General features: G+C 35.3%; 3 protein-coding genes and 2 non-coding genes across 12 annotated transcripts; 2 read left to right on the forward strand and 3 right to left on the reverse strand.

Annotated features, from left to right (window-relative positions):
• Positions 1–2,151: 2,151 nt before the first annotated feature.
• On the reverse strand, positions 2,152–2,223 carry TRNAQ-UUG (transfer RNA glutamine (anticodon UUG)). Its single transcript has one exon. It is a non-coding gene; the product is annotated as a tRNA-Gln (tRNA).
• Positions 2,224–10,951: 8,728 nt separating this feature from the next.
• LOC148844083 (uncharacterized) lies at positions 10,952–11,869 on the reverse strand. The gene has a single exon (XM_088959499.1). It carries the CDS (start codon positions 11,867–11,869, stop codon positions 10,952–10,954), a length of 918 nt encoding a protein of 305 aa, XP_088815625.1.
• A 6,488-nt stretch (positions 11,870–18,357) lies between these two features.
• TRNAQ-UUG (transfer RNA glutamine (anticodon UUG)) lies at positions 18,358–18,429 on the forward strand. The gene has a single exon. It is a non-coding gene; the product is annotated as a tRNA-Gln (tRNA).
• Positions 18,430–29,244: 10,815 nt separating this feature from the next.
• LOC148844085 (methyltransferase) lies at positions 29,245–49,231 on the reverse strand. 8 transcript variants are annotated; one of them, XR_016103747.1, is made up of 9 exons: positions 49,074–49,212; positions 48,871–48,902; positions 48,326–48,468; positions 47,257–47,323; positions 46,414–46,491; positions 36,450–36,595; positions 34,739–34,815; positions 30,086–30,144; positions 29,245–29,937 (listed from the first exon to the last, which is right to left on the reverse strand). XR_016103747.1 is itself a non-coding variant. In XM_088959656.1 (8 exons), the coding sequence occupies exons 1-7, from the start codon at positions 49,129–49,131 to the stop codon at positions 34,776–34,778; spliced, it is 564 nt and encodes a 187-aa protein (XP_088815782.1). In that variant the 5' UTR covers positions 49,132–49,231; the 3' UTR covers positions 29,245–29,937; positions 34,739–34,775. The 8 variants fall into 8 exon arrangements, 2 of the variants coding, with proteins under 2 accessions (XP_088815782.1, XP_088815783.1); XR_016103743.1 differs by having other exon boundaries at positions 30,086–30,195; XR_016103745.1 differs by having other exon boundaries at positions 30,086–30,341.
• Positions 29,514–30,545, forward strand: LOC148844086 (uncharacterized). Its single transcript, XM_088959655.1, has one exon. It carries the CDS (start codon positions 29,514–29,516, stop codon positions 30,411–30,413), a length of 900 nt encoding a protein of 299 aa, XP_088815781.1. The 3' UTR covers positions 30,414–30,545.
• Positions 49,232–72,089: the final 22,858 nt, after the last annotated feature.

The following is a 72,089-nucleotide window of genomic DNA, read 5'->3' on the forward strand; positions in this document are numbered from 1 at the left end:
CATGCCACGCTGATGACTGAGCAACATGAGCTTTTGTCGTGCCTCGGCCATGTCCGCTAGAGGGTCCACCCCTTTTCCTCATCCTGCTCCATGCCCGGTCAACGTACCGCGGGGTCTATCTCCCCACCATTCATGGTATCCAATTAATTGGAAGCAATTCTTTGCTTCATGGCCAGATCGACCACAATTGTTTTGCCTTTTAAAGCAGCTCTACTGTCTCGCAATGTCTGCGAGGCTTGTGTTGCAAAACCAACCAAATATGCTCGTTCCTCCTTACCTTGTGCCAACGATCGATGTCGATCTTCTTGTATGATCATTGAGTAAACTTTGTTCATATTTGGAATTGGCTCCATACTCAATATGTTGGAATGCACAGTTCCAAATATATCATTGTCCAAACCCATCAGAAATTGGTGGATTTTCTCTTCTTCTCTTTCTTTAACCAACTCGGCTACTGCTCCACACCTACACCCGCATGTACACACGAGTACCTTAGAGTAGCTTCCTAATTCATCCCACATTGCCTTCAATTTTCCGTAATATGCAACCACTGTCTGTCCATGTTGTTTGCAGTTAGCAAGCTCGGATTTAATCTGATAAATCTGGGGTCTGCTTTCGATCAAGAATCGTTCCTTCAAATCACTCCAAAGCTCCTTGACCGTCTCCATATACGTGATAGTTGAACGCAGTGATGGATCGACAGTATTGAAAACCCAAGCCACCAACATCAAGTTCACAATCCACTAGAGATCGATCTCTGGAGCATCATTCTCCGACTTTGTGACTTTACCTTCGATGAAACCGATTTTGTTTTTGGAATGAAAAGTAGTTCTCATCGCCTTTGCCCATTTGTCATAGTTATCTCCTCTCAAGACCACCAAACTGATAATAATACTAGGATTATCTGATGGATGCAAATAGAAAGGAGATGACGGTCCAACAGACTTACTCGAACTCTCACCGTTCCTGTCGTTGTTGGCAGCCATGGTGACCGATCAGCAAGACTCATCTGAGATGTTCAAGCAAATGGTCGAAGATGGCTTTGGTGTCGGTGTGATTCCGTTGCTCAACGTCAACAGTAATATCTTACCCAAGGTGATTGATTATTGCAAGAAACACGTCGAGTTTGATTCCAAGAAGAAGATGGACGATCCTAATGAGTCTCATGAAGAAATCAGGAATTGGGACTCAAAGTACATCAACGTCGGTGTTGATGAGCTTTAACATCTTATAATGGCTGCCAACTACCTTCATATCAAAGGGTTGCTGGATTTGACTTGCCAGAAGGTAGCTCTGATACCAAGAAAAATTTCGGAAGCCAAAGGTTGTGCATTTCCATTGTTATCTTATGATATATATATACAAACTCGATGGAGTTTCTTGCTCCCAAAACTTTCTAAAAACCCTACGTCCTAAATGCAATGCAACTTCTATCTCCAAAAGACTTCCTAATCCAAAAAGAATATCTTCCTAAAAACAAGGCTGCTAAAAACAAAACTTCTAAAACACAAAGCTTCCTAACTGTACAGGAAATATACAGATCTGGGATCTCCTGCTCCAAGTTTGGCTCGATCCTCAATTACTCTCCAAGTTTGGTTTCAATTTTTTTATGGTGAGTACTTTGATAATAGGATTCTTCAAAAGGCTCAGCTTATGTTAGGAAATTTGTGAGAGATAGTTGAATCTGGCTATCATGAACCTCCAATTGTAGCAAATGTTGAAGAATGGACAATATAACATTAAAATGAGTATAAGGAGAACAAAAGAAAAGATGCAAAAGCTCTTCTCAATCAATAACATAAAGTCAGTGTTATGGTTGTGTCTTGAATTCTTTGTCGTGATCCACTTCATAAATCTGCTCCAAAATATGTTGAAAAAATTTTGAAGACAAAATTTCAGTGGTTTGTGGTGGAAATGTAGGCAGTGATATGGACCTGATCCATATCAGCTTATGGCTCTGAACCAAGTACGCATAGGCTATAAGTTGAATCATGTAAATTTCTATTTTTTTCTTTCATTTTTGGGTGTTATTCGATTCTGCATTTCTAGGTTTTGCGCAACAAACTGGTATCAAATCCCTGATCAAAGGTTAAGGGTTCATTATTTGTCCTATTTCTTCTTTTACATTTCAAAATAAATTAATAAGAAACAAGGACCTAACGGGATTCGAACCCAGGTCACTGGATTCAAAGTCCAGAGTGCTAACCACTACACCATAGAACCACTTGTGAATGGAGAGTTCAAAAGGCATTTCAATCCTCAGAAAAATTGTAGAAAACACTGTGTATTAAGGGTAGAACCTAGGTTTATTGGAGGAAATTAGAGAACCCACATATGGGAATAGGGCCTAGACCTGTTCACATGTGTCTTGTTTGATACCAGAGTCACGCACCATCAGATGGGTGCTAGACTCCTAACTGTAAGATCAGCTAGACAAAGATCTGCATTCAAAAAGGTTATAACTTAAAACCATTACCATATTCGATTTGGCAAATGAATAAAATTTTTTTCAAAGACTAAATATAAATCCAATTGTTAAAATATCATTTTATTATTGTAATTTCTTATGGTGATATAGTTTAAGCTCATCCCATGGTGGGGTCTGATTCTTAAAACATATTGTTTATCTCTTTGCGGGTCTCATCATATGTTGCTAATGGGAAGAAGCGAAAGAAATCTTAGATGGTTCAAAATTATAGATTGTTTGTTGTGTGTAACTGGGAGCAAGAGTTAAGACCAGATCAACCTTGGTTAGCTGAGAAAGCATGGATTGGAGAGAAGTGCCAGAAATCAACCAGCTAAACAATGTCATACCGTGTGCTCTTTAACATTCATGTTTAGGAGAGAGAGAGGGAGAGAGAGAGAGAGAGAATGCATCGATTTGTCAAAATAAGTCTTGTGATGTGGAGTTGGAGAATGCATGGATTTGTCAAAGTGGGATGAATCCAACAATCCTGCAAAATTTTCTCATCAATCAAACACTGAGAAACAAATTCCACAGGATAACCGGTCTCAGCAACCAAACACAGGTGACAATATTGAGAAAAAAAAAATTCCCTTCTCATTTGTTTGCAATGTAATTTCACTTGCACTAGTGTAAATGCAGGGGGTGCAAATGGATAAAGTATAAAATAGGAGGTACAATGATGTAATCCCCACACTATAGGAAATAGATCAGTAGAGGTAGGAGTAAGTTTGTATTTGGGAGGAGTGTCGTAGGACTAAATGATGTAGTCCCCACTTTATATGAGGGGAAACAAAGATAGGATAAAGGTGGTAAAAATTTGACATTGGTTTTTTAGAAGCAGAATTTGCACTACAAATGGGTGAAAATGGAACAAAAGAAAGGTGCATGTAAACCTTGAATCAGGTAAGAGTGCAAAGCATAGTTATGAATGGATGTGAAACAGGACAAGGTGCAAATTAATTTTGTATCTGGTTTTGATTTGAGAGAAATTTTCTTACCACACTAATAGCATGAGCGAGGTCAGGTCTTATACATACCATAACATACCTCTCCTAAGATAGCTAGAACTTCTTATTTTTCTTGTGACAATGGATTCCCATACCGAGAATCTATTTTTCCAGTCGTAAATCCTCTATAGAAAGGGCTTGCTCAACTCCTTTTGATAACTTTTCAATCATCTTGGCCTCATGTTCTACCATAAATTATTCAAACTTATTGTACCGCTAGGAGAATCTTCTTCAATCTGCCTCGGTTAGGTAGATTTTCTTAATGGATGTTCAATAGGAGGTTTAGAGGATGCTTGCTCTTTAGGCATTGAGTTGTTACTTGAACTTTCTCCTTGTAATGATTCATGATCAATTTTCCCCAAGCCCTATCTTTTCTACCTTTTCAAGGTCTTCAACAGTCTAATCCTCGAAGAAGATAGCATCCTTGCTTGTAATAGTTTTGTGGTCAAATGGGTCCCATAGTCTATAGCCAAATTCTTTATGCCCGTAGCTTTGGACTTGCTATCAAGCTTGGACCTAACATCTTTGGGAATATGACAAACGTCATCTAGATTTTCCTCTCCAAACTCCTTCAAGAACATCACAATTTAAAGCAGTTGAGGGAAAGAGACTGATCAAACCCACAATAGTCTTCATGGCTTTTCCTTAAAAAGGCTTAGGTAATTTCGAGTGAGAAAGCATGCACCTGATACTATCTATAATATTCTAAGCTTGCTCAACTCTTCTTCAATTCTGCTAACATTAGGATGGGATCGGGAGGGCAAGCTAATGAAAATCCTAGCTATGTTCTTTAGAGAATAATCCTTTGCATTGGGCAAAGAATGGTGCTCTGAAAACCCTTCGATTGATCAATTTATAGTGACAAATACAAGGTCAATGAGAGGAGAGACAAAGAGAATCTTAGGGGTTGGGAATGATGATCATGTGTATGCAAATAATGAACATATATATGTGATGTTAGTATTGTATTGATTATTCTCTCTACTACATAATTCTGTCACTGTTTTGGTTGACAAGTCTCAACATTACCAAGCGATGTTGATCTCCTTGTCTCCCATTACACCATCCCTCTCTATTGAAAAACTGCATTTGTAAGCAACCAAAATGCCTAATAGAACAACAATACATGTGCAATTAAGGAAGAAAATGAGAAAAAAAGAGAAGAAATAAGCTATTTGACTTCTTGCTGTTGAACCATTATGAAGAGAATATAATCTTTTCATCTTAAGCTCTCATGTGGGAGAACAAGGCACTGACATGCTACTCGTGCATGCATATAAAATATTTAGTCTTTCCATCTTCATCTTCATTTACACATTTCTATCCTCTTGAATCTCTATAGACCTCAAATAAATTTATAATTAATGGGTCATTAGTACAGACCGTGCCCAACGGAGCGGAGTCGCAACGACGATCGTGTGCCTGGAGATGAGGGAAATTTGCAGATTGAAACAATATAACCCAATAGGAATAATGGTGAATGGCAGGGTAGTCACATGGTTATCATCACACGTTCTCTCCTTTCTTTCTCTGGAACGTTTTGCATGGTCTCAAGGATCGATGCTATCATGTACCCACCCTCCATTGATCTGCCCAATTGAAAACTATGGATGAGCCTTCTTCCCCAAATAAGGCTTCATCCTGTATCAAATCCAGAAATGGAGATTTTTTTCGTTTTTATTGATTGATTTCAATCCCCAAATAAGCTGCACCTTGATCCAAATTATGGGATTTTAGAATTGAAGCTTTACTTTAACGTGGACTTTGATGCAAATTATAACTGAAACTTCCTCTATCGCAGCTGTCTATTCACATTAGGGCTCTGAGCATTTGGTTTATTTTATTAAAAACTGGACCAAATAAATACAAAAATTTAAAACCAGAGTTTTAAATGAAAAATCAAACTGACCCAAACTTGACTACCTTCGTCAATACAAGATAAAAGTTTATGACTTCAGCCTTCAATTGGTTATGAGTTATTTTCTGATCAAATGTTATGGGTTTTAGAGGTATAAATCGGGCCGTGCCACCCACGGCCCAGCACGACTTTTGACCGGTGCCCAATGGTACGGCACAACAGCCCACGGGCCGTACCAGGCCCGGCATGATGATCCGTGTCGTGTTGGGACTGGGGTTTGAAGTCCACAGGCCAGCAGTCCAGCATGGCAAGACACAATCAAACGGGACGTGCCGCCCATGGCCCGCATGTCGGCACAGCCCATATATACTATTTATATATATATATATATATATAATTTTTATATATTTTATATATTTATATATATATATAATATATTTATATAAATTATAATTATATAACAATATATAGTATATAATATATTAATAAAATAAACAATTATTTTGAATTTTATTATACTAATTTATTTAATTATTGTATACATCAAAATTCATATAAAATTAAATATTTAAGTTATTTTCAATTTTTTTAAATAAATAGACAAAAATAATTTTAACCCGGACCATGGCCTGACTTGGGCCAAGGCTTAGCCCATGGGCCAGCTCAGCCCATGGCACGACATGGGCCCACACAGGCCTGGGCTGTGGGCCATTCTGGGCCCACCCCCAAAATTTTCACTAGGGAGGGCAACCATTTTTGAAATATTGAAAGGGGAGTTGAGAAAGGCCGCAGGTCACATTTGAACCAATAACCATTTTATCGGAAAAATCAATTCAAACAACATGGTCCAGATGCATGGATTGAGATTAGAAAGATAGACATGTAAAAAATAAAAATGGAGACCAACAAAAGTAGCATTTATAATATTTTTATGCACGAGTGACTTGTTTTCTCCATTGCGGCAAAACAATCCAAACATAAAACACAGGCAACATCTTGACTCTGATTCTAAAATCTGAAGTGTACATTTTATTGAGTAAAGTTTTAAAATCATATATAATTTTACCAGGAGGAGAGTAAAGGCTGTATTCTGATATGGTTTGCAACCCGTAAGCTGAATATGGATCAGGTCCGTACAATGCGCCAATTCTTCTACCACAAATTATTATGAAATTTTACCTTTAGTCTCAACTTATTTTGGAGCGGATTTATGAAGTGGATCGCAACAAAGAATTCAAGACACAACCATAATACTTTATCTTGATTGAGAAGAAGGGCTTTTGCATCTTTTTCTTTTGTTCTCCATATATTCTTTTTATTATTAGTAGTAATTAAGCACATGCTTTACACATGAGAAATTTTTCTTCATATTAATTACTTAAATTTTAGATATATCATAGTTAAGATAGAAATTGAAATTTAACAAAAGTAGCAATATGATTAAAAATCAACTTAAATATTTATTATTCAATTATGACATCATGGGTTTCTTGGAAAAGTTGGACCATTAACCCACCATCTAGATAAGAAAATAACATTGTTTTTTTATTAGTTTTAAATTAGGAAAAATTATAGTTAGAATCAGCTGTATATTTGAAACTAGGCTACAAGTTGGTCCATAAACCTACATAACTTTGACAACCGGCTCTACATTTCAAATCATAAAAACCCTTGCTATGTCATCGGAGGCTTATGTGGTTGTTGCCAACATGGGACTCTTAATCCATGTTGGACAACAAAATGCTTATACTAAAATTGCCCTTTAATGTTGAGTAATTGAAAAATAAAAAAAAAATAAAAAATAAAAAAAGATTTTTAGTCTCTCTCTCTCACCATCTCACTCACAATTATCTTTATCTGCTCAATGACTATGTGATTTGAAAATAAATAAAAATGGTTTGTGGTTTCTATATTTATGTTTTCTATATCAATTTCTCTCACACACACTCTCTCTCTCTACCTATCGTTCTCCCTCAATCTCTCATTTTCTTTCTTGGTTGATCTATCATTCTCCCTTAATTTCTATCATTCTCCTTTAGTTTCTCTCTCGCTCCTTCTCTTGTTTGTTTTATTTTCTAAGGCACTTATATGGTATTAATCAAATCTTATAAAAGAACATGAAACCAACTTTGTATGATTCAAAAGTTATTATACCAATTTGATAAAAATTTACAAGAAATTCTTGGCTATGAAATTTATACCAACTAGAGAACAATAGAAATTGAGGGAGAAAGAGATATTGAATGAGAGGGAGAGGGAGGGAGAAGAATGAGAACAATTGAGGGAGAACAATAGAGAGAGAGGTTTTGATTTGGTTATAGATCGAAACTGAGAGAGTGGGAGAGACAGAGGGAGTGGTAGATTGAGAGATGACTATGAGAGTGAGAGAGAAGGGAGGGAGAATGAGAGACAGAGGAAGTGGGAGAGAAACTGAAAACCTATTTTCGGTATAGGATTTTTGTTGTGTCCAATATGGACTAAAAGATCCATATTGGCAATACTCACATAAGCCTCCGATGACATGGCAAGGGTTTTTATAATTTGAAATGTAGAGTTGGTTGTTAGAGCTTTGTTAGTTTCTGGACCATCCTACAACCTAATTTAAAATGTACAACCGACTTTGATTATAATTGTCCCTTTAAATTATATGTCATTTACATTATATAAAACATTTTTTACTTTTCACACATAATTTTTGTTTGTCTATGGTATCATTTGACTCAAACCACTAACCCACCATCTAAAAATAAAAGTTGTTTGATTTATAGGTTGGTATTAAATTTTGTATTACATTTCCATCATTGATAAAATTATTTCTTATGTGTATAAAACTTGTTTTTGTTTAATATAATGAATGCACAATATTAGAAATGTATCCAATATTTTATATTTTTATAAATATATAACATTAGATATGTGCCCAAAATTATCTCTATCTTTTTTTTTATTTTTGTGATTCTTTGTATTTTCTATTTTTAAAAAATTTATTATTTGACTATGACATCATTTAATTTCTAGGTAGATTTTGAATTTGGCATTCCATTTTCATCATTAATAAAAATACTTCTTACATTTCATACTTATTTGTTTTTTAATTTGTTATTATTTAATTATGTCATTATTTATTAATCTATTTAACCCCAAATGGTCAAATTACTTGCCCACCACTGGGAGGGAAGAAAATGGTTTTGTTTTCAAATTAATTTTCAAAATATTTATTTTTATACTATTAAAATTAATATTGTGGATTTAATTACAAGAATTTAATGATGAGAAAATATATCTTAAATATAGGATTTAATGAGAGAAAATAGGAAAATATTTTTATTTCCAATTGGTTTTAAATTTTACATTCTATTTGCATCATTAATAAAAACATCTCTTATTTATCATACTTATTATTGTTTAATATGTATATTAAAAATGTTTCCATTTTTTTTAATTTCTATTTTTTCATTTTATCTATTTTTTAATTTTATTATTTAGTCGTGGCAACATGGATTAACCCATTTGACCCAAAATGATTTAATTTCTTATTACCACCTAGATGAAAATACTATTTTTGCTATGTAGATTTTAAAAGTATAAGCTTTTATTTTATTGGAATTATTAATTTATTAAGTATGGATTTAATTAATAGAACTTAATTATGAGAAAAACAAAAATGACTTAAATATATGATTCAATGAATATTGGTGCAAGTTAATAACTTAAATGTTGGATTAAATGAGAGAGAATTGAATGAATTAAATATCTTTAAATTACCTCTTTTCAACTCATTTAATATCAAGAACCAATTACCCTATTTGCCCTCCTTTTTATCAATAAATTTAAATATAAAGGGATAAATTTTGTCCTTAGAAAATTCCAGAAATATTCTTGAGGCCATTAGTGCTTTTTAAAGTAGTATAGGTCAATGTTTTTGAACCACCGTTGACCCAGACGGTCGGACCGTTCGGCCCAGAAATCGTCCAAGCAACCGGTTTCGTTTCACCCCTAACCCGTTCTTGGGTCAAAAACCGTTGACTTTGTCAGAAAACCACTGACCCAGGTAATCAAACCGTTGACTCGTTTGACCTGGACAATGGTTCACAGTATAAAGATGCAAAGAAACACACGCTCAGATTTGTGAAAGAAGAAGAAGAAGAGGAGGAGGTTGCAGAGAATCTCTCAGATTCAGATCTAAGATCTATGTGTTTCCGCTACTTCGCCATCATCATCGTCGTTGCCATTATTGTTGCCAGTGACGTCGAACCATCCTCCTCTCTTTTTTTCTTCTTCCCTCCTCTTTCTTCCCTCCTTCCTTTCCTTTCTCTTCTTTTCTTTTTGTCCTTTATCCTTCCTTACTTTCTTTCTTTTTTTCCTTCTCAGCCAACATCTCTTCTTCACTCCAGTTCTCGTTTCTCAAATTTCATATGAAATATTTGCCCTAACCCTAATATACAAACCATCCGAACTGTTTGACCTAGATGGTTGAACCACTGACCCGGAAACATCTCTTCTTCACTCCAGTTCTCGTTTCTCAAATTTCATATGAAATATTTGCCCTAACCCTAATATACAAACCATCCGAACTGTTTGACCTAGATGGTTGAACCACTGACCCGGAAACCGGTAGCTAGAACAGTTCCATTTCTGGGTCAGTTTTTAAAACCTTGGTATAGATAGATTTAAAGTAGTATAAATATTGTCCATGCTTCAATATTTGCTATAATTGGAGGTTCATGATAGCTAGATTCAACTATCTCTCATAAATTTACTAACATAAACTGAGCCTTTATTTGAAGAATCCTATTATCAAAGTACTCACCATAAAAAAAAAAAGAAAAAAAAAAATTGAAACTAAACTTGGAGAGTAATTGAGGATCGAATCAAACTTGGAGCGTAATTGAAGAAACTTTCTTGTTTAATTCTCCCACATTCGTAGTTGTTTCTCATAAATTACAAATTAATGTTCAACAAATACATTCTGTGGAATTAAACAGAAGGTTTTGTAGCCTTCCGAAGGAGAGAGAGAGCTATACAGTTAGAATTGTAGCTTTGGAAGACATGCTACCCAAAGAAAAGGCCTCAATATGCCTCATCACATAAAAGATGGCAAATTCTCATGGAATTAGATTAGTTGAATTCAAAGTTCATATTATTGTTATAGCTTCAATTCCTCAATTAATTAATTTTGGTTTACCAGAAAATATAAGCTCCATATCAAAAAATAAATAAATAGCAACTAGAAAAGAAAGGAAATACATTCCATAGAAAGTTGACAAATTCTGGGGAAATTTGATGTTTTTTTTGGTAATTCAATTTATATCCTGAAAGAATGTCAAAAAAAGAAAAAAATAGACTGAAACTCATCGAAAATTTTCAGCAGCTCGTTGAATTAAAATCGATATTAGTGCACTGAAAAAATAAATCAAAAGAATAAAAGAACCAATTATTGTCAAACAATTGTATTGCATTATCTTGTAATGATGGACTATAGACTTTCATTGATGATGTGTATCAATAAGCTACAAAGCCGTAGCTTTTAAAACATATGATATAACCCGTTGGCAAAATCCTTTAAAATGTAGATGCCAACCATGGGTCAGATTTTGGGAAAATTGCAGGAAGAAATGTTTAGTAAGCCAATATGTTAAGGAGGGTGACTCTCATCTGGATTAAGTGCCTAAACATGCACTCCAAACCACTCTCTAGATCTTCAATGGTGACTTCCAAACTATCCAACCTTGTCTTTGCTTTTTCCACCTTCTCAATATCACAATCTTTCCTTGAAATTCTCTTGCTTATAGCATGGATCGCAGCATCAATACTCTCTACCTCATTCTTATTCTGATTGCCTTCATAAGTTGTCTGCTCTTTGTGCACAAATTTTGAAACCAATATCCACGCACTAGATTTCCGCTTTGACATGGACACGGACATGAATGTCAAGAGTGAATGGAAGATGGAGATGGTGATAACACACACTTGTTTTAGTACTCTAGCAACCATTGATAGATGGTCTTCTACACCAATCAGTGGAGAAGATCCAAGTTTGTTTTCCATTTGCTTCAATGCTTCTAGGCCCTTGATAATATCCTTCTTCATCTTCTTTCTTGCAGAGATGAAAGCATTTATGCAGAATTGGAGGCTTGACTCTTCAGTACCTTTTCTTCTACGAAGACCAGATTGGAGATCTTGAACGCTTTGTTTCATCTGCAACAGCAGGTCCCTTGTAGTTCCACACACGTCCACCAATTTGACAGATGCATCTAGAACTTCAGAAACCCATTTCTGGTCTGGAAACTGGAAGAGGGCTTGTTGCGTGGAAGGCAAGTGAAGAAGATCCTTGACGCATTCATACACATCTCCAAGGCCAGAAAGACCAACACATATGGTCTCTGCCTTTGAGCTGGATGTCGACAATTCCTCCCAAGCCTTTAATTTGTTCAACTCGTCGTCGATCGTAGAAGTGACAGGGTGTGATCTGGCAGGCAAACTATTTGAACGAACATGATAACAGTTCTCAGATTTTTCAAGACAATAACCAGCCATTGTTTTTCTCTCAATGTGAAGCTAGAAATTCAAAATCTTCTGCGGTGCAAAAGTTTCTGGTTCGATCATCTATTTATAACCAAGATTAAACATAAAAAAATACAGATGAGTGGAGGCAAGAAGAATCTTTGGAAATTGGCATCCTTACTACTTCCACGTGAATAGCAAGTAAATTTAATGTGATTCTTCCTCTATATTCGGTTATGTTGTCACAATGTTGGCCAGCAATCTCTTTTTTTTTTCGAATGGTGAAATTATTAACCATGGAATTTTGACGTTGATATGATATAGGTCCACTTCTATCCTTGTCTGCACAGCCATGACGCTATACTCTGTGCAGATCTCACAATTTCTTCTTTAACAATTCCTTCACATGCAGCTGTCTGTTCAAATTATCTAACTTGACCCATCAGTAATAACTAATAATACTGAGAAATTAAATCAAATAGTTTATTCTAGATGTAAATGTTGAGATCTCGAAGAATATAGAAAGATAGAGAAGATGGAGAGCGACAAAATTAGCATTTATTATATTTGTATGCACGAGTGGCTTGTTATCAGCTGGTCTCCATTGATGCAAAACAAAACAATAAATATAAAAGAAAAAAGACTGGCCGATATTTTGGTTCCGATTAAATATTATGAGTTGTATTACTGGCCGAGGGAGACCAACAGTTAGCTGAGGGGTGGGGATTCAGATATAGTGCTCTTTCCTTTAGCGCCGTCGTATGCTCTTGTGAGTTAATTATGACGTAGGGAAATTTTTTCTTTGTTTTCAAAAAAATGGACTTGGGGGCAGATATAGGTTTTGGGATTTTACAACCCGTTCAAGTATGGACAGGATATGGTATTAGGTTAAACCCAACCTTTTCCGTCTTGCATGTTGTTGGAAGGCATATGAAAGTAATGTATTATGTGTTGAGTTTAATAATATTTTGAATTTTACGTGAAAGATAATTGATATATATATTATGTATTTCTTTTTGCATATTTTAATTAAATAATTAGAAACTTTTATGTTTGTTTATGTTATTTTACAAATCTACCTAACGTATTGGGTGAAAACAAAAATAGGCCTACACCAAGTAGAAAAAACTATATACATTTTACAAAAAGAACCAAGAGGAAAGAAAGCACCAACACCATACTAATTCAAGTTCCCCTCAAACCAAAATATTATCTCTTCCTATCTTTGTCACTTAGTGGTGGCAATTGGGCAGGTTGGGTTGGGTTTCGTTTAGGTTGAGCTTCAACTCAGTCCATCTAACCCGCCAACCCATTAATGACCCAATTATATAAAATTAAATGGGTTGGATTCAACCCAAATCCGCCTTTACTCAATCCAATCCGCCCAAACCCATTAGTCTTATATTTATGTACTTAAAACTAAAAACTAGTTCCCACTTAATAAACAAGTTGGTCATAGCTTGGTGGTAATAGTAGTTGTTATTTACTTAAGTGTTGAAGGTTCAAACCATAATACATGCATATTATTTTTACATAAGTGACAGCCATTGACTATGTTCGGATTTTAGGTTTGACCGAACCATTTACATTCAAATCGGTTAAACCAACTTGAACAATCTAACTAGAGTTGTCTTCAAGATAATCACATCAAGAGTGGTTGAACCATTTGGATTAGGATCAGTTCGGTCAGACCAGATTGGATAGGTTCAGTCAATAGCAGATTGACTCAAACCGGCCCATATCATGTTGTGCACGGGTCAAGGACCAAATCGACTAGTTTGAAGCAGTGCAAGGGGCATGTCAATCCAAATCCAGATGATGTTGCACATATTCGGATCGGATTTATTTGGATTTATGTCAATTTGCGTGAAGTGGGTTGATTCAAGGAAAACTAATTTTAGTAATTAATTAATGCATTACTTATAAATTATTTCACTCAAATGAAGAAAGTTAAAAGAAAAATGCCAAGGAATTCATACTTGTATGAATTGTATTTTTAGTAGTTAACCGAAAGGTTATCCACAACCCAACCCAATCCATTCCATTTAAATTGACCCAATGAGTAATCAACCCATTTCCAACCCGCCAAATAAATGGGCGGGTTAAATTGGATAGATACTGGGTGGATTGGATGGGTTCAACGGATTGGGTGAAAAATTTCCACACCTATTATCACCTCTATCTCTCCCTCTTATGTTTTCGAGGCCTCATTATTATTGTAAACTGAACTAGAAGCAGGGAGGTCAACAGAGTTCTCATCATCACTATTAGATTATGGCCCACTTAGGAACTAGCTCTTCAAACAATTCACACGAAATTTTACCAACCTACAAATTAGATGGATGTGTCAGGCTAGGAATGCATCTCTGGATTCAAAAACATCACCTCTTTCTTCTTTCCATTTCAAAGAATCTTGCTATAAAGGAGTTATACGCTTAACAACTGAGTCCACCGAAACTCTAGGTTGAGGAGAGACTGGTTTCTTTATTCTCCTGTGACTCTCTCTTTTCGAAAGCGCTCTAAGTCAAGAATACAACCCAGTAAGCAACTTATTAAATGTTGCAACATATCAGAGAAATTAATGTTGAGTTTTTCCTCATGAGGAGTTGGCCTCATCAAGGACAATGGACATTGCCGTATAGCCACGGTATATTAATCGTTGCTAATTAAAAATTTTATTGCAACACGTTTATTTTGTATTGTTGCCATAAATTGCTATAGCAATGATTTTATCCATGGTTATAAAATATGGGCTATTGATGAACAAGTAGAAATAGCAATGGTTTCAAGTAAAACAATCGTTAAAAGTATTAACTATTCTTTTGTATTGCCATGGGGATTTTTACATTAATGGTATTTATAAAATTCATATAGCAACGGTTATGGTTAAAAACCGATGCCGTAGAATTGTCGTTACAAAGTATAACTGTTCTTAAAACTGCTATTGTATGGCACTTTTAGCAATGGTTTTATCAAATCATTGCTACAGTTTTTTTCCCTTTTAATTTTTGAATTAATGCCATTACAAAAAAAATTAATTTCACCTATATGATAAAACCTGTACAAACTTACTCAAAATATTCATAGTAGTATTTGTTCAATACACATATTTAATAAATTTTTTATCACCAAAAAATAAAAAAGAATTAACAAAATTTTCCTCATTGCATCTGAATAATTGCTTATATGCATGTGCATCATATTCAAGACCTTCTCTTTTGATCATAAAGTTCAGTTTGTCAATTTCAACAAAAATGAATACATAAGAATTGATGTCAATAATTATCTATATAAATTAAATTATGTAAGAGTTTTATATGCATTATATATATACTTACCATTGATTTAACCCATGCAATGTGAGATCAATTGCATTTCCAAGAGTTTCCATATTACCACATTTCCTCAACAAAACTAAGTTATTAATCATTACTGATTTTAAGGATATCTCACACCATCCATGACCAAGTGCTTCATCACCCACCACATATTTAGGATCTTCATTAACAAGTATACCTCTTGTCACCTTTTTCTTACCATATCCTTGTTAAAGAGCTTCACATGTTTTAATGCATACACAATAAATCATTTTAGGATTATAATAATATTTTTCAAGAGAAATAACATTTATTTTATTATACTAAGAATACCTCATCCAAATTTTCATTTGCATGTCAAATGAATTATTGTTGCCCACATGTGAAGAAATGCTCCCAACTTGTAGTTCCTAACGGTTAATGGCATAGATATTAAATATTGTTTACTTATAATAAATTAATATTTTATAACCATACATTTACCTCATATGGGGTTACCACTACATTATAACTACTAACAGAGAAATGCATTTGGTGTGGAGAATCCAAAGGAACATTTTCAACATTTTGGGCCTTGATTAAAATAAACAAGTATCATAATCATATATTGTCAATCCAATTGGTATATGTATAAATAATTTAGTTATTGTAAGAAATAATACTTATTTGTCTACCTAGCACGAGATTCCTTAATTCAGAAAAATTTGTTGCCATATTTTTCATTTTGCCCTCTAAGTCATTGATTTTGTCTTTTAATTGTCAATTTTTAATCTCCAATTCCATATTCAAGACATGTCTCGTTAGTTCAGATCCCCATAAATCTGTTGGAGTTGGACCTGATCCCATCAAGTGCACTCGATCACGCCTTTCTAGTTCACCGATGACTTAAGAAAAAATATCATCTTGGGCGATAGTACTTCTTCTCTCTAAAAATCCATCATTATTTTGTTGAGAGGATGCAAGCTCATTAACTTTGACTACAATATATTAATTAAACTATTTATTTTATAAAATTATATGCAATGTTAAAAAACACCAGAAATAAAAAAAATCCAAGTATATACCATAATCTCTATAGATGCATCATCGATAGGTCTGCCATCCTCACAATTATGCGTTTTTTTTAAAGAGTAGCCCTATCTAATACTTCTCTAAACCTCTTCTTCCTATTTTCATATATACAACATTAATACCTTCTGGATAGCAAATTAATTTTGATGGTTAGCCGGAAAATATAAAATTGAAATTTAACTCTTTGCGAATCAGTGCTAAACTTTTTGTTCCTGTACAAGGGTCAGATCAGTAAAAGGGTCATCCAAAAATATTCAAGATTTTTTGAGCATGCTGAAGAAGCAGAGGAAGAAGAGGTAACCTATGACTTTAAACCTATTGACTATTATTTTTGCTGGCCATTTGATTTCTTGTACTATTTTCATTGAAAATGCGTATGAAGCTTCCTTTTGTGATTTCTAATCGTTTGTACATGTAGAGATATTGTTGATTGGGTTCGTAAGGTTGTTGTAATCAGAGTACACTACAGAGATAAATTGGACTAAAGCTTATGGAGTTCCTAAGGCTGTTGCTTGGGTCAATGATGAACTTAGGAAAGGAACTGTGCTATAACCGGAGTTTGTTGGATTTATTTGTTGGGTTTTATCTAAGGAAAATCAGCATTGTTGATTAGTGTAAATGAAGGCTTCGAATCTATTGCTATGCAATTGGTGATCAGACATTAGAGGTAATCATACTTATTGGAATGGAATCTGATACAAAGTTTCCCATTTCCATTAAGACAATTATTTAATCATGTGAATACATAGACAAATACTCAATCATATCTGGTTGATGCAAAGACCTGTTGAATTTCGGTTTCTTTTCTCCCCCCATTACTGATAGCAAAGACTACTGAATAGATTGGATCAATAGAATAGCATGAGTCACATTCATCGATGAATACCCTTGATCTGAACTTTAATGCATGTTTTAGCCTTAAACACTGAGACCACTTTAATGCATGTTAGTCAAGGGATTTGAAATTTTCTTAATAAATTAATATACTTCGATTTTTTTTGGGTAGAATTTAATAAATTAATAAGTTCTGCTGACTTTTACTTAGTTGTATTTTCACAAGTTGCAACTTGGGATCTGCTTCAGCTAAAGCCCCCTCTAGCCTGTTCACCATATTTCACTATCAAATCTTGTAAATTTTCTATGAAATTCATGAATAGTTTGGCCAGTTCCAAACTGTAAGAACTGGAGTACCAAGAGCCATACCATCTACCTGTAAGAACTGGAGACCAACATTCTTAATGACTTGTCAGGATGAGGCTGACCCAAATGGGTTGGTTTAACAATCCAGGCTTAGTTGGTCTATGTTTAATTGTTAGTTTGGGTTTGCTATAGAGAAACTTAGTTGGTCTATAGTAGGCAAAGATACAGCTCTGGTTGCACTCAAGCCCTCTTGCTTGTTTGCTTGTCAACTAGTAATTGGGAAAATAGTGCATAAATGCATTTCTTTTTAGTGTGGTGAAGATAGGTATACATTTTTTTGTGCGTGTAAACTTGTTCATCCAAAAGGTATCCATTCATTGAAAGATAAAGATCCACTGAGATCAGTTCTGACTTTTGCTTAGTTGATGGCGCCGGTGAGTAAACTATTGGACGGCATCTGAGAAGAAGACGATGCTCAATTGCCTTCCTCGATAAAAGTTTTTCAGTTTCCTTTTTCAGTAGAGTCGTACTTATTTAGTGAGACCCCGCGTCCCAAAAATTAAGAGCACATTTCTCATCCCATCTCACCATTTCGCCCAAAAAAATGTGGGGAAATAAAAATTTTTTAAAAATATTCATATTTTCCCATTTCATTTGCACAAACCAAAAATACTGTAAAAGTAATAAAACTATGATACTAAAGCTACTAATCAATAATGTGTACACCTCAAAATCATATTTTAGAGTCAGATTTGGCCATTGTTTCTTGTTTGGCTTCTTTTGCATCAAGGGAGACAAGTTGTCAACAAGCTACCCGTGCATACAAATATTATAAATGCTATTTTTGTTGGTCTCCATTTTTTTCTTTACATGTCGTATCTTTGTAGATTTCATTCTTTACATCTGGACTAAATTAGTTGAATTAATTTTTCAGGTAAAATGGTTATTGGTTCAAATCTTATTTTTGTCATTTCGAACACCCAATTAAGAAATGGTTCTATGGTGTAGTGGTTAGCACTCTGGACTTTGAATCCAGCGACCTGGGTTCGACTCCCGGTAGGACCTTAAAAATTCATTTTTTGATAATCAAAAGAAGAAATATGACAAATAGCCTGGTCTACATGGAACTAGAAGGCTGAAACCATAAACTTTTATCTTTTACTTGATTAAAAGTTTCAGTCGGTTTGGTTTTTCATTTAAAACTTTGGTTTTAAAATTTTCTATTTATTTTTATTTTACCTGTGTTTGGTTGCAGTATAAATAAATTTGCACTGATGCAAAACTTTGGTAATGCAAATGATTTTGGTGCAAATTTTGAATTATTTTTGCTTCAAATTTTAACTTACTTTATTTATTTGATTGCAGTATAAATGAAGGAAAATAAGACTTGAAAGAGAAAAAAGTAAAACTTAAAATAAAATTAAATCAAAATCCGCATTCTTTTCATTTGTACTCCCATGCATTTGTATTAGTACAAGTAAGATTGCACTACAACCAAACACAACCTTTGGTCTAATTTTTAACCAAATAAATCAATGGCTCACCCATAATGTAAATAGACAGGATCGAGCTGGGGTTCTTGGGAGTCCGAATTCAGTGGACCCTTGTGTTCACGAGGCAACTCCAGATCTCGTACCCACAATGCACCACTCCTGTGAATTGGGAACATCTCCCCTGCATAATACTATGTAAAGAATAAAATATTACATGGGCAGAATTCTCGTGGGCAGGAGATTCGGGCTCTCATGGGGAGGTATGCACATCCCCCCTTCGAGTCACCTGTATTCTATTAGGTAAAGTAACGTTAAATGCAATTCGTCTGTCTTGTCAGACCGGTTCAGCTGGGCGGGAAAAAAACAAAACCAATCGAATCTCCTCTATTCCCCTTCGTTTGAACTCCCTCTCTCCCCCATTTTCACCCAATAACACAAGGTCACCGGTGGCATCCTCATTGATTCACCGACCTCCAGCAGTGAAACATCCTCCGGTCGACCTGGAACCCTGTGTTTAATCTCAAATGTTATCTTCTTCCTCTCTACAGCTAATCGGTGGCATTCTCACTGTTTCACCGACCTCCGACGGCTTGCATTCAATGGGTGACAAGAAAATAACCTCCGATAAGCTTCTTCTCCTTCTCCAATTGACCTGTAACCATGTTATTTTCTTCTTCTCTACAAGTCACCAACGGCGTCCACACTGTTTCCGTGACCTGGAACCATGGTTTTTTGTTTATTTTCTTTTGCATCAATGGAAAGAATTGATTGTCAATAACAAGCCACTTGTGCATACAAATATATTATAGATGCTACATTTATCCGTCTCCATTTTCTGCTTCATATGTCGTATCTTTCTAGGTCTCATTCCTTACATCTGGATCAAGTTGTTGGAATTAATTTTTCGGATAAAATGCTTATTGGTTCAAATCTCACCTTCACCATGGGCATTTTGAACTTCCCAATTAAACAATGGTTCTATGGTGTAGTGCAGTGGTTAGCACTCTGGACTTTGAATCCAGCGACCTGGGTGGGTTTGACTCCCGGTAGGACCTTAAAATTCATTCTTTTGAATGTCAAAAGAAAAAACACGACGAATCACCTGATCTGGGTGTTACTTGAACCCATAACTTTTTATCTTGATGAAAGTATTCAAGTTTCAGTTAATTTGTGTTTTCATTCAAAACTTCGATTTTAAAATTTTGGATTTATCGGGTCCCATTTTTTATTACCAAAAAACTATATATATTGCTCACCCTAAGTTAGATAATATGAATAGACTGTTGTGGAGAAACTATTAAAGAATATAATCATTGAGCAGTGGAATGCATCAATGTCCAGGTTAAAGTTCAATTCTAAAATTGTTTCCAACAATGAATGAAATGAATCAATAAAATGAAGAAACCCATTTCTGATTTTCATACAGAATGAGAAATGGCAACTCCCAAAACAAGTCCTTCTCCCAGCAAGTCTCCATGCCCGTATGAAGTCGACCTTAACACTAACCTCCTCCATTGGATCCTAAACAACTAGCTCGATCAAGAGGTTTGACCCAATACACAAGAATTAATTGAGAACTCTTAGCATCGGATCAATGACCTTGCTGCACTGTTGTCTAGTATCCAAGGAATCTGGCCACCAAGCCGAGCAAACACATTGCACAAGCTATCAGAACAAGTAGTAGAACCGATACCCTAACTGCCCAACCACTCAATACGACTACAACAACAATCAAGCAGAATGCATGGCTGCCCAACAATAACCATGACAGCCGAGCATGGACTTTTCAAATGCACTAGTCACACTAATAGGCCAAGACTTGGTCACTGGTATAAGCACAACATACCTAGAAAGGCTAGTTCAGCTGATGAATTGAGCAACTTGAATAGAAAGGACCTCGCACAAGTCAACTCAACAGACCAATATAGTCGTACCAAAGAGTTGGGTCATCTCGTCCATCAACTTGAATTGACTCATAAAGGGCCCAAATGGGCCACTTCAACAAGTCTGCTCAATCAGGTCAACTTGGCCTTCGACCATGCATAGTTGTAACGACCTCGAATAGACCACAACAATTATCATATAATCATAACAATAAAGAAACTAAGAAAACAACTATACATGTGGGATTTGTCATCATAAGAGCTCAATTCAAGACAAAAACTTCCATTACTTTATAAATAATGACCTTAGACTCTGAGGCCTACAGAGTATAAACAGGGGAAAAAGAAAACAACAAAATTTTAGTACGTAGAATGTAGGCCCACTACAAGCACAAGAAAAAATGAGGAATCATGTTGAATTAGGGGCACGTCACCAGTCCTCAGTGTTGTTCCATCCTCAACAGCGAGAAACTCCACAAGGGTGGCCACTATGTCTGGAAAACTTGAGACCGAGGTCCAGGTAACACTCAATACCTTCAATGTACACATCAACAATCTGTCCACGAAAGTCATCACCCCATACTCGTTCAAGGCATCGTAATGGTCCTTTGACTCCTTATATGTAGTTGTAGCACGAAGACGTTCCTTAGCCAATTGGGCTTCGAGCTCGACAACTTTTTTCTTGGCCTCCCAAGCTTTCTCCTCTACCACCCAAGCCCTCTTTGCAGCCGCCTTCACCTCATACTTTCAGCTTTTCAATCTTGGTTATATAGGCCTCCTCCTCCTTTAGAATCTTGCAGAACTACATCAACATATGGGCATGGTAGTCACCAACAACGTTCACAATGAAGATACACTACAAGAGAAGATCACTTAGGACAAAAAGGAAAAACAAACCAAACAATGTGAGTGAAAAGAAAATGTTGAAATAACCTAGTTTTATTTTAAGTTTAGTGTCACGAGGGCCCCTTTGTAAATTTCTCCTTTATTTTTTATGTATGGTCGCCCTAGTATATATACCAAAATAAACTAGCACCGCCAGTCGACTTTTGCCTCTTTCAATTTTGCCTCTCTTTTCTCTTTTCTCCCTTCTCCCTTCTCCCTTCTCCTTCTTCTCTTCTCTCTATTCTAGAATCACACCATCTTAGCACCAAGAAAACATGGTGTCAGAGCGACAGATCCAATCTTAGGACCAGAGCAGAGCTTCTTTCCTTTTCTATCTATTGGTGGTCGAACCAAAGAACAATACCTCTGGTGGATGTGTGAGGAAGCTCACTACAAGACTATTCCTTTTTTCTTGGTCATGAGCCAAGAAACTATCAAAAAGGAAAAAATCAAATGTTGTGAGTTTTTTTTTTTTTAGTTTTTTCTTCCTCAATTTGTAGGTCGAACTAATCATTTTTTGTACCCAGATGTATGGGTAATGTGGGTCTAATGACCTGTGGTTGGTGTTAGAGTATTTTCTCTCATCGTATGTGTGAGAGTATTTGCCCAGAAAGGTGTTATTACTTCAAGGTTACAGATCTGTAACTGTTGTGATAGTAGATTATTTTCTTCTTCTACTCATATAGAATCTAAGTTACTGTGTGAAAGTTGTTTTGTTGTTGGAGAGAATGGTGAGATCATTTTTTTTTCTTGATACTCCTTACACATCTGAAGTGGTGTATGATCAGTAATGGTGTGTGATCAGTTTAAAAGGGTTCAATAGGGTCGAAATCTTAGAACAATAATGGTGTGGGACTAGCTATGACTTCCTTGAGTGAGAACAAGTTTTCTATTTTTTTTTTTTTGTGTGTGTGTTTGTGTCTAGAAGTGTAGCTGAACTAGAAACTTGATCAGATTGCTGCAACCTATTTTTGACTGTACAATGGGTCTAAATTGAATTAAAAAAACTTGTTCTCTAGCTGGTTTGTGACTCATCAGATTTAGCTTCTATGTCTTTAAAAGATTCTGGTATGTCTGGTGTAAACTCTAGTTAGAGTGGGATGAGCGGAGGTTTTGACATGAGTTTTCCCATGGCTGTGATTCCCTTTGATGACCTTAATTACCTAGAATGGTTAAAGGGAATCAAACTTTACATAACTACAAGGGGAAAAGCAGGATATATCAATGGAAAAATTAGGGAACCCCAGTCTAGTGGTGTGGAACATGATAGGTGGGACCAGGAAAACAACATGGTGATGTCATGGCTGCTATTGTCTATGCTACCACAAGTGAGAAAGACATTCATGTGAGTAGAAACAGTTGAGATATGGGAGCAGGCATAGTCTACATACTCCGAACAATGGCATTATGCTAAAATATATCAGTTGTAGGCTACATCTTCAACTTGTAAACAGGGGGAGAGGAGTCTCTCCGCCTACTATTTAGACCTGACTTCTATTTGGAAAGAACTCGATCACTATCAGAATATAGACTGAAAGTGTGATGTAGATGCCAAAGCATACAAGTCTCTAGTTTCACAACAAAGAGTGTTTGCCTTTCTCCTAGGGTTGAATCCTATATATGAATCTATCAGGGTTCAGATATTGGGGGGTAAAGACCTCTCATCCATACAAGAAGTATATTCTCTAGTGTAGTCAGAAGAGAGTAGACAGAATGTGATGAATAATCCTGAGGGATCCTTCAAGAAGAGTGACTTCCAAAAGAAAGGCAATGACAAAGATAAGTTATGGTGTACACATTGTTATAAGTCTAGGCATACTTGGGAGACGTGTTGGGAGCTTCACGGAAAGACAAAGTGGGCTCAGAAAATGAGTTAAAAGCCAAATCAGAATAAGAAGCAAAGGCAACAAGGTCAGAGAGAGTTTAATGCAACAAATTTAGCTTTTCAAGAGCCTCGATCATTTACCACCACTATGAGTTCTTCTTGGACTGATCCGAGGGAAGATATCATTAATTCTTTCCGTAACCATTTAGAGTTGTATGGGAGGGCAATCTGCTAGATGGATTCTGCTTCTCCACCCTCGACTTCCTTTGCATCTACATCAGGTAATGATAATTTTGCCATAGCTTTCCATGTGTCCTCACATCCCTCATACTCCCCTTGGATAATAGACTCTGGAGCCTCGAACCATATGACGGGTAAGTCTAATTGTTTTCAATCTTATCATATATTCTCTGGTCAGAACAAGGTGAGACTTTCTTATGGTTCTTTCTCCACCATAGCTAGTCAAGGAACCATCTCCCTTCCTCTTGGACTCACCCTCTCTGATGTTCTACATGTTCCTAAATTGCCCATAAATTTGTTCTCTGTTAGTAGTATAACAAATTTGTTGAACTGTTCAGTAACATTTTTTCCTTCCTCTTGTATGATACAGGATTTCGCCTCGGGGAAGACGATTGGTAGAGGTTGTATGGTAGATAGTCTTTACATGCTGGAGAATAAAGCTTGTCTTGCGGCTATTGAGTCTAAGAGTCTAACTAATAAGAGTCAAGTCCTTTTTATGGCACAGTCGTTTGGGTCATTTATCTTTTGAGTCATTGAAAGTTTTGTTACCGTATTTATTTAAATCAGTGTCAATGTAGGATTTCACATGTCGAACTTGTTAGTTAAGCGAACATTGTAGAAATCACTTTACTTCAAGAAATAATAAATTTGATTTTCCTTTCCATATTGTGTATTCTAATGTCTGGGGCCTTGTTACTTTGGCAACCGAGTCTGGCTATAGATATTTCATTACACTTATTGATGATTACTCCTTATATACATGGGTGTACCCTATGCGGTCCAGAAATGAAGTATCAAAAATCATTAAAGATTTCTAATGCCTGATATTCACTCAGTTTCAAATGGAAATCCAAACTTTCCAATCAGACAACGCCAAAGAATATTTCTATAGTGATCTCACGGAGTTCTTTGCCTCCATACACCGTAGATCTTGCACTAGAACCCCCTAGCAAAATGGTGTTGTTGAAAGGACGAATCATCATCTCCTTGAAGTTGCTCATAGGTTACTTATACACATGAATGTTCCTAAACGTTTTTGGTTGGATGTTGTGTTGTATTCTTCCTATCTCATCAACCGTATGCCATCTCACTTGTTAAGGTACAAGGCCCCCCATCAGTTTCTTTTTCCCAAGGCTCCACTCTTCTCTACTCCTATTCGTGTGTTTGGTTGTTATTGTTTTGTCCAGGACCTTTCTCCTACTCATGGAAAACATGATCCTCATACCATTTTTTTGTGTCATCTTGGGTTATCCTTCTTCCCAAAAGGGCTATCGATGCTTTGACCCCATTTCCAAGAAGTACTATGTCTCTATGGACATGTCCTTCTTTTAAAGTGATCCTTTTTTCCCAGTTTCTCCTCAAGGAGAGAGTAAGGTGGAGGAGAAATCAGTTCAGGTTCAGGTTCTTCCTCCTTTGCTTGACCCTCCTCCATTTCGTGTTTTTCATCGTCGCAAGAGTCAACTAAATTCGAGAGTTGTGGAGCAATTTGAAACCATACCGCCAACATCATTAGATTCACCAGGGATAGGTCATATCCAACCAGGTTAAGGTTCTTCCTCCTACTGATGTTCCTGACCCTCTTGCCATAGAAATTTCATATGATGATGACCTTGACATTCCTATTGCAAAAAGGAAGGGAGTTAGGTCTTGTACCACCAAGTATCCTATTACCCATTTTGTTACCTATGAGAACATCTCACCCTCCTTTCGTGCTTTTATTTCTTCCATTTACAGTGTCCCTATCCCAAAATATGTGGCTGAAGCTCTCTTAGTACCTGAATGGACAGATGCAATGAAAGAAGGGATAAATGCCCTATATAAAAATGGTACATGGGAATTAGTAAATCTTCTTGAGGCTAAGGAACCAATAGGGTGTAAGTGGGTGTTCATAGTGAAACACAAAGCTACGATAGAAAAGTACAAAGCTAGGTTGGTGGGAAAAGGTTTACCCAGGTATATGGTGTAGATTATGCAGAGACCTTTGCCCCAATAGCCAAGATGAACTCCATTAGAGTTCTTTTCTCCCTTTCGACAAATCTTGATTGGGATCTTCATTAGTTAGACATTAAAAATGCCCTTCTGAATGGAGACTTTGAGAAAGAGGTATACATGACTCAACCTCTTGGCTTTAGTGCCCTAGGCAAAGAGCGGAAAGTGTGCAGACTAAAGAAGTCACCAAAAGCCTGGTTCAGCAAGTTTCATCTAGCTATACAGCAAATTGGCTACAAACAATATCAGACTAGCCATACTCTATTTGTGAAAAAGAGGGGAAGTAAAGATTGCAGCCTTGATAATGTATGTTGATGATATAGTGATCACAAGGGATTAGAAGAATGAAATTCAGAGACTAAAATATTTCTTAGCCACTAAATTTAAGGTGAAGGATCCAAGTCCCCTTCGATATTTCCTTGGAATTGAAGTGGCTCACTCTCAAAAGGGTATCTTCATTTCTCAAAGGAAATACATCCAAGATCTGTTACAAGATACAGGAAAACTAGGGGTTAAGACAGCCGACTCTTCCATTGATCCAAATCATAGACTGGGTGACTGTTGTGGTAAAGTTGTCAAAGATGTAAAACAATTCCAGAGACTTGTGGAAAGTCTCCTGTATTTATTCATGACCAAGCCAAACATTGGTTATGCAATAGGTGCTCTTAATTAGTTCATGCATGCTCTTAAGACCACACACTCAGAGGCAATAGAAAGAATACTCAGATACCTAAAGAGGTTTCCTGGAGCTAGTTTGTTATACGAAAAGAATGGTCATTTGAAGATTGAAGTATATACAAATGTTGATTGGGTTGGATCAGATGACACAAAGTCTACTAGTGGGTATTGTTCCTTTATGGGAGGAAACCAAGTCACATGGAGAAGCAAGAAACAAAATGTGGTGGTCAAGTCTAGTGCTGAAGCTGAATATAGAGCAATGTCCCATGGGGTGGCTGAAGGCATGTGGATAAAGAATCTATTGAGCGAACTGGGATTTCCTGTTGATGGTCCTATGTCCTTGTATTGTGATAACAAGGCTGCCATCAATATTGCAACCAACCCATTTCTTCATGGTAGAACTAAGCATATAGAGGTTGACAAACACTTCATTAGAGAGAAAATTGTTAATAGAGAACTGTGCACCTTATATGTGAGTTCCAAAGACCAACTGGCAGACATATTTACAAAAGGCTTACATCACTCGCAACACAATGATTTATGTGACAAGTTGGGCATGATTGATATTTATGTCCTAACTTGATGGGGAGTGTTGAAATAACTTAATTTTATTTTAAGTTTAGTGTCGCAAGGACACTTTTGTAACTTTCTCCTTTTTTTTTTATGTATGATCGCCCTAGTATATATACCAAAATAAAATGGCGCCACCAGTCGAGTTTTGCCTCTTTCAATTTTGTCTCTCTTCTCTCTTTTCTCTCTTCTCCCTTCTCCTCCTTTTCTCTTTGTTCTGGAATCACACCATCTCAGCACCAAGAAAACAAAAAACATATTGACTTCAATTTCCTTTATGTAGGCTTAACATTGAAGAACCTCAGTAGAGTAAGATATGGCCTCCTCCAAATCCATAAGAAGGTAGATCCCTCGGGCCACTTGACTATTCCTCATAGAGTCAATGTCAATGACAAGGACAGGCCACTCTAACATAAACAACCTCCTTTCCAGCACCCGAGGAGCCACCTCAAAGGCCTCCATCCTGACTTAGTCATCATTTGGAATCTCAATGTGTTCCTAAGTGACCACCACCTACTTCGTTTCATCTCAATGTGCCTCATCTTCCTTGAACAAACCACAACGATCAACCATATATGCATCAAGTAAGAACAAACATTAGTACGAGTACAAGTTTGGTCAGTTCAAGGTACATTCCTACCTAAGGTTGCCTAACTCAACCCAGTCTGGCCTTAAATAAAAACTCCTTGATGTTAACCTCAACACTAATCAAACTATTGAATACCCTATTTCTGTTATAGGAGAAGAAGAAAAGAAAAAGGTGGAAGAACAAGAACAAGAACAAGCACAAGAAAGTGGCCTTTTAGGATCATTTAATTAGACCTTGAAATAATTTATTTAATTAACATAACATAGCCCATTTTCAAGCTTTAGTGTCGAAAGTGGCCTTTCTCAAACTTTAGTAGTGTCACATAACATTTTCTAACCGATTCATCAGTGTCATTTCAAACATCATCTAATTTTGTCTAAAAATGGCCTTACCATCAAAATTTAGGGTTGAAAATGGCCTTTTTTTATTCTTAGGGCCAAATTTGTTTTTTTTTTTTTTTTTTTTTGCAAAGTTCAAGGGTTGTTAGAGGCAAAAATCCTTTCATATATACAAGGACCAATCCCAAGATGATGGAATATTTCAAGAAGGCGATGATGGAAGAATATCATGAAGTATTTTCTTGAAATGCAAGTGAAACAAAGTGAAGATAAAATTTTTATTTCTCAAGAGAAGTATGCAAATGATTTGCTAAAGGTTCAGGCTGGTGATTGGATCTAGAACCCACATCTAATTTGCAATTATTTCATGTTAGTAGAATTACTTGAACAAGCATCAAAACTTTTAATTATTTGATTAAAACAAGTAGAAAATAAAATACCAATTATCCTTTAAATAAATTCACATGCCTTCTAACAATGTGCAGGTCAGGGAGGGTTGGATTTAGATTAACATTGTACCCTACCCATACCGTATGACTTGTAAAATCCCAAAACCTGTACCCACACCAAAATCTATTTTTCAAGCAAAAGAACCCACCCCATTGACAGGAATATGATGCTAAAACTGTCTGTCTCCTTCAGTAAAATTATGATGCTAAAACTATTAGTCAATTTACAGGAATATGGTTTGATTGATAGCAGGGCAGAATATTTAATCAGAATCGAGACATCAGGCAGTGTTTTTACTTTTATATTTGGTTTGTTTTGCATCAATGGAGTGTCACGAGCCTGCACTTGGGATGGAGAGGAATACTTTTTCTTTCCTATTTTGACAGAGAATTGAGACACATTGGGTTAATTCGAGGAAACCCAGACCACCACTAACTTTTGTATTAAGAAATAAAAATCTGATATTCTTCATTGATAATTAACAAGACTATAAATAGTCGATTATAACGAGTAAATGGAAGAAAAATTCTTATTAAAAGTAAATACTGACAAAAAAATAGGAGATAACGGCGAACTGATAACTAAGAGATAACAGCAAGATAACTTAAAAAGAAAAGAGTCCTGCTCCTAATCTTGCTCCTGCATTATCGACGTTGACCACGTCCCCGTGAGTCATGGTAGGTTCGTGACATAGAGGCAATCTGACAACAAGCCACTCGTGCATACAAATATAATAAATGCTAATTTTGTCGATCTCCATCTTCTACTTTATATGTCTATCTTTCTATATCTTTCGAGATCTCAACCTTCACATCTTGACCGAGCTATGTAAAGGTTAGATAATGTGAATAGACAACTGTGAAGAAATTATTAAAGAAGATAATGTGAGATCTGCAGTAAAGCGTGATGGTCAGACAAGGAGAGAAGTGGCACTATTATATGAACATCAAAATCCCATGGTTAATAATTTCACTATTAAAAATACAGATCGTCAGCCAGAGTTGTGACAACATGACCGAATACAGAGGAAGAATCACATTAAATTTACTTGCTATTCACATGAAGTAGTAAGGATGCCTACTTAAAAGATTCTTCTTGCCTCCACCCATCTGTATTTTTTTATGTTTTCTCTTGGTTATAAATAGATGATTGAACCAGAAACTTGTGCACTGCAGAAGTTTTTGGCTTTCCTCATTTTGAGCAAAAAAAATGTCTGGTTATCTTGAAAAATCTGAGAACTGTCAACATGTCCGTTCAAATAGTTTGCCTGCCAGATCACATCCTGTCACTTCTACGATCAAAGAAGAGTTGAACAAATTAAAGGCTTGGAAGGAATTGTCGACATCCAGCTTAAAGGCAGAGACTATATGTGTTGGTCTTTCTGGCCTTGGAGATGTGTACGAATGCGTCAAAGATCTTAATTTGCCCTTCACCCAACAAGCTCTCCTCCAGTTCCAAGACCAGAAATGGGTTTCTGAAGTGCTGGATACGTCTGTCAAATTGTTGGACGTGTGTGGAACTACAAGGGACCTGCTACTGCAAATGAAACAGAGTGTTCAAGATCTCCAATCTGGTCTTCGTAGAAGAAAAGGTGAAGAGTCAAGCCTCCAATCCTGCATTGATGCTTTCATCTCTGCGAGAAAGAAGATGAAGAAGGATATTGTCAAGGGTCTTGACATATTGAAGCAAATGGAAAACAAATTTGGATCTTCTCCACATATGGTTTTAGAAGACCATCTATCAATCATTGCTAGAGTACTAAAAGAAGTCTGTGCTATTACCTTCTCCATATTTCATTCCCCGTTGTCGTTTATGTCTGTGCCAATGTCAAAGCGGAAGCCTAGTCGATGGTTATTGGTTTCAAAATTTATGCACAAAGAGATGGTAGTTTCTGAAGTCAATCAGAAGAATGAGGTAAAAAGTGTTGATGCAGCAATCCATGTCATAAGCAAGAGCAATTCAAGGAAAGATGCTGATGTTGAGAAGGTGCAAACAGCAAAGGCAAGGCTGAAGAGTTTGGAAGTCAGCATTGAAGATCTGGACAGTGGGTGCATGTTTGGGCACTTGGTCAGGATTAGAGTCACCCTCTTAAACATACTCACTCCCTAGACATTTCTTCATACAATTTTCAACACTCAGACCCATGGTTGGCATCCGCATTTTAAAGGATTTGCCAACGGGTTATATGTTTCAGAAACTACATCTTTGTATTTTATTTGTACACATGAATCAAAATTTATAGTACATCATAACAAGACAATGCAATTCAATTGTTTGACAAAATTGGTTCTTTTGCTTATCTTATTTTACTATTTCAGACTTCACTAATAGATTCCAATTCATGGTGCTGCTGAAATTTTGAGTTTTAAGGCTGTCTGTGACATGCTTTCAGAGAATTAACTCTGATTAGTTTTGTGATTCTAATGATCATTTTAAGTTTGGATGTATAAAAATTTTTCCAAGTAATTCATTTTTGTTTTATTGGCCACAAAAGTCATTCTATGAATTGATTCTTGGGAGCTAAAAATTAGCTTAAAAAAGGGATCATTTTTTGCTTAAACCCATTCTTCAAATAGTGATTCTTTGTAGCAGAATTTTAACCAAGAATAGCTAATTTGCTTTAACAAATTTAGGTTTCTTTTAATGAAGTGGGTCATAACAAACTTAGATCCTGCTTTCATGAATCTAGACCGACAACTATTTAGTGTAAGGAAGACTCTTTTCTCTCTTGAATATATCTTTGAAATATACAAGGACAGAATGTGCATATATGAAGGGGGACCAGTACAACACCAAGGAAGATAAAATGTGATCACATTTGAATCATTTGTTATGAATTAGAAAGCCAGAAATGAAAACTGCACACAAAAAAGGTTAGACTATTTAGGCTCCGAATTAAGTTACCTTAAAATTTTTTTCATCAAAATTCTGCCCCAAACATTTAATATGGTCATTAGCCAACTATAGAGAATTTGCTATTTTTTCTTTGCTTGATAGTAAAACAAAAAAAAAAAAAAAAAGAAAAGCAAAAAAATGTGAATTCAGCATCCATGGGGTGTTCCACAAAAAGCAAGCCATCGGCCAAAAAAAAATGTACAATGTGTGCAAAAACACCCCACAGCCCAGAACAACCCATCCCAACCTCCCGACATTACCAACCAAAACAACACAAACAGGCAGACCCAAAACCAATCACCAAAAACCCAAGACTAGGCAAAATCCACTGAAACCACACCCCAGCCCAACCACCAATAGCAAAAGCTCAGATGGGGTTTCTCCCTTGCCCACCTCTTCCCCTCCCCCGAATACTTTTTGAACCCTAGGTCCTGCCTGGACCACACTATTTGTGAAGAGTCCCAATGATGTATTATATTACTGTAGTCCTTGTTTGTATTGTATTTTCCTTCTTGTTATTTTCTTCTTTAGTCCTGTAAGGGCTTCTCTGTAAATATCTTCATATGTATATATATATATATATATATATATATATATATATATATATATATATATATATATTAAAAATGAAATTCATTGAAAAAGATGCAGTACATCTCAAAATACTGGTTGTCTAGATGAAACCATCTGCTTAACAGAATTACACTGAAAATGAATCAAAATTACATGGATTCAATTCCAAAGTATTCCAGAAGTTCTCTAACAGATCTTCCTTGTGTACTTGGTCAAACTCTGGAAGACTTAGGGCCTAGGCAGAAGTCATATTGTCCACTCCTGCTATCATATATTCTATGTTTTTTGACTTGTCTTCCAATACCCTTCTGTTCCTTTCTTCCCAAATGACCCTACACACTACAGACCCCTTCATTTCATTCCTCCTTACTATGTTGAAGTCCCCACCCACACACCAAGGCCCATCCCACTTTTGTCTTGACCCTTCTAATTCCTCCCACATCTTCTCCTTCTCCCCCTCCTCATTTTTTTTTCAATTCCATATCAAAGTTTTCCAATTTTGTTTCTTGAAGTAAAACCACCTCTGTTTTAAAGCTTTGGAGCAAGTTCCTTACCATCTCCCTCCTCCTTCCATTCCTCAACCCTCTTACATTCCAATTAAGAATCTTCATCCTCCTCCCCCTCCCCCAAATTACTCGAGCACATCCAACCCTTCCTCTTCTCCTCCCTCCTCATCCCACCCCTTTATTTTTTCAAAATATTCTTCCTTCTTCTTCTTCTCCTCTCTTTTCATTTTTTAAAACTTTTCAAATGCTATTTTCGCAAAGCCTTCTCCTCCCCAGAAGACTAGCCCAAGAGACTTTCCAACTTCCACCTCCCTCTCCACCAGTTTATTAGTATTTACCTTCCCATTTTGTATTATTTCCTCAACTTCATGATCCTTTTATATCTGTTCTTCTTTATCTTTATCTTTATCTTTATCTCCGTTCCTTTCCCCAATCACTGGTCCTTCACCTTCCCCCCCTTGTTCCCCTCCTAATCTCTGTGAAGAGTCTTTGGGTCTTCTTTTTCTATTGTAAACCCTATTTCGTCTTCCACCCCCTTTCTCCTCCTCTCTCAGAGGTCTCTCCACTGAAGTTTTCTCCCCTGTCCCTCCTTATATTTCTTTTCCTTCTTCCCCTTCCTCTCTGATCGGAGTTTCCAGCACCAGAATGCTCGGCACTCCAGGCTGACTTACCTCTTCAACTCTGAGTGATAATACCAGAGTGCTTGCAGTAATCCAAGGGGTGTAGATAGCTAAGGATTTGAATTTTTTTTTTTTTTTTGAAAGGTAAAGTAAGAAATTTATTAATTCAGAAAGAACTCATTACAACAGGAGAGCTAACCACATGTGGCTACTCAGATCATAGGACATGTTACAGATTCCAAATGGATGCAGATCTAAACAATTCAGGGACATTCAAATTTTTAAAATCAGGGACTACAGACACCCAGGAAATCAGCTTGCTGATCGCCTGCTGCACAATCTCCTCAGTGCTCTTAGATTTGTTGCTGAAGACTCTTCTGTTCCTGTCTGACCAAATTACCCACATCACAACCGCAGGAATAATTCTCCAATTTAAATTTCCTTTTTTCTTCAGACCTTGAGAATTCCAGCAAAGCAGCAGATCTTTAACTGAACTTTGCATGACCCAACAAAGACCAACCGCTGCTATAAAGTGGTACCAGACTCTCGAAGATAGGACAATGGATACATAGATGGTCTGTGGACTCGGGCAATAAACCACACAAACCACACACCAGAGAGGGCAGCTGAATACCCCTTCTATCCAGATTGAGTCTTCAGAGACATTTGTTCAGCACCATAGTCCACACAAGGAAGATAGACTTCGAGGGAGCACAAGAATTCCACACTAGTTGGTAGGAGAACTCAGTAACCCCTGTACTGCTAAGCTTAACAGTAAGGGATTTGACTGAGAAACAGCCATACCTACTCCAGGACCAGCTCCATTCATCTTCACGAGAAATGTCTATCGACTGCTCCTGTAAAATCTGCAGTAGTTGCATCTACTGGCTAAAAATTTGGAGATTAGGGATGAATTTGGAGAAGTTATTTGTGGAGGGGGACTCCAAGCTGGTGATGAGATGGCCAAAAATTCTAAAACTGTCATCTAGGAGTTTAGGGATGAAATTAAGAAATTTAAATGGTTAATTAGCAATATGATCTTGAAGATTTAACGGGTGAGAAGATTGTCTAATGGGACGGTTGATACCTTAGCTAAGCAAAGGGTTAATAGGGATCATTTATATTGGGCTCAGTTGTAATCCATTTTCCTTTGTTTTCGATGTGAGAGGTGCATCTCATACCTATTCATGGGGTGCTTGTACTGTTGTATATTTTGTTTCCTTCTAATAAATTTTAAAGTTACTTACCAAAAAGAAAATCTCTTTATCACTTCCTACCTTTGAAGAAATATACAAGTGGCTAGACAATGCCAAACTGCCACCTAGAAAACAATCTCCAGTGATAATAATCACTAGTATTAAGAGATGAGAGTGTAGAAAAAAGAAATTCAAATTATGGTTGAAACTGCTCTAAGAAATAGAAAATTGAAATTTTTATAGTGGGTGCACTGGCACCTACTGTATTATTAGGGTGGTCATAATGGGTAAAATGACTATTCCATCCCTACCTCTAAACATGCAGGAGTTACAAATTCACAACAGTATTTTATAAAGCAATAAGAAAATATTAGTTGAAAATGAGATATTTAAAATAGAATTTGTACATATGACAGCACGTTATCTATTTGAGGCACGTAAATCCAACACAACTAACTTCATGGAGAAAGAAGCATCATAGTTGTACAGGGAAACATTGTAATTGTGTTATTATAGAAATTCAATCTATTCAACTTTGAGATGGCATACAAATGAAGTAAAAGAAATATAGGAAAACATTCAAATTACAGAATGCTTATACAATTAAATGAGAAATTTGAAGATAGCTTTTCAATAATACCTACATATGTAGTTAATTGGGAGGGGATGAGGCAAGAAGCTCTAGTGGTGGTATTTCTGCCCTTTAATAATTGTCCATGCTCTGGAATAAAATGTCAAATTAGAGAATCAGACTAAATAAGTGGATGATAGATCCAATGACACATTTTGAGCAACACAATTCAAACAATTGCCAGTTTATTTAGTCAGTACAATACACCTTAATAAAATTAGCATCAACTTCTGAGGAATGGCTTTAGAAATAGCTAAATTTTTCTATGCTTCACAACAATCTGAGGTCTTTATGCATGCAAATATGGGAACAGAGCAATGTTTTCACCCTATCAATTCAGGTTCTGAAGTCTTCAAGGGTTCAAGACAGCATATATGGTATACCAACATGCATTTGATTGAACCTAGGAGTAGCTTTTCACGAGCTAGTAGAGCTCGGCTCATGAAAAGCTCGATTTAACTCGGTCTAAATCAAGCTTCGAGTCAAACTCGAGCCCATTCGAGCTTATATATATATATACATGTATAAAAATAATATATAATAAAAATATTATATATAATGTATAATAATAACTAGTTTTTATACTTATTAACTTTTATATGTAAAATAAAAAATAATTTTTTTGTAGGGAGTTTGGCTCACTGTCGAACTCGAGTCGAGCCAAATTCGAGCTAAAGTCTCCAGCTCAAATTAAGCTCAAGCTTGTGCTTGAGGTTCATAGTTTTTAGGTGAGCCAAGCTCAAGTAGCTAAATGTTTGGATCGGCTCAACTCAAATCCACCCTTAATTGAACCCTAAGAAAGACAACAACTCAATATCCCTCCAAGGAAACTTCTTGTACTGAAAGAAAACCATAATAGGGGAATGGAGAGAGATATGGAATGAGGAAGGAGGCCATGAAGGATTTTTTGATGAGGACTGAATTTGGTTGTTAGGAGGAGCTACTAGGGATGAGGTTTGGTACTTGAAAGAAGGGAATCTCATTTAGTTTGAGTTGTAGTTTGCTTTTTAGTTTGGGTAGAAGGTTTACTTTAGCTAGCTTGGGAGGTGTTCCCTTGCAACTATTAAGTGGTTGTAATCAGTTTTCTTTAATATTTTTCTTTTACAATCAAAGAAAATTTATCTAACTGAAAGATCCTAACCATCTCATCTAATTAAATGGTTAACATATGCAATTGGTCTCCATCTTACAATAATTTTTAAGATTATAACAATAAAATAGGCATTATTAACCCCAAACCTTCCCCCTCCCCTCCCCCTAACATAAATTTATCTAATTGAAAGATCCTAACCATCTCATCTAATTAAATGGTTAACATATGCAATTGGTCTCCATCTTACAATAATTTTTAAGATTATTACAATAAAATAGGCATTATTAACCCCAAACCTTCCCCCTCCCCTCCCCCTAACATCCAAAAAGATTATATTTTATGATCTATGTCATGGACTTCTAAAGTATTTAAAATTTTAGAAATCCATTTAGGATCCATTACTTGGTGTAATGGTAAGACCTCAGGCTGGCAAGAATGAGAACATGGGTTCGAGTTTGAGAGTGGCCACGTGTGCAAAAATATGCCAAAAATTAGGACCATATCCAATCTACTCCCAAGACCCCGGATAGCAGGGACCAACATTGGACAATGGCCTTTTTATTATAAGATCCATTTAAGTTTCAACAATAGAAAACACCTTGAAACAGGACAAAACAAGAAATTTACTTACCTATAAAGTTGTTCGAGAAGCACTAGTAGTGCAATTTGATGATTTAAAACCAAAGATGACAGCTTGATTGTTACATTAGCACGATGACGCAGTTGCTGCCCATGACCATAAGGTCCACCAATGCAAAATGCTATTGTTGATGATCCCTACAAATATGCAAATCACAATAAACTAATTCCCATATGAATCTTCAAATCCAATATTGAGGTTATTTCATTGAACTCATTAAAGCAAACTAGCTATAATTAATTACTATGGATAGTAACTTGTGTCAATAATGGAATATCAGCACAAATGTAGGATTTGAAAGAGGTCTCAACCTGTGACCTGCTATGCCTGACCTAGAAGATCTTATAGATCATAATCAATCCTGAGATATGACATTATCCAATACGAAATGCTATTCATGAACAAGAACTGTAAGGAATTCATAATCCACGTTAAAATGCTCATGATCATCAAAGGCATTGCCCATGATATGGAACCAATCAATAGTGATATGTAATGATGAAACTCAAAAGTTAAGACTATGGAAAGAATGTACTTAATACAATTTTAGAATATGCGACACATTAAGCAGACCAACTTTTAAACAATTAATTTGTAAACAAGGAAATTTTCTATCTCAAGTTTTTCAGCTGTGTGTTCTAACATGCAGTACAGAGAAGTGCCCAATGAAAGAGTAAGAAACAAGGAATACAAAATGAGTTTATAAATGCATCCCAAATGGAGAAAATAAGGTGGCAGCTAAGAACCTAGGATAACTTGGTTGTGGAAGGGGGCAATGGAAGTGTTGCAAAAGGAGTAGTCTATGAGATGTATAGTGGATTATTGGGTAAATCTGCAAATAGAAACATGTCCCAACTCCTAATTGGTCAGGCCTCAGCACTTTAGTATTTGATTGTGTTACAGCAGGGCAGTTAATTTGGTTGAACATGACCACTCAATGTGGACAAGTTCCTTGTATCTTTGAGAAAAACCTAAGAGATAAGACACCTGCAGTTTATGGGTAAAAGATATCATGAGGATGTCACAAGGAAAAGATATCATGAGGATGTCAGAGGAATTTCATGTGGAGGACCACCTTTGTTCTCTGAAGGGGTCTAGAGAATACAAACATGTTAACAAAGGATTTCTACCAATAATTTTTGTCCAGTAGCCTTTACAATATTTTAGCAAGACTAGCTTAAGAAGTTATGACACATGGTGAATGAAAAGAAATAATGAAAATCCTCCCAGAGTTGGACCAATTTGTTGTATGCAGTGGGCAATCCAGTAAAGGGGACAAGGATATATGTTAGCTCGGCATTTTGGTTTCTGAACTTATCAGTATTGCTTTGCCTTTCTATGGCTATTTAGATTAGTTGAAGCCTCAATCTACTATTTGAGAGTGCTATTAACTGGTAGGAGGGAAGGTAGTAATTTGGGCTCCATGATTCTGTCACCACATTAGTGACTTCTTTTTTTTTTTCATAACATGAAATTTCATTAATTAGAAAGAGTATAGGTATGTTTCCACCAGTAACCAGACCATATTCCTCTTTTTTCTTTTTTTTTTTTTTTTGTTTTTCTCAGAACTAAGAATGCATATATTCCCTTTGCCTTGGATATACAAAAGCTCAGAAAACCCCCATAGCTAGTTTCACCTTTCCTTAGCCAAGACATCAGAAAATCCGTTTGTTGATCTGTGAATCCAAGAGTAAGTTATATTTAGTTACCTTGACATAGCTTTGATCTCCCTTAGGGATATGCTGTAGTGATGTACAAAAAACACCAGGAAACCCCCCAGAATAGCGGGTTTTGATTACCTTTATCCTTTGTCAAGGCATCAGAAAAGCCTTCTTTTAAGATAAATAAAAAAGAAAATTTTATTAAAGGAAACTGTAGAAAATACAACAGGTCACAAGGAATCACCCGAAGACCCCAAAATCAAACTCAACCTCCCCGAAATCAAAAAATCTCAACCAATATCAAAATATAAACTCAAAAGCTCCCATATGCAAAACCCAAAAGAAAAGGCATGGTCCCTCCGAAAGATTAATCTCCCATCCATCTAAAGCCAATCAGGTAGACCACCCAAAGACCCATTACCCAATGCAATCTTCACACCCTTCCTTCCAATCATTCCTCTATAGGAATCAAAACCTATTTTTTATTCTTCATTGCTTTTCTTGTCATTTTTACCCTTTTATTTATGCCAACACCAAATAAATCTCCCCTCAATCTAGCAATACCTTTGAAACTGTCACAATTCGGTTCTTATTTTGGTGCTTAAACACTTTAACTGCATTAGGGACTTTCTTATCAATCTTCCTCTTCCCCCCAGATTCACTAATCCTTTCTAGTTCTATTACCGCGTTCTTCTCAAACACTTTCTCTGCTGGCAAGTCCATGCCCTTCTCCCCTTCCACAACTGAACCTCCAAAGTCAGAAATTGGAAAATCCTTCCCATTCTTCACTACAGATTCTTTCGTCAACTCTTCCATTTCCATAAAAGCATTCCTTGCAAATTCCTCTCCACCCAAGATATAAAGGCCCAATGTTTTTCTTACCTCCAACTCCTTGTCAATGACCATATTCAGATCAGTTTCTTTTTCAACCTCGTGTATTTCATCAATCAAAATCTCGCCTTCCACTTCATCTCCCAAGTCATCTTCAATAGGTAGCATTCTATAACCTCTTTTACTCCAGTGAATCTTTGTTTCCTTCACCCCCAACACATTTTCTCTTTCCCTAACATCTACTTCATCATTAACCTCACCCATGTCCTACTTCTTCCCCATTCTATCCTCCTCTTCATCTTCATCTACACCCTTTCTAAAATTGCTCGCCCTCTCATCCTTATTCTTTCCGACCAAGCTCTCAATACCAACTTCCTCTTCACCTGCAGCCCCCTTACCAAACATTTTCCTAATATCATCCCCATGTTGGAAGGGTTAGAAATCAGATTAGACATGACCGAACCAGATCTAATGGTTGGCTGAACTTTTAAAAATTTTCTAACCCAACCCGGAAACCAATTTCCTAATGATTTTGATGTTAGACAGTTATTCCCTTTAGCTCCAATCAGATTGATGTACCTTTTTGACATTTATTGTAAATGAATAAAGTACATAATTGATTCATGTCATCGTAGTGTGTTTCTGTGTAATACCCTTAAACTAGACACTTAATGAGACTCGTGTTAGTTTAGAATCTTCACAGCCGTTGGATAGATCTGGGGAGATTTATCCTGCCAAGCCTAACACTGATGTGCTGCCAAGTTGGTTGGGGTGGCTTGTCTCAGCTGCCAGGGTGAGACCTGAGGTACATGTAGTGTGGGTTTTCTTGAAACCCTGAGTCGGACCAAAATTCCAGTATTTCCCTGGACCTTGGAGATAGATGGGCAAAACTGGAATGTTACACGCGACCCCTAGACTCGATTATGATACTGCACTAGATGTCGGATTGGGCTTTCTTTGATATGCCAATCAGTGAGATCCTTAGAGGGGGTCAAAACCTAGGTATGTTGGGACAGTCTGAGAATTCATCTGAGTGGGTGATCATAGTGACAAGATCAGCCCCTTTGTCGGACAAAGTGAATGATCGGGGATGCACTCTCTCTGATGGAAACCTAAAACTGCCAGTAGTCGATTTCAACCGTTGAAATTTGTTTTGCAAAATATATTTATATAGAGATATACATATATATTATGGTTTCAAAATGTTTGCAAAAAGTTTTAATTCTCGGGATCCATGTGATTAGAGAGTGCAACACTGTTCCTTGCAGGCAAGGGAGAGTTCCTCTCTTGTTGGGCAGTGTTTGATCATTATGGGCTGAGAGGTTAAGTGTAAAACCATTGAGGGTAATACCTGATGGGTTAATCTTGCATCTGCCAACAATCCTTGGGTTTTTATAAGGTGGCTTGACCCAATGACCATTTAGTGTAAATGTTGGGCCCATTAAGAGCCCATGGTGATGGACTTAGGGGTTCACTGTCTCCTATAGTGAATTCGGCCAAGCCTTGTAACAGAGGCTGGGTTAAACCCATGTGGCTGATGTGTAGATGGATGTATGGGTCCCACGCCATACAAGGAGAGCCAACTGGGCAGCAGATTAGGAGAATAAGTGAGCACATAGAAGCCCAATTCGAACTGGCTTAATAAGATTAATTAAATAGGGATGGTTCTAGGATTTGGATCAGTAGATAAGATAAGGGATTATCCCTATCCACTTAAAGAGTCCAGATCCAAATAATGATTTGGATTAAGAAACTCCTAATTTGATTAGGAAGGTTGATCTTTATTTGTAGATAAGATAAGGGATAATCCTTATCTCTTAAAGAGAGTCCAGATCCAAATAAAATATTTGGATTAGGAAACTCCTAATGGGATTATGAGATCCTCTCTTTAAGGCTATAAATAGAAGAGCAAGGCAAACCTCCAGACACACCAAAAGAACTAGAGTTCAGAGTTCGCAGATCACAGAGAGAAGAACTCACTGTTTGACTGCTCCTGTCTTCTGCTCTTTTCTTCCTGTTCTTGCTGCCCCTACCCAGTTCGACCTCCACCTGAGAGAGTGATCAAGAATCATTCTTGATATTGCTTCTTGGTAGAAGAGGCAATCTGAAGTCATGCTCACCAGCCCTTTACTACATTCTTACTGAAGAATCATCCTGCTGATTCTGCTTCACCTCACATTGTGTCATCTTTAGTGGAAGCAGTTTTTGGTCTTCTCCTTGAGCGTGAACACCTTCATTGGGAGTTATTATTACTCCGTATCAGGTATATCCCTCTCCTCCCTTTGGTTTCAGATCTGGTCCGATTTAGTTTCAAGATTGATCCTTGAAAATGCAGTTTTCTAAAATTGGGAATGCAATTCCCACATGGGTGTTTAAAAAATTTTTTAAATTTTGCCCAACCTTCCTGTAGGGTTCGGCCATCCATATGATGGATCTCTCATCCCTTCATTTGAAATTTGAAATTTTAGGATTGATCTTGCACTGAACCAAACCAAATTTGAAACCCAAATTAAAAGTAATCATACCTAATACGAAAACCACAGTGTGCAGCTCCCAGAGTGGTAGTTCACACCCAATATCATACCCAAAATCAGCCTCCAACTGGAGATGGCACAATTGTGTCTACGAAGCCAATTCAACAACACTGTTTCAGCAAAACCGATTTGCTACTTGCTTTGATTGATGTTGTTGTGTGAACCTAGTATCCTTTGATGTTTTTCTTTAAAAACAAAGTAGAGAACTAATGAGAATCAGCCCCTAACACAGCTAGTTCAAACTAGGGTTTGTGTGAATCGTCCTTCCCCTCTTAGTCCCTTATATAAAGCACTCTCCTAATCCTATTAGGAGTTTATCTAATTTAGATTTGGATCAAGACTTTATCTTTAATTGATAAGCATCATCTTCTTAAGAGAATGGGTGTTCCATACACATTTTCGATCCAAATCACATGTCATGTGATCTCTAAACTAATCATATTAGCAATGCCTTAGGCCCATTTTCCTTAATGGTTCACATCCCAAGGTGTTGCATGGCCACTTTAAGCCTAAACATTGTATGGCATGGGACCCACAAAGGTCTCACACAAGTCCACAAGGATTCAGCCCCACCTCTAGAAGAGGTTAGGCCGAATTCATTGCTCAGGGGCAATGAACCCCTGACCCAATCAGCTTGGGCTCAATTTGGGCCCAACATTTACACATAAATGATCCTAGGATTCAACCACCCTATGAAGACCCAAGGACAATGAACTTATGTAAGATGAAGCTCATCAAGTAATCAACCCTATAATGGTCTCTTACACCCAACCTCAAGACCCATAATCATCAAAACACTACTCACAAGAAATGACCTCTTCCCTGACTGCAAAATGCAATGTCACACTCTTTACTCAGATAGATCCCAAGATTAAAACCTTTCACAAACAATCTTCATAAAATAGTAATATAACATATAAATACATTTTGCAAACCATATTTCAAATAGAATTGAAATCCACCACTAGTAGTTTAGGTTTCCATCAAAAAGTGTAAATCCTGATATTCACCTTGTCTAACAAATGGGCCAATCCTATCACCATGATCACCCACTTAAGTAAAACTTCCCCAACATACTTAGATATTTTACCACTAATGGATCTCATTGGTTGGCATATAAAAAATTGTTTAATCCAAAACCTAGTGTAGTACCATAATCAAGTCTGGGGTTAAGTGCAACTTTCCAGTGTTGCCTATCTATCTCCAAGGTCTAGGGCATAACTAGAAATTGGTCTGCGTTCTGTGTTTCTTCCAAACATCCACTTGTTGTGCTTGGGGTCTACCCTAGTAGCTAAGACAAGCTGCTCCACTAATTTGGTAGCACACCAGTGTCAGCCTTGTCAGGATAAAAACTCCCCAAGTCTATCCAATGGCTGAGAACATTTTAAACTAACACAAGTCTCATAAGTGTCCAATTTAAGGAGTAACACAGAAACACATCGATTTGAACATAAAACAATAAAGTACTTCATTCGTTTACTGATAAATGTTTATGTACATCAAGCTAATTGGAGCTAAGGGCATACACTATCTAACACCCCAACTAGTTGTCGACCTACACCATCATCAAAGGACTGATCCCCCTCCAACTCTGTAACCACACTCCCCTTAAAACTATCTCCCACCACCTGGAGCAACTTTAGTTATGAAACCCTCCATCTTTTCGTCCCAATCGATCATCGAAGAAGAAGAAGATGGACCAAGGCCATCGTCCATCACTGCTCAGACTCTTCGAACAGTTGGGTTCAAACCACATGATCAGTTAAAAAATCACATGGGCCACCCTCCCCCACTCGACCAGTCTCCTGACCCAATTCATACCCCTGTTTGTTCCTCCCTCCACCCAAATCAGCCTCATTAATTACATGCTGCATCTTTTCTTCCTATGGATCTCATTTTAAATGTGAAGGGGCACCCTTTTTTACAATCTCCACGAAAGACATTAAACCTGCCTCTTTCTCTCTATTTTCAATAGGAATTAACAGGTTTTCCTTTCCCAATGAAACCCTCTATCGACACTCATTCCATTGTCTTCTACCATGCTTTGGACATTCCATTGTTTTCTAACTTGGAGCAGTTCTTCCCAACTAACAGTTCAACTTCTAGCAAAATCCAGACTTTGAACCAAAGACCATTTGCAAGCAAGTTCATGACTTGTGGGAAATCTTCAGAGTTTGAACCAAATCTCTCTAGAACGGTTTCTTTCCAAAGATTGAAAGAAAGTCCCACCAACTGTAAAACAAGACCGCCACCATTGAAATCCTTCTGGTTGCAAGACATGCATCAAGCTTCCACCATCACCACACCATCTGTCGTAACCACCATTTCCATTGCAGGTAAATCACACTTTTCTCCTTCAAGAAACAGGACTGCCTTTCTGCCATTAAAAGGCCTAAGACTAACAAACTCGGAAAGCTTAAATTTCTCCATAATCGATTTCATGATCCTTCCCTGATCTTTAATAACTATGTCTGCTGTTAGAACAAAACTCCTAGCCCAGGCCCCTTTCTCCACTTCAATCAACATATTCTGGTTTCTAGATGAACTTGTCACCATAATCGGTTGAGTATCTTCTTCAGTTGATCTTCTGAACAAGATGTCTTTACCCCTCTAAGTATTTCTTAGTCCTATACCACCGCACCTCTCTTGTATTTGAGTTTTCTCTATACTTAACATAATCTCCTGAAGCCTGTTTGCAAAAAGATGCCACCCAAGTTTCCCTCTACCTTCCAGCACACAGATCATCTTCCTTCTGTTGACACCTGACTGTTCCATAACAGTAACATACCATCCTTTAATGTTCCTCCTGAACTCGACTTCCTATTGTTTTCCTTCAATCTCACAGAACTCTTTCATCCCTATTTTTTGATAGAATGAACCACTCCATTCATGAATCCCTTTAACCAACCAATTGCATCCACAACAACAAAAATGATTGCTTTATTTTTTTCTACGATTTCCACAAACCATTTTTCACCATCTACACATTCTTCAAAACGAAATTTTTTGGCTTTGATCCCCATGTCCCCTCTCCATCTCACCTTGTAGACAAGTCTGTAGTCATCTCACCACCGAAAAGAACCTTTAAAACTTTTTCATCTTTTGGAGAAGGCAGGACCTACACAGCTACTGGTTGATCATCGGCATTTGTTGTGTTTTGGTGTTCACTACATGATCCTTCACTTCCAGCGACCTACTTCGGCATTTGTTGCATTTTGTTGATCTGTGAATCCAAGAGTATGTTATATTTAGCTCCCTTGTCATAACTTTGATCTCTATTAGGTTGTTTCCGTAGTTCCAAGTTCTCATTCTGACAGTTTTTATCCATCCAACTATTTCTTCTGAATCTCCTCCCTCTACCAATGTTGTAATATTAACTGCCTTACCAATTTAATTCCTTATAGGGTTTCTAGAAACTCTTCTCTCATAGAGTTTTCAAAGCCTATTGGCCCCAAGAATATGGCTTTGATGTGGCCATGCAATCTCCAGTTACTCCTCTAATGCCAGAACTAGGGTTAAAGCTTAGCCCATCAAAGTTTAGTTTATAAGGATACTTAAGAATTTTGCATGGATGAATCAGCTACCAATTGCCATCTTCTAATACTAATCTCCATGAAGAAAGGATCAATCAATTAGTTTAAAGTCTTAACCCAAAGACCTTCATTTGCCAAAATGTTCTCCAAGATCTCTTCTTTAGGCCTTGACTTGTCCATGAATATCCTATTGTTCCTCTCCTCCCAAATAGACCAAAGTGCAGCTGCCTAATGTATCTCCATAAGACTCTTCCTCCATTTCTTAGTGGTGAAAGGAACGTACTCTTAAATAAGCTCCCCATCTCAGGGGAAGAGTCCACCTACAACCAAACAAAAAACTATCCTCTCCCAAATCCAAATAGCAAACAAATAGGAGATTAGCATGTTATAAGAAGGCTCTCCACTTGCTAAACTAGGAATTCAAACATGAGAGGACAAGCAGCAACAAGATTTTTTTTCCTGAAAAAACTCAAGTATTTATTTTTTTGGTGAAACACCTCCCAATAGAAATCCCTTATTTTAGGTGGCACCAGATGACTCCAAATTTCTTCACCAAAACGAATAGTGAAGCCAAAAATTGGTTTGAAAGGATCTTAAAGAAAGAAGAACAAGAGAAGTACCATTGCATGGTGCTTGACATGCAACTTTGAATACCAGTTGCTTTGCATCCAATCTTTGCTCCCTCTCATATCCTTTTAGGTAGATATTTTGAAGAAATGTCTGGCAGCAAAAAGATTAACTTAATGTTTTCTTCATGTGCAAAGATGATAAAGAAACTGATATCTATTTTTTGATTAATTACTTATTAGAAATAACTATGTGAGAAGAAAGTATTTCCCTGGTTCAATTGTTTTGGGCTCAGTTGTAATTTATGATTGAGACCTGAGACTGCACCTCGTGCCTCTAGTTGAGTTGTCCTATTTATGTATCTCTCTTCTTTAGTAATAAAATCTCTGTTATTTATCCAAAAAAAAAAAGTGTTTCTCTGGGAGAAGAAAAGGGTTGTTCTTTGGGTTGAGTCCAGGAAGATCACGTCTTTGGGGAGATACATTGCTTTGGGTAGAAAGTGTGGATCTTGGAAGTATTTCTTTTGTCTTTGACAATTCATTTAAATTTTGGTATTTTTGTTTAGTATATTTTTTCATTATCACAACTTGTGGATGTATTATGTTGACCACATAAACTTTTGTGTTGTTTGTTTTGTTATTTTTCCTTTTGTTTTCTCTAAGTTCATGTTGCCACCAATTTAGCTAGCACAATTGTGCACAACAGAATAACATCCAATATATTCAAGCTGTAATCAACAGATCAGAAGCGTGAGATGAAATGGATGCTTTAAATTGATCTACATCTCAAGCATGTGAATATCTTGTTGGAACTAAAGTGATGTGCATACTGTATTCCCTGCATCTCCCACCAAGTCAGCCATTTGCTCGGATCCAATGTCTGATCCATGCTCATCCAACAAGATAACCTACATAAACATAAAAAGAAAATGTAAAGGAAAGCTCAACCTCTCAATCTTCAAGAAACATAACCATGCATAAGTCATGAATGACGGATAATTTTGAATAATTGAGGCTGTTCAAGATACAGATAGTTAAAAATATATATATACAGAAAATTTTCATAGTCAATAAGTCTCTTTTTTTTTTTTTTGAACAGTAACAAGATTCATAATCAATATGTTAAGACAACATAATAAAGTCAACAAAGACAAAATTAAAAAAAAAAAAAAAAGAAAGAATCTGCACTGAAGGTACAATGATGACTTGATCACAACCATTTCCCATATTATTCTGTTTCGCTTCTCTCTAATGAGGACAACTAGGTTTAAACATATTAAGCTCCAATTCACTATCATCAATAGTGTTTTTATCTTATGACTGACCCATAATGACATATGGAAGAGGTGCTGCAGAAAATGCCTCCACAAATGGTGGAGTAAAACATCATTAACTACAATCACTTTATGCAGTTGACAAGAGAAGAAGCTTGTGTGGCTAATGGATATAAATTTTTTGTGGAACTGTGCCAGTTTGGAGTCCAAGACAAGGTGTAACCTAAATGACTAGGAGATTGATTAGGGAATAATATCTACCAAGACTGCAGACCCACCTACCCATCGTTTTGAGTCTTTAGGACTATTTAAATCAAATCACCGAGTTAGAAGAAAGTAAGACTTTACTAGCAAATTTTCATGTCTCAATCTAGTCAAGTTGGGCTTTTGAGGTCATACCCAATCTTCAGACCTGATGTTTTGCATGACAACCATATCTTCCCCTTCAATTTGGGCCTTCACATTGCTGCAATCGATGAGTATACAAGAAGAAAATTTATCAGAAAAACAAGAAATTAAGTGATACATGTTAAATGGGACAAATCCATCAGTAAGGTGTTGGTATACAAGATGACTCACATAAACAATTAAAAGAGAATACAACTTCTTCCCATTCCACCAAAAGGGAGAAAAAGTTCATGACAGCAAATCTATTTGAGGCTTGCAGCCAAAAGATATCCTATTTGAGGCAGGGGTTAAAAGAACAAAAGCAGAAATCATGTACACAGACGTAAAATCAAATGCAAAACCTTTAAAGGAAAAATAAAACATAAAGAGTTGAATTAATCTGCCACCCAAGGATTAAAATATTGATACACCCGATACCAGAAGTTGGATATGGTGCATATCAATATGACTGATACTCTTTTCTTTATTTTATAAGCATTAGAGGGATACCCTCTATCATCCCAGAGTTTTAAAATCTCCAACCATGTGTGTATCAGTGTATGCATGCATATCGTGGTGCACCAATACGGATACGACACACCCAATATGGGGCATATCTTAACAATATTTTGACCCTTGCTGCCATCACAATAAATTATATCATTGTCACTAAAGCAAAGACTGTACAAGATGGAACAAAAAATCAGAATAGCTTCTTCCTTTACAAATTCCCCACTTTCGACAAAGGGAAAGAAAGTTCATGCCAGCAAATTCTTTCAGAGACTGGAGAAACAAAGACCATAAAATGACATACACATACACACAGAAGGTACCAGCGGGATCAGAAGTCAGTGCATGTAATTACAACTGACAAGTCCCCCTACCCACATTTGCCTAGCAAAAAAATAATAATAAAATAAAATGAAAAGGAGAAAATTCATATATACATGATATCAAACATAACCACCACAATTAGTCTTCCATCAATGGAAACTATAATTCAAATGTAAATGCTAAAATTTAGAAAAAAAAAACGTCTCAATAAGAACGAGTTAGACTTAATAGAAAGGCAAAGACATACGAAGTATTTTTAGGATTGGATCGTATTTGAACATCCTCGACACTGCAATAATACTTGAGCTTCTCTTTGTACTCTTCAACCAAGAGTTGAACCCCTGGTGATCTCCTTTTCCCTACTGTTAATATACGTACAGGAAGTGGTCTCTGCCAATCACATAGGATATCATATTGTGTCAAAAGCCTTACAAAGAAGCTCTCTTATCATTATCCAATGTCAAAATAATTTGGTTCAGTTCATTTATTACTTCAATTTCACATGTTCAACCAACAACAAATCAAGCCAGTAAGAAATCGATTGAATTCAGATACAGTTTAAATGGGTTGATCTCAATTCACCCAGGCACAACCCTGCATTTGGCATCTCAATTTGGATTTTTTCTTAAAATATGTCTAGATAATGCTACTCTGGTTATGGAATGGAATGAAAATGGTATGTCGGAATGAGTACGGAACTTCAAACTTCATCAGTTGAGCATGTTTTATGTGAGAAATGGAACTAAACTTAAAAAAAAAAAAAAAGGAGAAAATGAGTTGCAGAGACTTTACCACCGATTGCCCCGAGTATTTACTTCGTCTACCTGATTAATTCAGCAAAACCCAAGTAAGAAATATCCACAGAAAAGCCAAAAATGCAGAATTTAAGATATTTTTCGATCTTAAAAGCTCTCTGTATGAAGCCATAACTGAATAGAAACGAAAATTGAAATAAAAAAGAAAAAAAAAAAGTAACTGGATATGATTAGAAGAACCTGGAGAAGGAGTTCGTTCCTTCGCACAAAAATGACCGGATTGTATTGATATTATCATCGAGACGGAATGATGAACAAGATAGAGAGCTCAAATTGCTTTCAGCTCTGCAAAAGGCAATCCGACAGGATAGATGTTGCGGAAGTTTTTAAGCAGTGGTGTCATGGGCCAGGCCGGGTCTGGGCTTAAATTACAGGCATTCTTGAGCCTATTTGGGTATTTTGATTTTAAGGCTACGTTTGGTTTGAAGGTTTCTCTACTTTTTCTTTCAAACCAAACACAGCTTTAACTTACATGAACAGACTTGGACAATTGATACACATATTTGGGTATCACAAATTTTGAATAAAGAGATTCAACCCTCTTCTTAAAAAATGATTTAGAGAAGATGGTTAGGAATCATTTCAAAGCTTCTCCCGTCTTTTCAAGGCTGCAGCTTTTTGGTAGTTAGATCTTTTTCCAACCAAACGAGAAAAGATCAAAATGCGGGCTACCGAGTTTCTAAAAAACCAATAACCTGCATGAAAAGATATGCCAAACGGGACCTTAATTTTTCTATTTCAAGTTCATATATTCCAATTCATTTTTGTTGAATATATCATTTGGCACCATTATTGATGTATCTTGGCTAATTGTTGAACCATTCATCATGTAAAAAAAAAAAGTGGTAGGCATCATTGTTTAGAAAACTAGATCAGACCAGCAAGTTGGATGAATCGAGTCATGACCCCCTAACTGGTTTAATCATACCCCTTGAAAACCATAATTCAAAAGCCGATTAACGAGCCAATTTAACCAAAAACTAATGAATTTGTCACAATTTTATGAAACCAAACCCAAGTAACAACATGAATAAAAATTTCAAATTGTGATAAAAGACTTGAACCCAAGACCTCATAGCTATGTGTAATGTCGTGTTATCATTAATCCAGCTCTTTATTGCATTTAGTTATGCTTCTTTAATTCATATGTTCCTTTAATACATCCGTATTTCAAAGAAAATGTGAGTTAAGAGACTTGAACCTTGGTCATTTATTTTAAAAGTTAACCACTTATCCATCACATGCAAATGCAATAATATTTTTAAAATATATTAAGTGTAGTATTATATGACTTGTAATGTGTGTACATGCCACATCATCATGGTTCGATCTCTGGTTTGACTACAGTTGAACCCTAAACCTCTGCCTTTTTTAGTTCTATGCCCTATCTAGTTCTCTAAACATTGATTGCACTCTCCACACCCATGTCCTTTTCCTTATTGGATACCACTATTGCCCCAAAATTAAGCTCCAACCCTTAGTACTTAGCAAGGGAGTCCTTCTGTATTACATTAACTTTTAGTTGTCATTGCAATTATCTTTTTCTCCTAGGGCTACATTTGGAAACAATGCAAATATGTAGAGTGCAAAATGGTTCATATAAATTGCAAAATTGGGTTAGTTTTGCACTGACGAATTTATTTTCTTACCAAACAGACTTTTAGCTGTAATGGATGCAAACATGAATTCCAATAAAGTATAAGTTTTTTTTTTTTATCAAAAGCCCAATTGAATGCAAATTTACTTCTTTTTTATTGATGTACTTTTACATCTTATTATCAATATAAATATGCATTGGTCTGTCATTTGTTAACGCATAAATGTAATGTTGCCAAATACAAGCAAAAGTGAACCAGAGTGCAAATTTACCCTGAACCAGGATTTACACTCCATTTGCATTGTTTCCAAATGCAGCCTAGAGATATGTATCAGCAATCCCTTCATCCTCATGATGTTCCATTTGGTTCTCTTTCTTGGTCTATGATCAAAAAGTTGTAGACATAAAAAGAATCAAACTATAAGGTTTCTAGAGTTGTTGTTTTGGATTGCTAACACCTCTTCCTTCTAAGAAGTTTCTTGTCTTCACCTTATATGGGTTTTCCTTCTTCTTTGTGGTTGTTGCCTCAATCATAACCAATTGATCTCCCAACTGTAATGCTACTATTTTGAGCTTGTTCATACACTTGGTTTTTAAGTGTCAATCATAACCAATTGTATCAACACCTGAAAAATAACTCATTTACCACACTTATACTTTCTTTTTGAATGTTCTCATAGATAACACTAGTTGGACAAAAAACCGACAACATATTAGAAGCCAAAGAGTATTGCTTATCACCATTCTCCTTTGAGGCCTTTTTTTTGTTCACTTAATTCTTCTTTCTACACTCTGTTTTTGAATGGCCCTGATTGTTTTATGAACCACAATAAGATGGAAGACTTTCATATTCAATCAATTATCAAAATCTTTCCCTACATAGCACAACCCACAAATGCTTTGGAAGGTCTCTCAAGAAGTCTATTTCAACGTAGATTGTTCTAGCAAGATTTAACATAGTTAAATCCACCTTTAGAATAGTTCCACAACTTGAGTAATAAATCTGATATAATGGTCATTAAAAAGATTTCGAAGTAATTTTGGAAAGGTCACCCATAGTAGAATTATTGAGAGTGCTCTACCCAAATCAAAAGTCATTGACCATTTAAACAATCAAAACAAGAAATCCATAATGGTGAAGATCTCTTCTTATCGGACCTAAAGGAACTCCTCCCTTTCAAATTCGAAAGAATATGTCTTTGATCATAATTGCAACACTACCTAACAAATGAAGACACTACAAGAAAATAAACCTTTGGCAACAGTAAAAAATTATTCCTAATATAGGAAAAACTATTGCCTAATGTTTTAGTTACAACTGAACAAGTTGTGGCTAGCGAAGCCATTGTTAAAAGTTTTTAGCAACAATCAACTATAGCAAAATATACTATTCACAACAATTGGACCAATTATTGGCAACAATAGTGTTTTGCCACAACCAATGGGAATTGTTGCCAAATGTTTTGTTTTAGCAACAACTAATAAAAATCGTTGCCCGTATAAATTTTTAGCTTTATGGCATTGGTTTTTCCAAACTATTGTTGAAGTAGCAACAATCAAGTAATTGTTACCTTAACTGTTTCCAATTATCATTTAAATTGATCATATTTAATTTAATAAATTGTTGCAAATATTATAATAATTATTGTCAATCATCTAAATAAAATACACGTGTAAAATGTCAATATGTGAGCCCATTAATATTATAAAAGATAAAAATTTCATTCCAACTATAATTCATAGGCAACTATGTTAAAAATATATTACAATTTTCAAATTCATATCATATAAATAATACAATTAACAAAAACTTTGATCTAATGCATAATACAATTAACACAAAATTTGATCCTATGCCTCCATCCACATATTTGGACTACATAACCACAACAACTAGTTCGTTAAAAATGATAAATAGCTCATGAAAGGTTTGATTCCACATCCTGATGAGCTCTAACTTTGCTCTACATTTGGAAAGTGTTTGCAAACTTAACATTAGCATATGTGCAATGGTCACAAGACCAGTGACCTGAATCATCCAGTTGACTGGGAGCTTGGGAGGCCATTTCTTTGCCTCTTCCACCTTTGAATTTGTTTCCTCTTAATTTCTCAGAGCTCGTCGTTCTACTACAAGCACCATGGGAATCTACATCTGGCAAATTGTTCACCAATGCTAGTACCAAATTCTCAAAGTAGTTTCAAGTCACACTATCATTAAAAGCAAACAGGTTATTAAATTTTAAAAGTTCAAATTTCTATTGTAAATCACTACTAAAATTGTAGAATAACAAGAAATATAGGATTGATGAAAGTGGTTCTCCCTTTCTTATTCCATTGAGGCTTTCTTCCTAGGGGCTTATATTAAAAAGGTGCTTCTCCCTCAAATGATGATTAATATTTGAAAAAATATATCATGTCCCACACCTTAATACCAAATATCCCCACAATGTTAAGTTTCAGTAATATATATGTGTTTTTAGTAGTTACCTAGTCAACCTAGCAAGCTTTGTCCAGAACTCATTCAAGTCCTCTGATGGGCCTCTACATTTAGATAAATTTTAGTTCCTTCTCAGCACATTAATGAAGCCGATCTAACCCAGACTCAGCCTCACCTACAGAACAATTATCTTACCAACTCTGAAAAGAAGATAACAAACATAGATGATAAAAATATGTACAGTGCAAATACAAATACAAATATGTACAGTACAAATACAAATATGTATAGTGCAAATATATACAAAATGCATAGCTATGTACTCTATGTATTTGCACTTGTATTCCTTCCAAATTGAGCCTATAGAATTAACGATTAGACTATTAATCAATTTCCTGGTTTTATTAAGCAAAACTTGAGAGTTGCTCTTTGGGGAATATGGGCTTCTCTAGAGAAAAAGATAGTGAGTGACCTTTAAAGGACATTATCTAACTCTCCCCTTGACTTATTGGTCAATCTAATTCAAAGAAGATCCCACAATTTCCTGGTTTTATTAAGCAAAACTTGAGAGTTGCTCTTTGGGGAATATGGGCTTCTCTAGAGAAAAAGATAGTGAGTGACCTTTAAAGGACATTATCTAACTCTCCCCTTGACTTATTGGTCAATCTAATTCAAAGAAGATCCCACAATATCATGGCTCAAGGGAATTCTAGCAATACTTATCAGTTAAGCAACTAATGGCAATAAGGGTTTTGGAATATTACCAACAAGATACACGCTATATAGATGCTAAGAATAAAGATGTTTAATTTTTTTATTTTTCACCTAAGGAGTGAATAGGGTGGCATGACATCTGGCTATAGACTTTTCTTCTATTGCCATTGCTAAGGATGTGTTTGATTTTGAAAATGAACTAAATTTTAATTATTCCACCTCAATGATGTAGAAATTAAATAATTGTTACCCCTTCTATTTTGAGTTCTAACCTTTTCACCGAGTTCAACTACACTAAGGATCAAACCAAACATGGAAATTCTATACAAGGAATTGAAAATTCCTATTCTACCTCCAAATCCAAATCTACCTAACCCAAGTGCAACTCAAGTATTTTGTTTGTCCTTTCTCTGTCCGTGGAGCCCTCAACATGCCTCAGGTTATATTTTTAAAAGCTTAAAGGTCTTCCATGTCCCTACCCAATTCTATTACAATTTTGTAACAAAATGATAAAAAGTTAAACCAAGTTGAATAATTATCTTAGGAAATTTCTAGCGTGTTCATTCATTTGGATAACCTATCATGTCTAGTAAGGTTTATTGTCCTCACAATGTCCCTTATGAGTTACTTGTTGTTAAAATATCTAACTACTTTATATCTTTCATTTTTCTCTCATTCTATAGGTGTTTATAGGACTTCATTTCTATAACCAATTCTAAGAAGGTAAAAGTGATAATTTAACTCAACTTATAGATGAAGCAAATTATGTTTTTTGTGACTGCTAGATTATAGAAAAAGTAGGTTACAGATTGACTATGGCATTTTACTATTTTATTCATTAGGAAAGTCAACTATGGAAGCTTTTCTTTATTTATTTATTTCTTTTTTTATGAATAAGTTGGGAACAATCCACAATGTCAAGGTTAGGTTCATTTAACATTATTTAAGATCAAGCCCAGCTCCAGACACTTTCTTGATTCTCGTGATAACAAAAAGCATATAATCTTAGAAAATGCCCATAGAAAGCATCCACTACAAGAGAACCATCCATAACCACCTCATAAAAATCTAAGAAAAAAAAAGAAAGAATAATCAACTGTAGCAACAACATAAGAAACTTTGAAACATGAAATAAAATGTAAATTGGAAATCATTCTATAAGTATTCACTAAGTCACCTCTATAAAAAGATCTAGCTCAGTCATGGCCTCTCAATCTCTTATGCAGAAAGGGCATTCCTTTGTTAACAAATAATATTAACACATAACTTACACATCATTAAAATCCTAAACTAAAAATATAAAAAATAAAAAGTAAAATAAAATTAGTGAATGTAGTGAAAAGTAAGTCTGAGGAGATGGAGTGAACTATCACATATTGATTCAAATGTTAGTTAGAGATATGAGACTCCCTAGTAGGTATTAGGTGGATGAAAGAAGATATCTCTAGTCCATAGTTGTACCTTATACACTAGAGAAATCCATGGTTGAGCATACATCATGATGAGCACCTCATTCAGGTGGGTTCAAAGGTTGCACATGTTGACAAACTCATTGGTTAGAAAGAGGGCCAATGGGGATTAATTGTATTGGAGTTGTGCTTGAGAGGGTAGGACAGGTTGTGCATATGAATAATATGCTTGTTGGGTGTGCTAGATGATCTAGCCTAGTTCATATCTTACTTTTATTTTCCCTTTTTCTAATAAAATTCACGTTAATGTGTTATTGATCAAAAAGATTAAAATGTTGACTACAAAATAATATCTCTTAAAACAGTAGTTTGTTTGCCTTCAGAGTTTCACCTGAACTAAAGGACATCTTGAGTGCCTCATGTGTCATGGATCAACTTGCAAATATTTTCCCATAAGAACATATCATAAAGGAGCAAGAAAGCATTAAATCTCCTCTTTTAAAAAAGCATCACTAATCCCCCCTCCCATTTAAGAACTAAGGTTTAACAACTGATCTCAATAATAGGTGGAGTAATAGGTGTTAAGGTCTTTGGTTTAAAGATCGAAGTAAATATCGGAATAGAGAGACAATCCCCAAGGGGATCCGCCATAAGGGGAAGAAGGTTCATCAAGAAAAGAGAATCCTTAACTATCAAGATTATGAAATCCTAAATACATGAAACGTAATATATGTGTAAAATTTGTAATGTTAATAATGTAAATACTTTTAAGCTTAGGCTAGACATGCATAAATGTGTCCATGCTTGCAAAAGTTTTTGTGTTGGGTCAAGGTGAACCACAAATGATCACCCTAAATGGAAATCATTATTTCCTCCATATGTGTATATATATATATATATATATATATATATATATATATATATATATATATATAAGGCAAGATTCTTTGATTTCCTACAAAGTTGATACTTGCCTTTTATATATATACATGAGATTTTATTACAACCAAGACTTCAATTTCCTACTATTAGATTCCTCTTCAATTTTTCCTTATTATTAGTTTGAGTATGTAAGTTGTATGTGTTGTAACTATGAATGCATTGCCATTGATATAAAACAAGTTGGATCAAAGGTTACAACTATTCCCTAAATGATTCATGCAAGAAGCCCTAACTTGATTTTATGAAAATTATTGTGATTTAATGTTTAGGAAATTACGAAGTATGTGCACATGTTTCTTGAAGACAATGTGGTCTACCTTGTTAAATGTTCGAATAGTTTTTATCTTTTGGGAGTCTATAAATATGTCGGGGAGGTCATCCCTCCATGTTCAATAGTTATCCTTCTATCTTTCTGTCATTTCTATCTTTCTATAGAACGAGACATAAGAAGGTGAGATTCACTAGTAGTGTCTCCTACCTTTTGCTCCATTTGTTTGCAATAAGAGTAAATAGTTCCTACACTCCTTATGATTATTTTGTTTTTTGCTAAATCATGTGAGTATGATAATTGTTATATGTAGTGCTAGTCTTGTGAAGATACAGATAACAAGGTTAGTTCGATTAATTTGTTCTATTTCTTGTTAACTTGTCTTTGTTACGTAATTTGATTATTAATGAGAAAAATATAAATTCCTCCTGAATGGACTATGCAAATAGACAAGTGACCAATGTATACCTGGTGATTAGGGTCCTATGGATAAGTGAAATATGGTAGATGACATAGGTATGCTACTTGTATAAAATGTAGGTATAGAAGAATCGTTTTTATTCTTTTTTTTTTTTTGCAAAAAACACATCACCTCCAAAACTTGTGAAAGAAGTCCTATTTCTAGAAACTACTAATGTTTTAGAATCCTTAACAACAACTTTGAGTAATGCTAAGACCTAGTCTTGTGGTTTTGGTACAACTAAAGTTGTAAGTCCAAAGGCAATAGGTACGAATGCTTTAGAATCCTTCAATCTCAATTCCCAAAGTTTATTTTTAAGGTTAGAAATATCTAATTTGAGTATTACAATTTATTTTCAAGTTGATTACACATCCAATAATACCTCTAATATTCCTCATAGTTGATATCTTTAATTTTAATATTAAAATAATTGATAATCTTCCTTACAAGTAACATCTTGTTCTACTTTTTTTTTAGTAGAAGTTAAATAATATAGACTTTCCACTTACTTCCATCAAGAGTTAGCATAATTGTAGCTCTGAAATCCTTTTCTACATATTACATGAAAGTTTTTGAATTTTCAAAGCATAATTTATTAATAAGTTCATTTAGGACATTCTTCAATTAAATGTTAAATTCAGTTAGAATAGTCATACTTTCTACAAAGAATTTACAATGAAAACAAGCTTAGATCAAGTCGAAAAACTTGTATAGAATTTATACATTGAATATCCCTTTTGGTTGATTTTAATATATAAATTTTATACAAGTTTTCCAACTTGACCTAAACTTGTTTTCATTGTAAATTCTTTGTAGAAAGTATGACTACTCTAACTGAATTTAACATTTAATTGAAAAATGTCCTAAATGAACTTATTAATAAATTATGCTTTGAAAATCCAAAAATTTTCATGTAATATGTAGAAAATGATTTCAGAGCTACAATTATACTAACACTTGATGGAAGCAAGTGGAAAGTCTATATCAATTAACCCCTACTAAAAAGAAAGTAGAATAAGATGTTACTTGTAAAGAAGCTTATCAACTATTTTAATATTAAAATTGAAGATATCAACTATGAGGAATATTAGAGGTATCATTGGAAATGTAATCAACTTGAAAATGAAATTGTAATACTCAAATTAGATATTTTTAACCTTAAAAATAAACTTTGGGAATTTGAGATTGAAAGAGATGCAGCTTTGGATGATGAAGACCCGAAATAAGATGATTATATACCCAATACAAACTAGAAATTAGTTTCTTAGTTTATTTTCAATGTTAAATAAAAAGTCAAAATGAAGGATTACCATTTTATCTAAAGCGCAAGTAATTTATTATTCACTTTAGCTTTGTTATGACAATAAACAAAGCATAAGGTTAAATAATCCCACATATTTGCATATATTTACTAGAGAATGTCTTCTTATATAGGCAACTTTATGTTGCTTAACTAAAGGAATTTATACTTCTACAACAAATCATTCATTAAAAAAAACAATCAAAAAAGAAGAGATGAACCTACCCAACATATATAGTTCATAAAAAATTCCTAAGTAAAGATACTTCTGATTCATAATACAACTTTATGTAATGAATAATAAATACTTACAAATATATTTACATTGATATTTTTCAAAACCCATAATACTATGTGATGATATCACACATAAAATTTACAAATTGTAACAATTATTAAATCATAATCATGATTTTATGTAGGTGCTAATTACTACATTATGGCTAAAGAACTAGATCGTGTTCAAATCAATACACTTTCATTAGAATATACAAATTGAATAATAAAATACTAATCCTACACAAATGGTTGAAACATATACCAACCATAGAAAAACTGGGAAAATTTAAAATTGATATTGCTTGATCATAAAATATGTTATAACCATTTTCATTTACTACTTTCAAATTAATTGCTTAATTAAAATACATTAACACACTTTCCATTACAGGGAACACTAATCCAAACAATATTATTCAAATATTACTAAAAAGTTTATTAATGCATTGCTTGCAAAACATACTTCATCAATAATGGATAATTCAAAAACATTAATCCAAAGTACAAAAATGTCCATGACAAGTACAAATTATGTATAAATGATTGTATAGATGTTTCCTAGACTAAAGTACCAATAAATTATGATCAGATAAAGTATAAGTTTGTCGACCTTAAACAAATAAACAAATATGCTATAACAAATGAAATCATTGTTAAGTTATAAAATATTTAACAAATCAACAACATACACAACCATGTTATAGAAACAAAATCAAACAAATACTGAATTATTTTGTAGATATGCTTATAGTAGTGATCAAGGTTGGTAACTTACATCAATTCAAGTACAAAAATAAATTATTTATTAAGTAAAAGATTACCATCACCAATTATTTGTATTACTAAAAAATGAAAAAAAAAAATCACAATTCTATTGTGAAAAAAAAAAAGATTATAACTACTAATAGTTATAATACATAGGTCATCTTCACCAATGTTACTTATAGGGCGAATATGTGAAAGATGAAGGCAACATACTTTTGGGGAATCTTTCAAAAAAAAATCAATAGTCACATTCACATCTCTAGTTTATCCATAATATCAATTACAACAATGCAACTAAATCTAACCATTCCAGTACAATCAACTCAAAATTTGTAAGTTTATAAACTTATGACACACACAATAAATATATATCATGCCAATAAATTATTCTTTTGATAAAATTCCACATCAATTACAAAGCTATATTTACTGAAACAATCCAAAGAAATTAAATTCAAAGAACGAATAATTTAAGCCACATTAAATATTCTTTAGACAAAAAATATCTCTACTAATATGAGTACAAATATCATCACATAAAACATATTATTCTGATATTATAAAAAAAAATTAGTGCTATGTCAAAGTCATTATCATAGATATCCTAATCTTAGATGAACTATAGTATAATGCCTACAATTAAGGCAATAAGAAGGCAAACCTAGCATCAAAAGGATCATATTGTGTATGACAAATGCAAAATTGATAATGTAAAATACTTAAAAAAAGGGAAAATTACACTTTTACTAATGAAATATAACACAATTAATACTAACTTTATAATTATACCTATTAGTAGATACATGTTAAGATTTAATGTGCTTGATGACACTACTGTGAATGTAGGGAAAATACTCGTTCACTTTATGGCCGATCAGATGGAGTCACCACCATCAGAATAGATAATTAGGAATGATGGGCTTCCCGAAATTGCATTTGAGAAAACATTTTGAAACTAATAGTGACTCCATACCATTTATCCAAGATAAGGTTATTCTAGGTAAGTTGAGAGAGAGAGAAAGAAGGGATTAGGCACCCCTCTCTCTGAATACCGAAATTCCCTCTCTATTTTGGATTCGAATTGAGAATCCAGTCCTCCAGCAACTTGAAAAGAAATAAAAGCTTCCTTCTCTTCCAGGCCAACCCTTTTTGGACATAGGGACCTAAGCAAAAGGGTGAGGCAAAAGGGTGAGGAATTGCTTCCTCACCCCTTTTCTATCAAAATTCCCACCTTTGAACTTAGTTAGCTAGTCTAAAGAGTGAAGAAGTGTGCTAGCCTCTCAAATGCCAAAGAACACAATGGTTCTCGTACTTGAATTGGAATGTAAGGCAAGACAAAGAAACGGAATAAACTACAAGTAGAACAAGAGAAGAGAAAGAAAACAAACTATTGCTAAATCACTAAAACAAACTTGAAAAAAAAGGGAATGAGGCAAGAAGTTTTACCTCTTGTAACCTTCGATTATGTGGAAATGATGCTTCAACTATTTTGGTCAACGAGGCCAATGAAGTCGATGAGGAAGAGAATTCTCTTATAATCTTCATATGATAGGGAAGTGATATTTCAATGACTAACAATGGCGATGAAAGGAAAACCACTAGGGTATTTCGACGATTAGAAGAAAGAGAAAACTGACTGCCCCTTCATTTCCCAAACCTCTCTAACCCCCATCACTGGGATATTTCTCTCTCAACTTCTCTCTTAAAATTTCACTCTGCAAAGAACTTTTTTTTCAAAAATCACTTTTCACCTTTTTCTACTTCGGCCTCTCTCTCCTCATCTTCACTCAACCCGAAATCACCTCTATCTTCTCATTCTCTCTCTTTCTTTACATTCTTCCTTCTTCCCAGCTTAACTAACCTCCCTTCTCTTGCCAAAACCAACCTCTCTCAAAAACCCTCACTACTCCTTCTTGATGTCCCTTTTCTCTACTCTTGCTTGAGCTTCCTCTCCTCTCTCTCTCTCTCTCTCTCTCTCTCTCTCTCTCTCTCTCTCTCCACATCCTTTTAAAAGACACCTCACTGACTCACTTCGGGTTCTCTCCCCTTTCTCCCTCCGACCTCTCCTCTTAAAACTCCTCTCGTCCGACCCCCTTCTCAAATTTCACCCATCCAACCTCCTTTAACCTCTCTATCTTGGGAAATGAGCTTGATATTTATAATAAGAGGGAGGGGGTTTTCAAAAAAACTCAAAGTGGGTAGGGTTTTAGTAAGTTGGGATTTGGAAAGATAGGTTGATTTGAAATTTTGGGTTAGAAGGGGTAATTTTGTAATTTAAGGCTTGGGGGTAAATTGGTAATTTGGGATAAAAGGGCAACTTGGTAAATTGGAGATTAAAAGGTAATTTGGTAACCTAGGGTTTGAAGGGGTAGGTTTATATGGGTATTTAGGTAATTTCGTCAAAGGGTATTTTGGTAAATTTGGTTAAAGGGTATTGTAGGGAATTAGGGAATTAGGGGTATTTTAGTAATTTGGTCAAGGTGAGCATTGGAAATTTAGAAGAAGGGGTATTTTGGTAATTTGGAAGAATTGGGCATTTCAATAATTTGGTCAAGGGGTATTTTGGTAATTTAGAGGAAGGGGATCTTGGTAATTTGGAATGGGGATATTTTGGGAATTCAAAAAGATGGTAGTTTTTGGTATTTGGCATGAGGGGTATGTTAGCATCCAATTTTTGCTCAATCCCTTCACCCAACCTCTTCATACCCTCCTCTTAGACCCCAAAAACTTATAAACATAACCAAATCAACTTGAGACTTTCCAAAACCCGAAACCCCCTCCTTTGACACAATCCATATGAAAAATAAGAACCTTGAGATCAATACCAACGTCTGATCAGACATCATCCCCAGACTTGGAAAACTACAACTTAGTTACACATTAGTTTTCATGATTAAACCACAAAGAACCATTGTTCATCACGCCAACTTCCTTTCTAACGGCCCCAATCTATGCGATATTCAAACTCCAACTCCTCAAAATCAAATCCAGTACACCCATCACCTCAAGATCACTAGGAAACAATCAACTAACGAATCCCACTACAAATCTACAATGATCAACTGCAAAAACACAAACATCCCATTTTGGTGGCCCTAAATGATTGCCAAGATCAACTTTATCTTTCTCAGATTAGAACAATTCACTTGACTCCTCACCCTAATCCATGCCTACCTACCAAACTGTAGCTCAAAATTCTCTCGTTTGACCCCTCATCAAGCATAGACCCTATTTCAGCAAATCTCATTAATTAGAGCTTATCATATGTCATCACAATTTCATCTGACCAATCAGAACTCGCAATTGTGTTTGAAGACCCAAAAACCCTAGTATGCCAAATTTTACAACTAAACACCTCCATTTGACTGTTGAAAAAATAATATTTAATTTCGGGCCCTCTCATTGATTGAAAAACCATAAGCTAAGACCATGATCTGAACTAAATCAGTCAATCTACACCTCTAATCAAAGATCTATCTTACCATTAGGTTTAGCATGTTCAAAAGTGTCAACCCACCAAATTTCATCCCAAAACTCTCCCATTTGACTCTTCATCAAACACAAATCCCATTGACCCGAACTTGTCAGCTATAGATCTCCATCATTCTGACCCTATTTGTCTGATCAGACCTCACCACTGTGTTCAGAGACCCAAAAAAACCACCATGCCAAATTTCATGATAAGATTCATTCGTTTGACCGTTAAACTAGAAAGATACCATTTCAACATATCATATTAAATTACCATGTCATTTGTCCCAACCTGTAGCCTCAAAAGGGTAATGGCTGATGTCAGACCGTGGTGGCTGATGTCAGACCCATTCTTGGCTCATTAGAACACTTGGACCAATGAAATAAAGCCTAATAAACCCAAAAAGCCCTAAAACCCCAAGATATCCCTACGTAAAACTAAGAAAAGACAAAATAACATTTAAAAGTTCATCAAATTTATATTTTATGCCACTAGTAGCCCAAAATAAGAGATTGCCATGACAGGCACACCCTAAGCTCCCATTGGACACAGAAAACCCATAAAAGCCACCCCCAAATTGAAAACAGTCTTTAACCAAAGAGGAAAAGTTGACTAATTACCATTTTCTTTACAAAATCCTTATCCATTCTCTTGTAAAAGTTTTCTTGAAGCCCAGGCCTTGTGATTGGATGAATTTTCTACCTCTTTCTCTCCTTTCCTTTATAAATACAAACCCAACTCAACCTTTGAAAAAGAGGAGGAAACCTGAGGGAGGCCCCCTAGAGAGAGAGAGAACCAGAAAGGAGGACAAGGAAGAGAGAAGAGAACTTTCTCCCAGCCCATATACTGCCTCTTGTTCACCTGAAATTCGGAACTACTATGAACCTGATTTTGGAAGTCTCTGTTTTATTTTTTAGTCTTTTTAGGTTGCTTGGAGTTCTCACCTCCCCCATTTTCAAGTGGAAGTTGATGCAACTAGAAGCACTTCCTAGCTCAAGAACACATTTAAACTTCATTATATCTCATTCTATCTCATTTTAACTTCTAAACCTAATTTTGTAATCTCTGTTTTATTTTTTAGTCTTTTTAGGTTGTTTGGAGTTCTAAGATCCTGGAGAAGCATTGTTCTCGACTTCTTCTTGAGCCAGCAATTTCCTCTAAAAAACAAAGTCAATATCATTGGCTTTAATCAAAAGCAATTTCCTTTTACATATCTTGGAGATCTAATTGGTTTTAAAAGGCTAAAAATTGTTGATTTTGAAGCTTTAGTGATGAAAATTCAAATAAAGTAAAAGGGTGGAAAGGGAAACTATTGCCTTTGGGAGGTAGTTGATTCTTATTAAACATGTAATTTAATTAATGTTGATACATATTCTCAACGTAATTTCACCTCCTAAAGATAAACAAAATTCATTCTATTTTTGCAACTTTTTTGTGTGGAGCCACAGATCATGAGAACAATATGCATTGGATTGGTTAGGCCAAAATTTGCAAACATCTCAAGGAGGGAGCACTTAATATTAGATCTCTAACAAAATTCATTCTAGTTTTGCAACTTTTTTGTGTGGAGCCACAGATCATGAGAACAATATGCATTAGATTGGTTAGGCCAAAGTTTGCAAACATCTCAACGAGGGAGCACTTAGTATTAGATCTCTCTATGATTAACAAGTTAGCATAGGTTGGTTCAGTTCGGTTCCAAGGCAAAACCTAGAACCTACTTTGTAGGGGGTCAGTTCTAGGTTTTTTGGAACTGGAACCTACCCTATCAAGATCAATTCTATGATCATTTTTTGTCTTAGCAGTTCCAGGGCCAAATGAAAGGTCTATTCATGAAACCCATTCTTTCTCCCCCAAAAAATAATAATGATAAAATAATAATAATAATAATGGAACATGTTCTTTAAAAACATGATTTTCAATAACAAAAATAACAAACCCCTAGACCTTGGAATTGGCCTGGGTGGGACTTGGCTCCTAGAATTTGGAACAAAACCCTACCTAGTAATAGATTAGGTAGGTTTCGTTTGAGGTCAATTTTGTTCAGTTCTGTGTAGAACCTACTCATTTTCTCACTCCTATCTATGATATATCAAAAGTTTTTATGCTTAAAGCCTAGTTTATACTTGTTCAAAAAGTATCATTTGGGCTTATTTCATGTATTCCATATACGTTAGATCCACCATCTTTTGCTCTTCTCTCAAATACAAGAGTTAGCTCAAGATTTTGGCAAAATATGTTTGAGCCTAAAGATACAGCTCTTTGTCATTGCAGATGGTTGATTGGGAAAGGTGAAGTTTCATTTTGGTATGACAATTGGACAAGTCTTGGTCGTCTTATTTTTTAAATGAATAATAAGCAAGTTCAGGATTTCAATGCCAACTAAGTCTTAAGTATCAATGGTGACTGGTGCTTTGAGTTGATTATTTATATTCTTGAATTCATTATGGATTTAGCTAGATTCAATTCGAAGCCCACTCTTAATGATGAAGATGATAAACTCATTTGGACATGAACTTGAATGGCGATTTTTCTATTTCTTCAGCTTGGAATCTCATTCATGATAAAGATGCCAATTAGTTTAAGCATGTTTGGAAAGCAAGCCTTCCTACTGAAAAATCCATTTTTGTTTGGAAAATTTCTACATGTTGTTACCTCTTAATGATGTGATTACGAAAAAAAGGGATTCAACTTGCTTCTAAATGTTGTTGTTGCAGCGAGCATTGTATTGAAAGCTCCAATCTTTTGTTTGTCAATTGAGCCTTGGCTTCTCAGTTGTAGAGATATTATAGTGACCTTTTCAATTCTCCAATATTTCCAACTCAGCATAGAATTGACAAAATATATAGGTGGACTATTGCTAATAATACCTCTCAAATTCATCATATTTTCAAAATTCTACCCTCAATTATAATATTGGATGATATGAAAAGAAAGATGTCGGTGCCGTTTGGCAAGTCTTTTTTGAAAGATCTTCTAGAAGATTTGACAAGCAAAAGACAGTGTGAGCTTTTACATAAAGATTTTGGCAGCTCATAGACCATTTGTTTTCAGGCACATCTTTCCACACGAAGATGAGACTTGGACAAGCAAAAAAAAGTATAAAGCTCCACTTTTAGCTTCCCGAAATAAACTCGAATCGAGCTTCTCACATCTTTTTCAAGGCATGGTCTTTTGGTGGAAAGATGTCCCTCCAACCAAATGGAGGAAGACTAAAACACAAGTTGTTAAGCTTCTAAAAAGCTGACAGCCCATGTGGAAAGATGTGCCAAACGAGGCCATAGTCAGATTTGAGGGAAAAGGGGTCCTTGCATCAACAATCATTAAAAAACAATAAGTGTCTCTTGTGGATTTAAGCTTGATTTATGCAAACTCATCCTCTAAAAGCAACATATTTATCTTAGTGCTCTTCATATTCCCATCAAACAAGTCAAAAGGGCCACTATTCCTTGCATTTATTAGCAGCCCCTATTGGATTTTAATCTCATAAGAGATTAAATCCAATGTGTTTGATTGGTCAATTACATGAGAAATTGCACATGCACACTTGATTGAAAAAATGAGTCTATCTCTTACAAAACCCAGTTTTGAACTTGTCCCACATTGGAAAATTACAAGTTTTGTTTTCAGTATTTTAATAGGAGCTGATTTACACTCCTTAAAATTAGTAGAGGAGAGTATGGGGATTCGATACCGCGCAACGCACACGCAGGTGTGTGTGCGGCGCTTTAGAGTCGCACTTTGCTTGCACTTTGCGCGCACCCGCGTGGCTCGCGATGGGTAACTTTGGTTTTGGTGCGTTACTGACCGTTGATCATCGTTGATGAGATCAACGGTTACGACTCGATCGGGTGTGATCAAGAGGCACAATTCAAAATTAACAGTCACCAACTGTTAACTACTTTTTAAACAGTTACAATGTTTGAAATTGTGACTGTTCAAGGTGCCTTCTCTAAACCAGCACCTACATTTCCCTCATACTTCTTCACAAATTATTTAAGGAGCATGAATCAGACTCTAAATCACACTATTTCAAAATTCACTCACTCTCTCTCTCTCTCTCTCTCTCTCTCTCTCTCTCTCTCTCCGTCTGATTTGCTACAGTCTCACAGAAAGTTTCTTTGGAGACTCTTCAACTTTGTTGTTTGCAAATTTTTGCCAAAGACTCTGTTGTATCTTGGGAACGAATTTGCCTATAACCCAACAACAAACTCAGTGCAATTAAGTGGGGGCAAATAACGTTCTAAAAACGCTGTCTTCAGACGCGCCTTAGAACTTCTCTCCAAAGTTACAGTGACCCCATCTTCCCCAACAGTCCCTATCTATCCATCCTTTCAAACTAAATATTGTTGGTTCTTGTGAGAATTCGAGTGAAACCAAAGGAAGTGATGTTGTGAGAAACAGCTCCAATGCGTTTTGTTTTAGTTTCCATAATTATTATGATAGTGGCACTTCCATTCTTGCTGAAGTTTTGGCTCATTGTGATGGGCTTAACTTATGTCTCTCTCTAGAGGAATAAGGGAGGTAGAGAAGTGGAGAGCAATAAATATTTAGTGGAAATCCTTATTAGAAAAATCACTCATCTTTGGGAAATAGCTTATGTCTTGCATGACATCAAAAGAATTGGTTTAAAGAGTTTTGCTTCTTATAACTCTTTGCAAAGTATTTCATGTAAGCTCATGAATTTCATAAAAATGACTCATAGAGGCTTTGTTTGTGTTATGCATAAGCTTTATTTGTGTTAGGGTGTATTTTCATGAATTTCAAACAATCAGATATTGTTTGCAATCCTACCAAACGCAACCTAAAGCTACTCCAACCAAGCTGCTCAAGTTAATCCCTTCAAACAAGCACAATGTTTGGAGGTTTATCAAGGTTTTGGGTTCAGCTCATATTATTTTCTTACAAGTTCAAACTCACCTATATATTGGACCAAGCAAAACATCCAACAAAAAATCATTTTTAGGATGTGGTGACTTGAACCTAAAAGCTCATTTCAGCCTTAAACGTCCTATCAATACATTCTATTTTAGCCCTATATCACAACACAAAAAATATTTACACATCCACATAAATTAATACTTGGTCAGCCCATCAAGATTTGATTTTTTAAAATTCTTTTAGACAAAATGAATCATTAATTAGAAATTAAATCTGATTTAATCTCCTAAATTAAACCGAAAATCAAATCCAAATTCATCTCATGAGCAGTGGATCCCAAACAAAATAATGGATACAGTTGCCCTGTGTGCTTAATATGGGTGGTCATTAGCAATTCTCATAGTAAAAAGAAGTTAGTCTTGAAGCTTTTGCATGGGTTAGGCTTGAGTTCTTAGGCTTTACATTGGGCCTGAGACTGACCCAGGCAACAGGTAGCCCATTCCCAGACTGAGACTGGCTCACAACAACCTGAGTCTACTCAACCTTTTATAATACATATACCAATGTATATATATTTTATATATTTATGGGTATACATGTTATGTATTTACACTAACCTGGGCACATACTTATACACAAACATGTAGAAAACACATGTATTATGTGTAAAATATGTATATATGCATTATATATATGATGACATTTAAACAGACTTGTTTTGTTCTGTTTGTAAAGTATGAATGTAAGACCTTTGAAATTTTGGGTCAGGTCTGGTTTGGGACAGGATGAATTACTAATTGGGATAATCAGGTCTGATCTGATTAGACTTGTAATCTATAATCCCTTATATATGATAATATATAACAACTTAGAACTACATTTTTGATAATATAACTTAATAAAAATGGCAGTAAAATTAGGGACCTCTATATACTATTAATTATATGATCGGTTCGGAACAGCAAGACCCAATTATAAATTGGGACGCAAAATACAGAACAAGAACTGATATAATGGGTCTATTGTGTGTCTTTCTGTACGGTTTTTTAGCTGTTTATAGGTCAGGCAGACTGATTTTCGGTCTATTTTCGTTTGGCTTACGGAAGATCTAGCCACTAAAAGACAGAGTGTCGAAAAGATGTGAGAAGCAATTTTGGGCTGATTTTGGGAAGTTACAAATGAAGTTTTTCGCGTCTTTTGCGTTTTATTATTACGCGGAAAGACATGGAAAAATGCATAGAAAGACATGCATCTGCCAAACTAGTTTCGGACTGCTCAGATCTTCATATAAAAGCTCAATATGTCTTTTAACTGTCAAATCTACCAAAAGACCTTTCCAAAAAAAATACCAAACAGGCCCTATGACAACTCTATTGAAACGCGACGAAAAGAACAGAAAGCCCCTACCCCATCCACCACCACCACAAAAATCTAAGAAAATTGATTTATTCATTTGCACATTTGACAGTATATTGTGACAAATTTTCCTTTGGTAAGGGTTATTTATCTCTATCCTGATACATACACATTTTACATATCCCATCCTTGGCTTCATTGTTCACATGGTGGGGCTGTTCAGAGTGTGCTTAATTTGTCTCTTTCTATTATTCCTTCAGAATAAAGTTCAGATTGATAGTGACTATAGAGAATTGCACATGTCGCGATCCTCTCAATGGATCGAGGGAAGGGGGTTCGTTCAACTACCCACCAGACCAAAAACAAGTGTCTGGTTGGTGGACCGGCTGAAAACAGCCACACATAACCCATTGGACCAGTTCTCTTTTGTTCAATTATAGCTGGTTGAACCGAAGTATGCCTAATTGCCTATGCGCAGTTTCAATCACTCATTTGGCAGTTAATAAACAATATATCCGAAAAAATAAGTGTGGCAGAAATGCATATATCTATTGTAACCTTTTTGGTGAACAATATATATCTTTTAAGTAGGGGTGTCAATTAGACTAGATTTGGTCCAATCCAATCCAGTCCAATGTGAGTCCATTACATATGGATCAGGTCCAGTCCAATCCAATGAATGTTTTGGACCGGTCCAATTCAATATTTGGATCGTTCAATCTGTTTAAATTCATTTTGATTTAGATTGGTTTCAAATCCAATCCATTGACACATATATTCTTATCTTATATCAATGGACCAGATATTGGCTTAATCCAACCCAATCCAATATAAAATTGATACACACATACTAGTCCAATCCATTCTAATAAATATTTTGAACCGGATTGATCCAATCCAATGTCTTGTTGGTCCGTTCAATCCGTCCAAATTGGTTTTGGATTGGATGGGGTCCAATCCAAAGCCAGTCCATTGACACTCTTATCTCTAAGGCTTGGCTTCGTTTGTGGATGAGAAAGTAAAATATGGAATATTCCTCCCTCCTCATGTTTAGTTTGTGGGATGCCATAAGATAGGATGGAAAAAAGGAGGGGTGGTTATAGATTCCAATTCTTGGGATGTGGAATCCCACCATTTTTGTGGGAAACAAGTGAGAGTATAGGGGAAATTTTGTTTAACAAAAACAACACCTTCCTTGTAGTTCTGAGTTAATACTTAATACTAGATCCTTGACCCAAAAAGGTATTATTACTTATTTAAAAACATATTAAAAATTAATTAATAAAGAATAATTTTATTATTATTATTATTATTATTATTATTATTATTATTATTATTATTATTATTATTATCAATAAAATAATTTAATAGCTATTATTTCTCAGAATAATATATTAAAGCTATTAATTAAGGCATAGGTATTAATAAAATAAAATATTAATAATGAAATATAAACCAATAAAAATTAAAATGTTAATTAATGTTAATAATTAATTAACTAATTAATATTAAAATTAATAATTAACAATAAAATACTAAATCATAAAAATATTATTAATTAATTAATAATTAGAAACAACACATTTAATAATTAAATAATTATTTTATAATTAAAAGAAATAATTTAGCAATGAAAAATAATTTAATAATATGTGAATAATTGATATTAACATATTAAATTTATTAAATTAAGTCATAGGTATTAATAAAATGCAAAATTATATTAACTAATAAAAAGTAAAATATTAATTAATGATAATAATTAATTAACTAGTTATGGATTTTAAATAATTAATATATAATTAATAATAAAATAATAAATAATAAAAAAGTATTATTAACTAATTCATAATTAACAAAAAATATCTAATAATTAACTAATTAGTTAGTGAATAAACACATAAGGATTTTATTATTAATCTACCTAATGTCAAATAAAAACAAATAAATAATAAAAATGTTATATAATTAAAAAAACTAATAATAAAATAAAATTATTAATTAATTCATAGTAAATACTAATAAAATAAATTTAAAATTTTTATTTCTTAATTAATAATTTATTGACTAATTATCAATATTAATTAATTATAAATTTTTTAATCAAAATTTTAATAATTAATAATGATAAAATATAAGATAATAAAAATATTACTATTTTTTTAAAGTTGAAAGGGGAGATTAATTAATTAATAATTGTTACTAAGACTGATTTTCCCACTATTTTCCCTTTTGCAACCAAACAATGGAACATGAAAAAATTCCACCCATTTTCCCTTTCTCATCCCATCCTTTCCCATCACACCAAAATCTTCCTAGAAACCAAACACAACCTAAAGGAGTCAAATGCACAACACTCCAAATTGGTGATATTGGAAGGGAGGGAGGTTGGAGATTAACAAAACTAGAAAGGATAAGTTCAGAAATGAAGTCACACGAATCTAGGAATACCTCCACGATAAACAATAAAATGAAAGAAAGTATATCAAACATCAAAGTGTTTTAGTTACATGCATAAAGACCATCTATAGCACCCATTAGAAGAATTGATCTAAGGAAAAGGATTTGTGTGGAAATAGTAAAAATTTGCTACAATTTTAGACTGGATATGACACTAAATAGATTGAAATGGCAAAACAAGATTCATGTAGCTGACTCATATAGTTGGGACAATGCTTAGATGATAATGATAAAACCGGTTGAACCAAACAGATATGATTTTGGTTCAATAAAACCATTTCCAAAACCTAGAAATTGCTAACCCTAGACCCTTCTAATGCACATAATTTCCTCAAGACCAGCAGAGATAATGGAATATCAACTTCACTAGGCCTGCCAAGAAAAAGACATCCTAATCTTCTTTCCTTCCCTTTACCTCATAAAGATAAGAAAACAAGAGACCCCTATCTAGCTTCATCTTCTTATGTAAAAAATAATAATAATAATTAAAAAAAAACTGCTTTCTTTTGTAACCTTATCTGTTTTTTTTTTTTTTTTTCTAACCTTCTACTGCTCATTTTGACTACAGTTCAGACTAGACCTACAGTAATAGTTAAATAGCTTGAGAAATCTGGTTTTATCAAACTATTTCCTGCAAGTACAGTAGCCCCACTTATCCACTTATGGCCTGTCCTCTAAGGTGTGGGCATTGTACCCACACAAGACAAATATGAAGCAAATTCTTTCCTGTTCTTCCTCTGTTGAAAACTCTAGATTTGTTCAGTTTCCAATTTGGATTGGACGGATGAGATTACCTGATTTATGAAACATTCATATTTGTGGTCCACTCGATAAGTGTTTCATTGATTAACAACCT

This window comes from Nelumbo lutea, chromosome 8 (genome assembly GCF_056320005.1).
Source record: "Nelumbo lutea isolate HS-2025 chromosome 8, American lotus-T2T, whole genome shotgun sequence".
Classification (NCBI taxonomy): domain Eukaryota; kingdom Viridiplantae; phylum Streptophyta; class Magnoliopsida; order Proteales; family Nelumbonaceae; genus Nelumbo; species Nelumbo lutea.

Bases quoted from the DNA above. Each gene is read 5' to 3' on its own strand.
- LOC148844083 (XM_088959499.1), bottom strand. From the start codon at position 11,869: ATGGCTGGTTATTGTCTTGAAAAATCTGAGAACTGTTATCATGTTCGT.
- LOC148844086 (XM_088959655.1), top strand. From the start codon at position 29,514: ATGTCTGGTTATCTTGAAAAATCTGAGAACTGTCAACATGTCCGTTCA.
- LOC148844085 (XM_088959656.1), bottom strand. From the start codon at position 49,131: ATGATAATATCAATACAATCCGGTCATTTTTGTGCGAAGGAACGAACT. The intron at 48,903-49,073 runs GTTCTTCTAATC...TGAATTAATCAG, and splicing joins GGAACGAACTCCTTCTCCAG to GTAGACGAAGTAAATACTCG. The intron at 46,492-47,256 runs GTATGACCTCAA...ATGTTTATGTAG, and splicing joins ACATCAGGTCTGAAGATTGG to GTTATCTTGTTGGATGAGCA.